Consider the following 70,086-nt stretch of genomic DNA (forward strand, 5'->3'; position numbering starts at 1 on the left):
TTACTGTTGACCATGCAGCTGCAGCATTTCAAAATTCGTATCCTGCGTGCGGACATATCGCCCCGGTTTTTCCCCTTTTTTCACCGCTTTTCCTCCGCTTTTCCCCTCTTTTCCCACACAGATTTTCATGGCTGGCACAGTTTGAGCCTTGAATATTTTGCATTTATGCAAAAGGCAGCACAAAAACGGAGATTCTAATGGAAGACGCAGGCCAAGGCGCCATCTGCCATGCCCACTGGGCAAAAAGTTGCAACTTTGTGTTGCGTGCGGTTTTTGCAGTGACATTTTCGTAGATTTCGCTTCGGACCTTAAAGGGGAAAATTTGAGACTTGAAATAAATTACATATATATAAAAATATATTTTTTTGAATTTATTTTGGCAACCAGTTAGCAGGATACTTGAGTATGCCCGCTCAGCCAAAAGCGAAAGTCTACAAAAAAATCTTTTCCCATAAAATAATAATCTCTTGGGACTCAAAACCGCAGCCACATTATTAATTGCCCATTTTGTTACGCATCCAAATAGGTAATAAGTGGATATTGCCTAGATTCGATACTGGGTTTTGCATCCATATCGGGGTTTCTCCCTAAAATCTTCCGGGGAAATGCGGTGACTTGGGAAAACCAGAGTAAGAGACTCCCGCCGAGTTATCAGTAAGTCATGAATGGCTTAAGCAAATAATATACAAAATAGTAGTAGGAAAAAGTGGAAATACTAGTTGATAAAAAAGAAGGTAACAATAAATCAACAAAACATATGCATAACTGTTTTTCTCTTTCACAATAAATCAATACAATATATGCATAAAGGCTTTTTTAATAATAGGTTTATATTATGTTTAAACTAAATATCATTTGAAACTTAATAACGTTTTTTATTTATTTTGGGTCTATAAGAAAACTAGTAATAAACAAAATAGAAATACGTTTAAAGAAAATTTAATTTCAATAAATTGTACTTTTATACAATTAAGATATTTATGTTTAATATTAGTATTAGTATTAGTATTATTATTGCACGGATTTTTTTTTAATTTGTATTTTTAATTTTATTAATTATTCATAATAGGTATTTTACATTTGTAGAAGCAAGCCGATTTTTCTTTTGTTCTATTACTTTTAAACTTTTTGTTGAATTTTTGTTTGACTTTGTTCTTTATATATTTTTATTTATATGAAATTAAGTTACATATAATTAAGTGTAAGTAAATCGAATTTTATTTTGTTTTAGTTCGTTTAATATTTATGTTGACTTCTTTTTTGATTTAGTTCTTGAAATATTTTTTTTGAGCTTCTATATTTAGACCTTTTTTTATTTTAAGTCAATAAACACTAGTTTATTAAATTCAACATATGTATGTCTTATATAGTTGAGTTTTTTTTTTTTTGATCTTCTACTTAACCCTTTTTGTATATTACCTAGATCAATAAAACGTAATGTAATTCAGTCAACATATTTATGTCCTATATAATTAGATATAACTTATATACCGTATAAGCTAACCAAATTTTCTGCTGATTCAGTGCGTTTAATACTTTTGTTCAGTTTTCGTTTGGACTTAGTTCTTGAAATATACTTTATTGAGCCCCTCTATGCAACCTTCTTATCAATCGATGGAATTGCATTTATTTTTAAAATATTCCCCCAGAGAATCGAATCACTCTCTGTTTCCCAGCTTTGCGGCCTGATAACTGCTTGCGATTCCAATCGCAAACAAGTGGAGAGATGTGTTGTGTTGTGTGTGTGTTTTTTTGGATTTAACGGCAGGCGAATAATTGCGAGTGTTTTATTTTTATTGAGCGGCGACTGGAAGAGCGACTGGAAGGCAACGGGTTTTCCCGCTTCACGGCAATCATTGAGAATCGATCGATCGAGCGATCGAGCGATCGAATGATCGTGTAATCAATGCAGCTGGAAAAGCCAAGCTCCCCGAGTCTCCGAGATTCTTTTCATAAATCCGAGGGTCGCGATGCGAGGCCGTCGTTTGCCGTTTGCCAGAGATCAGTTGATTGCCAGCCACCGGGGACTCGAGACACTTCGCCAGCGACTCGAGAATCAATCAGAGCGTTGAATAGCATTTGATCTGGGAAAATGGCAAAATTGCAGCTCTTGTTTACAACCCTTTTGCTGGCCTTTTTGTGCTCTGAGGCCCAGCAATTTGGCAGTGAGTTGGCTTAAGATCAAATCAAAACTGTAGAGTTCTCCCTTAAATAGAAACCCCTAATTTTCCAGAAGCCATCATGCATTTCGGCAACTGCAACTCGGCGGAATTCGGCAGAGGCACCTGTATCGAGAAAAAGGACTGCGACTTCTACGCCGTGGATAAACTCACGGATTTTGCCAGCAAACAACAGTGTTTCTCCCGCCAGCGACCAGATCTGGTAAGTATATAACATATACTATAAAGTACCAGATATATAGTATTTCCCAGCAAACACGTTCCCCACCATCAACCAGTTTTCACGCTCCGTGGGGATCTTCTTCATCTGCCATATGCTAATTACTACATTGCCAACTTACTGATTAATTATAATTTATTAGCCTCACGTTTATGGAACACACATACTTCTCTTCTAGTAATTATTATTTTGCCACCCTTTGTCTACACGTTCAAGTAACTTACACGTTATTTTCAAGCACTTATCAATAAGTAGACAATGTTAGAAATGGGAGAAAGATTTCTTTTCATAAAATTCTAGCTAGCTTACGAATTTTCTTCTGTTTCAGTTCGTTTAATATTTTTATTGACTTCTTTTTTGATTTGGTTCTTTAAATATTTTCTTTTAACTTCTATATTTAACCTTTAGTTGTTTATATCAATAAGTTGTACTTTATTAAATTCAACACATTTATGTCTTAAATGAATTTTCTTCTGTTTCAAATATTTAAATACTTTTGTTCAGTTTTCTTTTTGATTTAGCTTACATATTTTAATTTTATTTAGCTTCAGCAACTTATCAACCCACTTCCCCTAATTTCGCCACCAGGTTTGCTGTCCCCGCGAGACGAACATCATACCGCCACTGGGTCCTCGGATCGCGAATGACACCACCGCCGGTGGGGTGAACACCAGCTCCAGCACCCATATTGTGCCCAGCACCAGTACGCCGTTGAGACTGGTGGCCCGGACCACGCCACGCCCACCCACGGGCGTGGATCAACTGCCCCAGCATCCGTACTGCGGATCGGCCTTCTCGTTCCGCGTGGTGGGTGGCGTGAACACGGGCCTCTTTGAGTTTCCCTGGACCACGCTGCTAGAGTATGAACTGCTGGGCGGTGGCAAGGACTTTGCCTGCGGGGCCTCCTTCATAGCGCAGCGATGGCTCCTCACGGCGGCCCATTGTATACAAACGCCGGGCAGGAATCTCACGGCGGCAGTGTTGGGCGAATGGAACCAGGACACGGATCCGGACTGCGAGAATAACCTGAGTGGCGTGAGGGAATGTGCTCCACCGCACATTCGCGTGACCATAGATCGCATTCTGCCACACGCGCAGTACTCAGATAAGACCTATGTGAATGACATAGCTTTGCTGCGATTGTCGCGTCCTGTGAACTGGCTGCAAATGCAATACTTAGAACCCGTTTGCCTGCCGCCACAAAGAGGCAAGTTGGCCAATCGACTAGTAGGCTCAGCTGCCGATGTTTCGGGCTGGGGCAGAACGGAGTCGAGTGGCAGCAGCAAGATCAAGAGGAAGGCCATGCTGCATGTTCAGCCGCAGGATCAGTGCCAGGAGGCCTTCCTCAAGGAGTCCAAGATCGAGCTGACGGACAACCAGATGTGTGCTGGCGGTGAAATCGGCGTGGATTCGTGCAGCGGCGATTCCGGTGGACCACTCACCGTGGAGGCCAACACCCCGAGGGGCAATCGATATGTCTACCTGGCCGGAGTGGTCTCCTTTGGTCGGGATCACTGTGGCACGGCCCTCTTTTCGGGGGTCTACACTCGGGTCAGCAGCTACATGGACTGGATCGAGGACACCATCAGGGCCAACCGCGTTTGAGCAAGCGATTACACACCCATATTGTGACATTCGAGGACATTAAAACGAATTTTTTTCATATTTATTATAATTTTTTGTATTTAAATCGCATTGTGGAGAAAGAACCCTAAATGATATTACCATTTGATAAACACCAATATGAGATGAAATCTAAACAATAAATTTTCAATATTGAAATACATTAATTCACCCAGAGAATATATATATATATGCAAATATATTAAAATTTGCTTTATTTTTGCGCAGCAAAGTTAGTGTAGCAAAACATGCTCCTCTAAATCAAAACAAAATTAATTCAGAATTTAAATGAAATCTAAAATTATTTATTTTATAATGTTTTAATGGCATGGGATAAATTCTCTCTTATAAATCTTGAAATATTTTACAATTATATCGAGTATAAATAACTGTTTCTCTTTTATAAAAAGAAAAACAAATATATACTGCAAAATAATGGTATAGCAAAAATGCACTCAAATGCTAAATCAACTTTAATAAATTTATTAATTCATTTATGTTACTTAAACATTATGGGGTTTTTGTAATATTGTAAAATAGCTAATTTGATTCTTTTTATCATGCAGAAGTACAGAAAAATTCTATTACATTTGATTGATGCCCTTGCGACTCCCTTACAAATTTGCAGACAATGACGTTCTATATAGTACAAACTACGCCTATTGGCAACAGTGCGTATGAAATGGTTAGGCAGCTACCTAAGGTATTTCCCCGTTGCGGTTTTCCCTCTCTTTTTATTTGTCTGGCTTGTGGGTCGTCACATCACTGACGTCACTGATTTCCGGCGTGCAATTTGCTAAGCATGTCCACACAATCTCGATTTCTGTTTCAGATTAAACTGTTTACTCATGACACCAAAAGGCTTAAAATGATGGTGAGCTATGCAGGTTCATTTCTCTGAGAAAAACCGCATTCTGTTTCTCTAGATTTTGTAGATTTGTTAGATTCTTAGTACAATGCAGCTTATCTAACTAGTACAAATCAAACAGAAGCAAATGCAACGTTTGGTTGGGTCTAAAAATATAAAAATATTCCTTTAAAAAAATGGTATTTCTTTCTTTTGCTACTGATCTTTAAATATTTCATACCATTACTAAGTAAATAGCTAAATGAATGTGTGGTCTACAATTCATAGTGAATCATTGGAATAACGCCCTGTTTTAGAAATGATAAACCAGTCATCTATGGAACTTCTTTTTTATATGACTTGTCATCTTTGGTATGTTCTCTTAAATACTTTTAACTTTGAGAGTTTAGTTAGACACTAATTAGGTTAATAATAATTTGATTTTGTTATCCTACAGTTGAATAACTTCTTAATTTTTTAGCTTAATGCTAATATTGATTTACTTGTTGTTTCAATTAATTTGATTGCATAATTTTTACTTAGTTATAATAATTCTTTGGTAATTTAGAGAAGCACTTTGACACACTTAGTTAGACGAAACGAATTTGTTCTTGTTAGCATACAGTTTATTAACATTGATTAAGCAAAACAAAAACAGTATTTTTTAGCATTCCAATTGATTTAATTGCATATTTTTTTATTTGTTAATTTATGCAACTTGACGCTCATATTGATTTTTTATGTTCTTGCATGGATTTGATTGCATATTTGAGCCATGTTTGACAATTATTTAGTTTTGTTAATTCATAATCAACAATTTATCTGATTGTCTTACATTTTTGGGCAGGTCTAGAATACTTACGTTTCTCTGGCTCACAAAATATTCCAATTTATTGCAAATACCATGTCATTCTACTTTTTGTATAAATATCTATTTCAGGCCAAAGCAAACATTGGTGGTAATAATAGGTTTAAGCAAACATTGGGGTAATTCTTTTTTTATCTTTAGCGACAACAGTATATTACTTATCATTATTACCAGCTACAAAATAAATAATGTAATAAATACTTCGACGGTCACATTGTGACGCAACTACGACTAAAATAAGTTAGCTTACGGACTAGTTTGGAAAAAACAAATAAAAAAAAAGAGTAAATATAGGCGGGGAGATTGTTCCGGCAAATTGCGGACTTTTAGTTGCTGCGTCCGAAGATCACGGCCCGGCGACACCGATCCCGATGGTCCCTCATTTTTCCCGCCGGACAAGGCCGTGTCAGTTTCCGGGACACGAGGAGCTGTCCGGTGAGTGTCCGGCTGTGTGGACTGTAGAAGACCAGGCGCCGCGCTTCCGTCGTCGACGAACTGCGGGCCAAGATCATTGTGAGCACGACAAAGGTCAGGATCAGCAGGCGATGGAGTTGCATTTTTACTTGGTATTTATCGCTGATTTTTGTAACTGGATCTATTCCGTTCTGGTTGTATTTTGCGTAAGTTCGATCCGCTGCGAGTCGCTTTTATGACTGCGCCCGCTCTCCGGTGTTGTGCCCGCCGATATTCAACGTCGATAGCCAAAGACGGCGACCGCCGGCCCGCAAATCGATAAGATAAGCCCCCAAAGGCATTCCGCTGGCACGCGATAAGATATTACCCATGTACTGCACAAAAATGTATGCACTGACATAAAAATTGAATAGTCAAAACTAACTATTAAAATGCTAATTTTATACACAATATTTAAATTAAATATTTAATTATAAAACAATATATATAAATATAAGATTTGTAATAGTTCCTATTTTAATTAAATGCATTTTATTCAAGTTAAGTTATTTTTAATAATTTTTTAATAATATATAAAATGAAAAACTTAATTGAATAGTCAAAATATATATCGAACTATTAAAACCAAAATTGTATATGTAATATTTAAATTAAATATTAAATTATAAAAAAATATATATAAATATAAGATTTGAAATGGTTCCTATATGAATTAAATGCATTTTAATCAAGTTAAGTTATTTTTATAATACAAAACATGAAAAATTCAATTTAAACTTTTTTTTTTTAAAGATACATGTTCATTAACGATTTTGTGAAATTAAAAAATAAAAAAAATTTAAGAGCTCGGCTTTAATGGCGTAATTTCTGGAAGTTCCTATGAAAAAATGTATCTGCGGGTTAACTGCATTAGAAATAAACAATAAAAAATATGTGTTTTAGTTAAGACTATAAACAAAATTTAACTATAAAAGTAAATTATAATTATAATTTTCACAAAAAATGCTAAATTTGTTAAATATTTCTCGACGGTTTTGTACCAGTGTACAATGTGCCCATTGTCTGTGGGTCGTCCCTGGATCGCCCCCACATTAAAGTACTCCGATTCCATTGGCTGCTATTTTCGATCCTCGTAATGACGAAAGCGCGCTGGAATTTACGAGTGTAGTAGAATTCCACTGTCGTGCGTCGATGCGACAGCCCCGTTTAGCCAGAAGTCAGCAGAAGAGGGCACCTCGTCACCGGGTGGATCACTGACCAGCCCACTTATCTCATGACGCCCCATCCGGTCGCCAGCTGTCATATATCTTCTATATAGTCCCTGCCCAAGTCAGCCCGAAAATATGCACTGTTACCCACTCGAGAATGGTGTAGAATTAAGAAACTCGACTTGTCGAAAGCAGGGAATTCAGAGTCAAATAATTCGCAAAATATATAAAATCGAATAGCACTCACAGTCAAAAAATGCGAAAATTGGCCATAAACTCAGTTTTTGAAAAAATGCGTTTTAAAATTCGATTTTTGAATTAAAACAAAATATTTGTCTCTCAATCTTCGAAGATGGACAGTATAGGTTGCCAGCTTTACAAAACACTACGTTTATGGCTATGCCTTTTATTTTGGCCAAGTTACAACAAAAAAAAAAATTTGGAAATTTTTATGATTTACATATCTCCAAAAACCCAGAAAAATATATCTTTAAATCGGTTTTTATATCAAAACTCAGGGAAGTAATGGTCAAAGGATGGAATGTCATACACCGTTGAATTCGTAATAAAATTCGTAATAAAATCGAATGACATTCACAGTTAATGATGATGTACCCCCTTACAAAAAAGTCAGAAATTTGGATATAAACAAATTCTTCAAAAAACGTTTTTCAAAATTCGGTTTTTTTGTCAAAACTAAATTTATTGTTTTCAATCGAACAGCATATGGATGGCATAGGTTGCCAGTTGTTCAAAATAGCAACTCTTTTGACTTAGGGTCTTATTTTGGAAAAGTTACAACAAAAAGACTCTTCAGAAATAATTTTGTTTGAAAAATCGCCAAAAATCCCAAAAAACACATTAAAAACTTGGTTTTTGTGTCAAAACCCTGGGATACAATGGTCAAATGTTGGAATGTCATACACCGTTGAATTCGAAATAAAATTTCCAATCGAATGGCATTCACAGTTAAAATGTTTTCAGATTGTCAAATTTCTGCAAAAAATGATGATGTACCCCCTTACAAAAAAGTCTGAAATTTGGACATAAATGCATTTTTTAGGTTTACACCACTAATCCAGCACATCTTGAGCGCTTGTGAAATCGGAACTTCATTCAGTAATTGAGTCCAACGTCGCTGACATGTCGATAAGCGATTTGATGAATCTGAATCGAATCCGAATCATCTGATTAGATGCCAATTTCATTCCAGCCCCTCCGCCAATTGCTACGTCAGGGCAGGTACAAAGTTTGCCAATATGTATTGGCCGACATGTAATACATAAATATTTCCCAATCTTTGCGAGCAGTTTGGCACATTCGAGTGATCGATATATGGATACACCCATTATTGCTCTGACGCATAAAAAAATTCGCTTACTCGCAGTGAATGAAAGAGGGATTAGGAGAATTGATGGGGCTGAATTTGGTTATCAAAGTTTAGCAAAAAACATGTATTCCATGACTTGCATTTTAAGAAAAAATGTTAATTGATTTGAAAGTGAATAGGTTAACTAAAATATGGTAACATCCTCAAACTTATGATGTAAACATTTTAATATTGTTTTTATAAAATGAAGGCTACTTAAAATTGCTAACTTATTTTTGCTGTTGATCAACAGCGAAAACAAAATGAGGGCAATTATAATAATAAGATTGCTAAATATTTAAAAGGGTTTTACTTTTATTATTTATTGGCTCAATATTGTGTAACTTTATTGCTAAGTTAGTTAAAAAATTAGTATTTTGTAACTCCATTTGATGTAAATTTATTAATAGTTTAGTATATAATATATAATAATATTTAGTTTGAAATAAACTTGTTTATTTTAGCTTTATTTTATTAAAAAGAAAAAATTATTTAGTTTTTATTTATTTTTTTATTTTTTATCTATATTAATAAGTTATTTAAATATATGTATAAATTAAAACAGTCTGACTTCTTTCTGGGATCATTGGCTTAAAACCAATTAGCTAGAAATATAACCAAATGAACGACATCTACCTATCTAAAACAACAATTAAAATTCACTACCTGATATAATCAAGCTTAGAATACGGTAACAGCGATATTAATTAAAGCGAAAAGAGTCATAGGCCACCACCTGTTGCAGGTGATACCGATTAATGCCCGATAATTGCGTTTGCGTCCAGTCGGCATTATAATTGTTAAATGAAATATTTCCGATTCCACTCGAGGAGCTGATATCATAAACGCTATTATAGAAATCCCCAGCGGAGAACATATTTAAATGATAAGAAACACCGAAAAAAATAGTAAATGGAATAGTAAAAATAAGTAAATTAATATTGACTTCAAAATTTTATATTTACAATTAAATATTAAATTATAATATTAAATAGAAGGTTAAATATCATATTTTAATAAAAAAATATTTGAATTTATGTGGAAATTATTTGATTGCATTTTATTTAAGTTAAAAACGCTTTCTATTTAAATTTAAGGTATTTAAATCAACTGCTAAAATGTCAAATACAATAAATTTATATATTTATATAAAATCACTTAAAACCGCAATGCATGAAATATAAATTAATTGAGTACAAAATATTTGGATTTCATATGTTTTTTTTATTATTGCACTACCAAAATTCCGCATTGCAGCGCGACCTTCAATGGAATGCAGCTTAAAACTAATTAAAATGTACACTCGAATTCAACAGTGGGTGGCTTGGTGTTTATTATTATTATTATTAGTATTAGAATGTATAGCGTGCGAGGCAGATAAATAGCATAAATAAATAGGGTTTTTTGTTGAGAGAGTGCCGAGATTCGTTCGATGATGATGGTTGATTCTTCACTTCGGATCAGCATGGATCACTTTCGATTCAGCAGCGCACGCCATCTGCAAGAGACAGATATGAATTGTTATGTTATAGCACTGCCGTGGAGGTGACCCACTCGGTGTATACGTAATGCGTATACGTGATGGTAACGTGGTATAGTACCTGCATTGTAGGCAATGATGCGCCGGCAATTGCCGCGATGATCGATCATGTGGCACTGGGGGCATGCCTTCTCCATGCCATGTGTGGCCAGAATCTGGCCGCGATGGATGCCATTCGGTTTCAGGAAGATCACGCGACGGGATTCACTGGGCGTGGGTGCACAGAACACGATCACGGCCCAAAAACACAACGAATAAAGCAGCAGCTGGTGCATCGACATCTTCACACTCTCTTTTCTATATATTATATATTATAAGGGCGCGATTTGACAAAAAAAAGTAAGTTGAGCTAAGCAAGTGGCTTGCTCCAGTGCCGGCAGTTAACTGATTTTATACGAGTTTGGGGTAGCACTTCTTAACTACTCTCCATCGCGTTGATAAATAGCCCGGCCACAGGGTGCTCTCGCCTTTCTTGGGCCCCAAAAAGAGCCATGGATTCCCCCCCAAAGGCGACTCATCACCCTGTTTCTGAATCTTATCTTGCCCTGCCGTTTGCAATCTGTGTGTAGTAATTGAGTGGCCCAGCCAGCACACTGATTTCGATTCCCGCCCGATGCCAATGGAAAGTCGCTCGGTTGCCGACCGAATGGGTTTTGTATCGTTGTCAGTATTTGTATCGGTGTCTACTACAGAGCCACTCATCACCCAGAACCCAAAATACAAAACCCGGACCCGATAATATCATCATCGTTGAGCCCCATTGCATTTGCATAGGACGTGGCCACCCAATTCATAGGGAAATTGGAGGAAGGGTTCTTTGCTGCAGATAGAACAGGGGATTTTTCGACGATTTTCTCAGAAGTTCATATGATTTTACCTCAAACTACCCTATCTAGAAATTTAAAAACATTAAACTCACAAGAAGCGTAGGAAAATAAGTTCATAATAAAACTAATAACGCAAACAACAGGATACAAATAATTTATTTGTTGCATTTAATGTAATATATGTAATATATATATAAATATATATTTGCGTAGACCAAAAATAAAACAAACTTATAGTAGTGATGCAATATCAAGAGGTCAAAAACAAACCTCTAAGGCAAAGGAAAACTTTTATTTTAATTTATCTTTATATTTAGTTAACAATGAACATGGTTAGGTTTAAATAACTTTGATATTGTTTTAGTTTGTCAAGAAAAATTGAAACTGTTTATAATTCTATAAAATTCACTTTTCAAAATACTGCAGTAAATCATTTTTAAGAAATTTAAGAGAAATAATCATGTATTATTATTATTAATATTTTTAATATTGAAAAACTTTATAAATTAAAAAATTAACAGATTTATTTTTGAATATTTTTGAAAAATAATATACCTATGATAAATGTATGAGCTTCATGAAAACAAAAAACAACTAATTTCAAAAGTTGCTTAGAAGCAAGCTTAAAAAACTTATACTTTCATGTGTAAATGAATTATTAATAAGTTTTCAGAATAATTTAAGGATATAAAACTTTAAAACTATAAAACTAAATATTTATCAATAAACTCCAAGAATTTTTATAATGGTTATAATAAAATGTTTTAAAACAGAATACTGTACGAATTATAATATTGATGAGTGATTAAAACAATTAAAGTATCTAATCTAACTAAATAAAAAGCCCCTGCTTCAACTAGTTAGATTAACACAGAGCAAAACCTATCACAAACTCTCCGAAAAACGTAAGAAACCGAACTGAAATAGATAACCCTACTATATATTTTTAGAGCTGAGTAAGACGTGGGTTAATTGGCCTGTGCTCCCCATAGTTTTTGTATTTTTGGGTGAGTTGTGAGTTAGTGATAATCAGATAGCAGATAGAGCGTTATGAACTTTGACAAATGGATCCAGGGCAGGCACCATATTTTTCAATGAGCCATTCGAAATTCCGTGTAAAATTTGCTGGCCAATTTTGGCCAATCATCGGCGCTTTTTGGAATATGTGGGGAGTGGGCTTTGGCTTTGATCACGCGACTGCCCATTGAGTGTTTAATGTTTAATGGCAATTACGGAGCGTACAACGTCACAGATCTTGAACACTTACCCTGCTTATCGCACACAAGCGCTGAAAATTCCCGAAAATGTGACAGAATAAGGGTCTTGGAAGACATTATAAATATATCGCGCTGAGTCAGAAGCTTTCCTCGACACATTGTTATCTCTTTTGGCGGCTCTTGTATTCCGTATCTAGTATCTTGTATCTTGTCGCTCATGAAATGTATATTGTATCTGCGGTATCTGCAGAAACTGAAACCAAAAGCCCAGTATTTCATCATACTCTTCGTGAACGGCGACACGTGATGTGACGTAGTTTCGATTTCATGACGAGGCGCAAGGGTTAATGTGCACCAAATGTATCTGGGGTTTTCTGGATCTTATTCTTATCAATTTTCTGAGAAAATAGAATGGAACTAATAACAGTACAGTACAGTACAGTAATTGCTTTACGTAAATCAAAAATTTCTGTTCGAAACCGTTCAACAAATTAATTAAAATTTACTTAAAGATGTGAATATATTCATGAAATGGGCCGATGGCAAGTGGCTAACTATTTTGCATTTAATTTTACAGCATGTTTGGAAATAGGAAATTATGAATGCGTAGAAATTGTTATCTTGGATGAAAAGGTTATTAAAAATATAAATATTTGATTTTTACTATACTTAGCTGATACTGCATTTTAAGAAAAAATAACATTTTGATTTACACATAAAAATATTTTAAAATGTTTATTCATTTAGTAAAACTTTATAGAAAGCTTATAAAACTAAACTAGTGTAAGATTTGGCGATTAAAAAGTGTTAAATAAAGTGTTATAATAAAAGTGTTTAAGAAAAAAATTCTATACAAAAATTAACGTACAGGCCAAAGTCTGAAATCTAGTAACCAAGCAGAGCCACATAATTTTTGCTTAACATTTGGCTATGTATATTATATTATTTACAAGATCTGTAGACAGTTTGTTTAGGTTGTCACTTTAATCTCCTTGGACGCACATAAATAAAAATAAAATAAACACACATTTAAAATTAACTTGGCCAAGTGGTGTATGCCATTTTTAGACAATCTAAGGGGGTAAACAAATTAAAATTAGTAAAGTATATATTACGTCTTTTAGTGTCTTAGAGAGCACTCACTCTTCTGCAGCGGCCGTGATGATCGCGAATGAAGCCATGTCGGCAGCGATTTCCCCGCGTGTCGAAGAGCATGCCCTTGCCCACACTGCCGGTGGTGTTTTTGGCCACCTCCGCGGACTGTGAGCTGTTCAGCTGGTTGAAGTAGATCACCTTTCCGGAGCCACCGTACGAGGGGCCTAGCAGCAGCGCAAAAACGAGGAGCAGCAGCAGTGGCGATCGCATCTCGCCGCCAAAAGTCCCAATCGCACTGAGCTGTGGGGCTATGTTTTCTGATTTTTCGCTGGCCCGACGATCCAGCTTATCGCAAGCTGATTAGCTTGTTTGTTTACCCAGTGACACGAGTTTCGGAATGTCTCGCTGGACACTCTAGAATCTCAGCCAAATTATCTGGTTTAGTTTGGGATAAATACTGCCTACTTTTAGGCTGTTCTGGCTATTTATTCCCAAGCAAATGTTAGTTGCCTTAGACAACAGAAGCTTTGGATACTATTTCCTTAAATTAAGCACTTTAAAATATCATTATTATTATTACAACTTTACATTAATAACATTTTTATACTATAACAAAATTGTTAAGCTGCCACATTTATTGTTTTAACTAATTTAATTTAATTAATTACTTCATAATAATGACACTAATGCATTGAAGCATTTTCACTTTTTAAGCTGCCTAGAAATTTCAACAACTATCCTGCATTTTAAAAAAACTAGGACTATCTAGATTTACCTTAAATATGAAAATTATTTAATCATATTTGCTTTTAAACACAAAACTACACCATTAATTTGTTCTCGAGTTTAAGGTAGTTCGACCTCAAAGATTAGTTAAAAATAAATAATTTAAGAGCGAAAGGTTGACAGACCTTTTTGGCAAACCTTTTTGAATGGTTTTAAGTGAGCGTAGTCCAAAAATGGGACAAATGTCGGACTGTGACAATGTAAAAGCTTGTTCGTAATGGGCTCGATCAAAAATATTTGCTGGCACAATAAACACATTTTATAATGTGTAAGAAATTAGAATTTTTACTCAATCATTTTTTATAGTTTTTATTGTAGACTCAAACTCTGTTATTTAATAAGATGTACAATGGGGCTTCAGTTTTATATATTTGTTTTATTTGCATTTGTTTTATCGTCTTACATCACAAGGAGGAACTCTAGTTTGTCTGTTCTCGTACTGCCCTTATTTCCTGACTGTTTCTGCGTTTCTCTAGAGCAATTCTCTTCTATTTGGTTGGCTTTTTTGGGTGGATTCCTTATGTGGCTTTCTTCGGTGGCTTTCTTGGGGATTTTGGTGACTTTCTTCTATCGTGCGGTGGCGCCCGGCGCTGCTCGATACACACAATTGTCGGGATCCACGGTGATGAGCTCTGAATTGCAATTGGGAACATAACAAATGTTTTTTTAGTTTATAATTCCAGTTTCTATTCAGTTATATACATATAGCATGGCACTACATTTAGTAGTCTTAAAATGGATTTTATGACCTGCTACTCCCTCTTTATACCCTTGCAGAGGGTATTATAATTTCAGTCAGAAGTTTGCAACGCAGTGAATAAGACGTTTCCGACCTTAAAAAGTAAACATATCCTTGATCTACTAATCTATTAGTTTTAAATCTATCTGTATGAAACTTTCTCAAAAGATGTCTTTCTATTTCAGGTAGTATATAAGTCAGAACGAGCCGGATCGGACGACTATAGCATATAGGAGCAATCGGAAAAATAAACGAATATAAAATTATAACATTGATGTTTTTTAATTTTTTATTTAGTTCTTCGACATATAGTAATTGTTAAATATTCCAGAATTACGGTTTTAATTTTTTTAAAATCGGACAACTGTATCATATAGCTCCCATATGAACAATAAAAAATATTAAAAAAGGAAAAATTGTGAAACAATGTAATTCTCTATTTTGTAATTTGTTTTTTAAATTCTTTTTAACTTATTAATAACTTGACAGTTCAGAATTAGGCTTTTAATTTTTTTGAAATCGGAAAACGATATCATATAGCTGCCATGAGAACTTCGTCTAGGCGAAGTTTGCTTCCTTTCCTTTTTATTTTTTTTCAGTGTACTCACCCTTGGCTGCATCCTTACCGCAGCTGCGTTGGCTCGTGTTCCTGGGCCTGCCCCTGGACCTGCGTGCCCCAGATGCCTGCTGCTCCTGCTGCTTCTGCTGCTCCTGCTGCAGATCCCTTTCGTCCTCGGAGGTAGACTGGAGGAGTGTCCTCTGCTCCGCCTGTGGCCGCCTGCGCATCGTGGCCTGCACGACACTGGTAGCGGCTGCCTGGTGGTGATCCTCCTGCAGGATATTCTCGCTGGAGGAGTGCTTGGGCGGACGACGACGTCGGTGGCGCATCTTCTGCGAACTGAAGCTATCCTCGCGGATGACCAGGGTGCCCGCCTTGCTGGTTCGCAGGTAGTATCGCGGCGCCTTCGCCACCTCCTCCTCCGTGGCGAATTCCGGCGACGAGTGGCGCCCCTTGGACAGGCTGAATCGCTCCAGGATGGAGCTCTGCGACCGCCGGTAGCGTCTCTTCTCCCGCGGACCCGAACTCGAGGAGTTCAGGGTGGAAGTCGAGGGCGGAGTGGGGTACACCGGCAGATCCTCTTGGCCAGATTCCTGGAACTCCTGGAAGCGCACTCCGCGCAGCGAACTGGAGCGCCTGGAGCTCACCGATGGCTCCCAATTGGGCAGTTCGTGGGTGCTGAAGTCTATGCAGCTGCCATGGTGATGGCTCCTCTCCCTGCTCGAAATGGGCGTGGCCGAGGGCGTGGCCTCTGCTATTCGCAGGCCATGGAAGTTGCGCTCCAAGCTCAAATTGGAGGTGGCCGAACGCTTGCGTCTTCGCTGGGAGTCTCTGGACGTGAAGGTCTCCTCCTTTTGGCCATCGGCATTCACCAGAAGATTGCCGGAGTGATCGTAGAGCAGAATCCGCGGCAGAGCAATGTTGCTACAGCTGCGAGAGGTGCTCAGCTCCCAGTTCCAATGCGATGGCTTCTTTAGCTTGAGACTTAGCAAGTTGGCCAGGGGATCCAAGGCCTCCTCCACTGAGAAAAACAAAAATGGCATTGAAAACAATGAATTGAAAATTTAATATTAAACTTATAAGCCAAATACTAAATCATTTAATACAGTGAATATTTTATTGTTTGATTTATTATAAAAATATCTAATTAATATAATCAATCAGTGATTGAAAACAGTTACTATTTGACTTAAATTTATTGTATTTAAATAAAAAGTAGTTTTAATTTAATTTAGATTTGCAGTTACTAAAAACATTTACCAAAATAGTCAAACTAACAATTTTAATATGTTCATTAACCATTTAAAATAACTAAAAAAAATCAAAGCAAAAAATACTTAAATTGAGTAGAAAATATTGAAAGTTACTACGTTTTTTTTACCAGTGTCCTCTTCCTGCAAGGCATCGTCCCCATCTTCAGCTTCCTGGGACATTGCAGCTCATCAGCTGGTTGCCCTTTGTTTTATTTGTGTTTTCCTTACGGTTTCCTTGGGTTTCTCTCTTGATTTTTGATCTTTTGGGGTCTCCGTTTCCTTCCACCTGTTGGTTGTCCGTTCTCTTGTTTGAACTGACTTTATCTAATGCTGCTGCTGCTTCTTCTTCATTCACGGCTGATCTTTGGCTTGCTCTTTTTTGTTGGCCTTTGGCCAATTTATTGTTTATCTCAACTATGTGTGTACAGGCAGCATTCGTTAAATGATTTTTTGTTTTTAATTTATTGAAAATGATGTTCTTAACTATTTTTTTATATGTTTTCTTTTCTATACAAGTTTAGCTATTTTATTTTATTATTAATTTATTATTATTATTTATTTCTGTTTGTTGGACTTGGTTTGTCTATATGACCTTTCCTCGCTTAAATTATTTAGTTTTGTTATGTTGCTTTTAAAAATGGTTGTTGTTAAGTAATTTATGATGACACAAGTTTAGGGAAATATCTTTTAAATTTTTAGTTATGTATTTATTGTTTCATTTTTTTGGTTTTGGTTTGCTTATAATGCTTTCTTGATTTTAATTTATTGTTTTATGATTGTTTAATTATGGCACAAGTTTAAGGAAATAAATCTTTGGAATCTTTAGCTATTTTATTTATTTGCATTATCATTTTATTGCTTATTGAATTTCATTCAATTTAATTGATTTGTATCATTGAAACTTGAGCTATTTGATTTAATATTTGACTTTTTTATTCCTTTGTCTGTTGGATTTAGTTTATTTTCAATGGTCTCCCTGTATTTCTTTTAACGATAATAATTTATTATTTGATTTACTTATTATTTGCGTAGCTGGTAGCCTGGCTTCACTGTCCTTCGCTTTGGATGCTGATGCTGCCCACGCTTCAATTATTTTTGGCTTCTTTTTTTCAGCATTCCCTCTCTCTTTTATGTTCTGCTATTTTTAGTTGATCCGCTCCCAAAAGCGTTCCCGTTCGCTTTCTCAATTTCCCGACTCTTAGGACTTTTCCGCTGGTGACACTTGAATGTGGCACACACTCTGCCACTTTATAGGGCACAAAAAAAACAGGGACACAAAAAGAAAACACCACACACAAAAAACAGAGTTTTATGGGTTGGCAAACCAAAACAGAGAAGGGAAAACACAGCGATCTTTTCCGCAGACAGATAGTAGATATGTATGTGCCGCTCTCCCGCTCGCACTCAGAGGCTTCCCAGCTCGCCGTCTCGCTCTAACTGGCGTCTAGCGTCTCTTTCTTTTCGGTGCCGCCGATCAGCTGCGAACGCTTTGAGTTCCGCCCGCCAACGTGCCTCGTAGCCAACTGTTCGATTTGGCCGCATCTCGCGGGCCCAAAAAAAAAGCACCCACCCCGCCCATTGCGCCCCTCCCTTCTGAAAAGCCAACCCCCCACCCCCTGGGATGACCCACTGGCAATTTGCATATTTCACGCTCTCACAACGAGCATTTTTTCGGAGAAGATCACTAAAAGATATCGCCATTTAAATACCCTTGAAATTTCACATATTGTATAAAATATGTTTTTAGATTCAAGAAATCCTCATCAACCATATTAAACAATTTATTGAACTTTTTATTTACAGATTAAAAACTAAGCTTATAAGCACAATGGCCAACAGACCGATTTAAAATTATTTAACATTTTACTTTTTACATTTAGTAAATAATATATTAATTGGAAGACTTTAGAAAATTATCTTGTAAAAAATATATATGATTTCTCATGAAAACATTAGTATCAGCTATGTGTAAACAAAATATTTATAGCTAATCACAATTCAAATGTTAATATGATAAGGCATTATAAACAAACAAATGAACATTTAAAACAAATTTATTTTCCCAAAAAAAAAATGACTTTGTAATGTGACTTTGTATGTGTAAACAAAATATTTATAGCTAATCACAATTCAAATGTTAATATGATAAGGCATTATAAACAAACAAATGAACATTTAAAACAAATTTATTTTCCCAAAAAAAAAATTACTTTGTAAAAACGTACAAAAAAAGCTTTCAATCTATGTAATATATATATATATATATATATATATATATATATATATATTGTAAATACAAGAAATGGTATTTTGTTTTCCTACAGAAAAGAATTACCTCAAAGTGACATCAGCAATCCACTTAATCTTCCAAAGCATGTCATTAATTAATATTTTGGCAAATATTTTTGAAAATCCCATACGCAAGGCCTGACTGACCACAGATCAAAGTGATGATGCCCCGTCTCCAAAGTGTATGAATGTTTTCAGTGTGTGTGTTCCTCACAACATTTTTGTTTATCTATCCCGTGCCACGCCCCTTGCCGCCCACTTTTCGAACCGAGGGAAAAACACAGAAACACACATATTTCGGTTATGTTATTGGGAAATGACTGAAACATATGTGGCCGCCGTCGCTCGGCTAATTTGCACCACCAAAACATTTTGCCATTGAAAAATGACAAACAAACAGGGGCAAAAAAAAGAGGGAAAAGTGTGTGGCAGAAAGAAAGGCAGAAAAGGTAAAGCGAACTGGGGAAAATACGAATATGTATGGGGAAAATGACTTTTCACGCATTTTTCATCATCGCAGCGAGACCATATTGATAGCCGAGGTCCTGGCACTTGCGATGAGTCAGCTGCTCGTCAATTTGCAACCCCAAAAGGTCCGATCGAGGGCATATCGATTACGCAAAGATCCCACTATTAACTAATAATATTTATCTAGTTGTTTGTTACTTAAATTTACATTCGATCACGCAAAAAAGGCATTTCTTCAATGCAATTAAAGAGTTTATAATGTAACACTTATGTCTATTTTATAAAAAAAACTGTATAAATAAAAGTGGTCCTAAATATATATATTATCTTTTTTGATTAATAATTAAAACAAAAATATTTCTTTATATGTATTAAAAATTGTGTTGTATTTTTTAATCTTATTTATGCTGTAGCTTAAACTATGTTTTAAAATAGATCTGTTAAATATATGGTTTTTTCTATATTATTAATATCATTAAAATATTTTGAATATAACTTTCTCGGTTAATTAAAATGATTATTTATTTTTAAGTTTACTAAAATTTTGCGTAAAAAACTTAAAATGATTAGCATCTAAACTGAAAATGTTCCACATAAATATTTAATTTTAAATGTTTATATAAACTAAATATTTGTTTGGAACTTTTTCAGTACAAACATTTTGGTACCAATATATGTATGTTTATTTATTTATTCATTCTACGCCTCGATGATTTCGATGTGCCCCATATGACTGGCAGCAGAATGCCCTGCCAAATTTCGGCATCTGGCCTCCCCTTTTCAAGGGGGCGGAGGGCTGTGGGCAGCAAAGGGGGGGGGCATTTAGCCAAGCTCGTGGCAATTATGTTTGCGGCTAATTTGTAACGTGTCCGTGGATGGAATCTAATTTGTGCGGACATTGATGCATCGTCACGAGGCAAGAGCCGCAATTAAACGGCGCAGTGCGAAAGTATGCAACACTTTGCTTGGCATGGGTTCAAATCTTCCCCCTCCCCTCGAACCGCTCCCCCGCGCCACGAGTCCAAGGTCAGAAGGTTATCGCATTTGATAAGCTTTCGCTTGGCTCGCTATTGTTCCATGCGCAAAGCTTGCTGCAAAATAGTTTAGCCGCAGACAACGCGATGAACACATCCCGATCCCTGCTTGCAATTCTTCTGCTCGGATTCTCCTGCCTGGAGAATCTGCAGGCGCGCTCTCTTCCGGACGGAGAACGGCATCGGTTCGTGCGCAGACGCATCTCGCCGGACGATCCCGACCTGGAGATCATCGAGGTCAAGGAGGTGTACTATGTGCGCAGGCCCAAGAAGGTGGTCATTCCACTCGACGAGGACGAGATCGACTGGCGCATTCGCTGCGACTTTGAGCCAAATCTTCCGGAGTGTAAGAAAGATTATAATTTATACAAAAATAGTTTAAAAAAGTATTATTGATGCCATTTCTTAGGTAGGGATTTAGTAAGTGTAAGAAAGTGAATTCATGCAACGTATAAGATTATCTTTATACAAAAATAGTTAAAAAATAAAACTTCTACCTATTCTCTTAGGTAGGGATTTAGTAAAGAATGTGGTGCCCAGCAGGCCAACTGCAACCACTACTACCACCACCACCACCACTACTAGGGCGCCCACAACCACCAGAAGCACCACTCATAGAACCACCACTACTCCGGAACCACTGCTGGATGAGTCCATGGAGCGTAAGATTCGCTGTGACTACGATCCCACACGGGAAGAATGTGAGTTTAGTTTCAAAGATATATATATATATATGCTCTGAACTCTAAATGAGTATTTTTCTAATTTAAAGGTGCACCTTCAACCACGACTAGTACCAGAATTTCAGATTTAAATGAAACTGAACCGGAGCCGGAACCAGAAACTGAATCGGAACCGCAACCAGAAACTGAACCGGAACCGGAACCGCAACCAGAAACTGAACCAGAAACTGTACCTGAACCGGAACCAGAAGATCAGGAAGAAGAGACCGGAACTGATTCAGAAAACGATATTGAAAACGAATCCAATCCCGAAAGCGAAAAAGAGTCCATAACTCCACCAGAAGAAGAAGAAGAAGTCACTGAGGAAGTCATGGAACTGCCAGAAGACGATGGTGAAAGCGTAGAAGATGCCGAGGATCAAATGGATCAGGAGGACGAGGCCGATGCGGAGGACGGGTACGATACCAACTTTAATGACAGGGAACCCCATTCAATTGGAGATCATGATGACGGCGACTGGAACTAGATCTTAAATGGAAAATAGCGCTTGATAGGAGAAGTTTGATTGTTCCATCTGTTACCTTAATTGGGTGTCAATAAAATTACAAATTACGGCAGTTCAAGTGCTTTTCCTCTGTATAATTGTGTTTCGAGGGTGGATCGATTTTGAATTCAAGACAATACTTTAAGTTAAATTAAAGTTCAATAACACTAAAACGCTTAACTTAAATTTCAATAACACTATAACGCTTTCTTTTTCTGGGTATACAACATTTTTAGACAATATTTCTAACTTTTGATGTGCATTCTAATTACACTTAAATGCTATAAATAATATTTAATTTATTAAAAGTAAAAATTTTTAATTATTTAATTATGGAAGATTTATTTATTTAATTGATGTTTAATCTAAACCAATATGCTAAAAAAATATAAATTAATATAAATTTATTGAAAACAAAATCAAACCACAAGGTAACAAGTAAAAAAAATTTTAAAAAACTTTTATATATTAATAATTATTGAACAATTATTGAAAAAGATTTTATTCAAAAGCTTAGAAAAATAATGTTTAATTACAATTTTTTGTTTTGTTGTGTCCTAAAAAATACAATAAATAAATTTACCAAATCCACATGTTTTGCCTTATGCCTTTTAATTCTTTAGTTTTCATTTTTTTAATTTACCGAGTAAGAAACTTTACATATGACCGGAAACTGCTTGAATTTCCAGCTCCTTCGAAAATCCCCTTTTAAACATTTACTAGATTTCTCTGCGAGAATCTTATGGCCTCGCCAATTGTTTCATAATCACTAGTAGCTCGTGCCATTGTGGGTCAATTCCAGATCAGTTCGTCTGAATAGCAATTGACTAGCACATATACTACTGATATATATATGTGTACGAGTATGCCCAAGTCTATAATCTATTTATATACCATATTTGTCACAGCTTCCGGCTTGGCATGAAAAAAGTGCGTATTTATTTGGGTGGTTTAAAGGTGCGTAATCAAAGTGGCTTGAGATGGGGATATATATATAAATATATATAATATATATATATATATATCTCAGCGAAGGGATTCATTGCCCTGTTTTTGTAACTATAATATAATTTGTATCTTTGTCGAGTTATGCTTAAATCAGCGCACAATTGCAATGATTGTCGCTGTTCGCCAATTGAATTAAGGAAAATGCGAAGCAAGTGACACACAAAGGCGATGTGACTTCGATGCGAATAAAATGGGTGGAAGTGGAGGCGCCCCAGGTCAGTCTCGCCGGAGTCATCGTTCAGTCTGGTACTTGTGTGTGCGCATAAGGCCAAAGGAACCCCAAACACTAAATACATATATATTAAGATGAATCATCTGCAAGGATTTCTATTTTTCGTCCTGCTGGCTGGAATTTTCCTGCCAAGTCAGGCTGGTCTCTTCGACTGTGAGGATAAGATTCCCGGACTAAGCGATGTGAGCGACAAAATATCGGAGATTTCGGGCAGTAGCACTAGTTCGGAGCACGAGGTGCGCGACTTCTTCAAAAACGTGGGCTGTCACATCAAGGAGGGGGCCAAGAAGCTGGGCGAGCGGGCCAAGGACCTCGGCACCGAGATCAAGGAGGGTGCACAGAAGCTGGGCGAGAAGGCCAAGGTCCTGGGCAGCGATCTAAAGGAGCGCTTTGACGACCTGCGCGACAAGCTGGCCAAGGACTCGGCCGAGGAGATGAGCAAGGATCGCGGCTTCCTGGCCAACGTCGAGATCATCAATCCTGACATCCTCAAGGGCGAGCAGCAGTGTGGCCACGGACACATCCTCGACGCCTTGGGCAACTGCAGCAAGTTGAGGAAGTAACCGAATGGTGGGAGCACTCGACTCCTGCTCCCCTAAATGCTTAAGTTTTTTATGAGTTTTTTTTTTTGGTTCGTGTAAATAAAAAATGAAAGTGAAATACAATCCATGAGTTTTTTTTTCGGGGAAATGCCAATCAAGAATTTTAGACTTTATAATTAGATATAATGCATATTAAATTGCTTGATTAAATATTAAAAATATTTTAAGTAATGTGAAAAATATAATAATGAAAATTTGAGCAAAACAATATTTAAATTGAGTATGACACAAGTACGTACTACGCTTTTTTAAAAGTGTTTTTTTACCTTTATTTTAATTTGTTTTCACTTTTTTTTTAAATTGGCCTGATTCAGCTGTACCTGTGTTAATGTTCCCTTTTTGATGATTCATATGTATGCAAATGTGAAGCCTATTAAAGATAAACTAGCTTGGCAAAGCCTTTAAGATGTGATTTTAAAGATTTAGACGAGGTAGACAAATATATGTAAATATTTTTATGTTAAAAAAATACATAAATATTACACATGGCTTTTACTTACTTTATAAAATATTAAATGAGTTTTAAATGGTATAAAGGTATTGGAAAATAATTTTAAATAAATGCCATTCTTTTAAATAAATAGTATGTTTTGATTAGATCGAACATATATAAATTTTAATAAAGCAAATCAACAAGAAAACCCCATTTTAAGCTGGTTAGTGACTAAACCAATAAAATATATGTTCTAGATGCTCCGGATGTTTTGTTAGACTTAACGAGCCACTTGACAGATTAGTCACCTTTGCAATTATGCAAAGTAGTACCCATGAACCTTTCTCTATCCGCCTTTTTGTTCTTTCTCTGGCACATTCTGGAGAATTCTCCAGCCTTTTCCATTTCTCTGGAAATTCTCTCTTTCTCTGGGCCTCTCTTTTCGCTCGCCTCAAATGCATTTCAGTTGCCCGACGACTTTCTCGCCTCTGAAAAAAAGCGCAAAGCCAAAGACCCAGCCCAAAAGCCACCAGATACTACACTACTATAAGCTTATACCGAAGAACTTGGTCAGGTGGCTGCGACTGCGGCTGCAAACGGGTTTCAGTTGAGTTTGGGGTCTCAAAGGCGACGATACACGACATTCGATTCGAGACAGACCGCGATGATGACTAATTCCCTGATTATGGCCGTCTTTTTGGCCACTTTGTGCCTGGGCATAGGCCAAATCCAAGGAGCCTCCATTGTATGCGGCTCCGCGGAGACGAAGTCTCTGGAGGATTCGGAGGCGGCGACCACGCCCAGTCCCAGCGAGGTCAACAAGTTCGTCCACAGTCTGCAATGCACTCTGGAGAAGGCCAAGCCCTGGATAGCCAACATCGAGAAGGAGGCCAAGATTCTGGAGGAGAAGGCGCGCGATGTCACCAGATCGCTTTTCCAGCGCATCAACATGCTGGTCAATGTGCTGGCCTTGCCTTCAAACTCCGAAAAGGATAAGGATAAGAATAAGGATAAGGAACCAGAGGACGTCCAATCCTCCACAGAGGGATCTTCCACTTCGGGGGCTTCTAGCTCTAGTGTCAGTTCAAAAAACGATCTTAAGGAGGAGCTGCTGACCACTACTTCGCAACCAATTCACATGGACTGGCTGGAGGATCAGGCCAACGAGGTGGACTACATACCCGAGAAGAGCCAGTAGTGTACATAGATAAGCCATATGCCTAAAAATATTTATATTAATTAATAAAGATGTTTGCTCTTACTGGAAAGTAAGCCAATCCTATACAGACAAAAAACTAGTGCAAATCCATAAAAAAGTGGGTAATTTGCAATGTGATATTTGCAAGTTTCAAGACCACATCAATACGAAATTTCATCAAAACAATCATTTTTTCTTATCATTTTATTGTTCCTGTTAATTTTAAAAAAGCAACCATTTAATTTCAATTTGATAATTTCCAATAGTGTGAAATTAATATTGAATAAATTCGTAATTTTTTTCTTTCTCAATTTCAACATCTTTTTTTTCTGTGTACTTAGAACAAGGACAACATACAACTGATTTTCTTGAACGGCTTTTCTAATTGTTACTTTTTCTTAGACAGCAAATATTTAGAATTCAAATTTTGGACACCAAAAAAGCCAATTTGGTGTCTGTTTTACAAAAATAGAAATTTTAAAATAAAAGTTTTTATCGCTAAGTACTCTTATGTACTTTTATCACTAAACCATTTGGGTTTCTAAGAAGTGAAAAGAAAACCTTTTCATTACGCATGACTACTTGTTTACCTATAAAGTATTAAATTTAGCATAACTGGAAGCCCGAAACTTGTTCTCAACACTGAACACCGAACACCAATTGGGTTAAAGTTCTGCTTTTGTGACTCACCGCACTTGGGATTCTTTCCCGACTTTCTCTTCTGGACTTTTCTCGCCACCGTGGTCACATTGGCCAAAAATAAACAAAAATAAACAAACATAAGCAAACTGAAGCCCTGCAACTTCGGCTAACCTGTGAGCCGGTTTTTCAACTGTTTTTCAACGGATCAGTGAGTGAATCAGTGAATAAGGCTCAAACTGAATGGTTTGGCTTCAATTGTCACCTGCCAGTCGTCGGTGAAGATGCAGCTTCTGAGCACCTGCGCACTCCTGATAATCATCATTATGGTCTCCATATCGTTGCCCATTAGCAAGGGCATGGTCTGGTCGGGATTTAGCTGCTCGGCGCGGGATCATCGCGGCTGCTGCTACAACTGGAGGAATCCCAAGCGGCCGAAGCCACCATGTGCCCCCTAAATGAGAGACTAGAGTTTAAGGCTTCCTCAAACCAAATAAAGTCAGGAATAAGCCCAAGCCACAAAAGAAATGGCAGCGAAGAACAAACGGTTTTTATGTTTTTATAGTGAAAGTTACAAAATCGCATTTAAATAAAAAATAATTGGTATAAAACTAACACTTTGTGTTTATTTATTAAACTGTAAAAGCCGCAAATAAACTTAATATAAAAATAAAATTAGACTTCTTTGTTTTTAATTAAACTGCCCAGAAAGCGCAAAAAAAGGGTGTAAATAATATTTAATTGATTGGTAAAATTGGGTGTTTAATGGGCCTATCTAAAACTATGCCAAAAATAATAGTGGCCTCGTGACTTTAATTTAAGTTGATTATCCATCAATTTGGCTTACAATTTGTCCAAACAATGAGTAAATATTTACAGTTTTTGTTTGCTTTAATAACAGCAGATTATACCAATGTCAAACGCTTTTTTGTAATTTTGTGTGTTTATATTTTTGTGGAGCAAAACAAAAGAAACAATCTAATATTTTATAGCACCACACTATAACTATTTATTTCTCTGATTTTTGCCGTGTTTTTGTTACGGCACTTTTTAGCATTTTACAAATATGTTCACATGCTGCTTAGTGCTTTCAATAAAAGAAACAAGTTTTGAGAATTTACAATACATAATTTTTTAGGTGACGCTATAAAAGTAGCAATTAAAATCGATATTTGAGCGAAGACAATTGTTTATTTTATTATTATTAGAGATACATTAATTAATATTTAAAAGTGTTGGAAAAATTTATTTTTAGATAGCTCTAAATAAGATAAGGCAAACAGAGTTTATATTCAAATTTAATATGTTAAAGAAATGTAATTATATATAGATAGCTTTTGATAAGATAAGATAATATAAATTTAATAAATATATACAAAATTCACATCCTAGAAAAAAATATTTTTTAAGGTAAAGTTTTTAAAATGACTGTCTTATTTTTCCCTGTGCACAAGAGCTTCCATTACGGCGAAGCTAGAGCAGTTCGCATTGAGTGAGCGCACGAACGCAACTTGATTGGGGTCTATTTCAGCCAAAGGGGGGATCTAAGGTCTAAGGGGCGAGGGGGGGTGGTGCCGAACCGGTTGGCTGTACCGAGCCGAGATTCCAGATCGTAGGCCGCCGTCTCAGAGCGGACCGAGCGAGCGATCGATCAGTCGCGTTGTGAACCTGAAAACGTCGAGATGAAATCGCTGGTGGTGTGCTCTTTGCTAGGATTGCTGCTCCTGATGGCCGCAAATGAGGTGCGGGCCGAGTGCGACGAGGCCAAGGCGCCCGAGGACAGCGACTTCAAGCACTTCTTCAAGAACCTGGGCTGCAAGGTCAACCAGGGGGCCAAGGATGTGGCGGAGGCGGCCAAGCCCTACGCCGACAAGATCGGCGAGGGCGCCAAGGAGTTTGGCAGCTCGGTGGCCCAGAAGTACGACGAGCTGAAGCACAAACTCACCGATGAGGCCTCCACCACCCCCAAGGTGCCCGTGATCTACGACGGGCCCACCGAGAAGGTCCTTTTGGCCCCCATCGGAGGACCCAGCTCCCCGGCTCCATAAGGTCAGTCTAAGACCCGTCTCAAAAACCCTTTAACTAGTTAATATACAATTTTTAAATTTTCAGAAAACTCCCACAACTGGAGGACTTTGTTGCATAAGCTTTCTTTGTTTTTTACTTTTTTTTCTTGTGATCTTTACAAATAAAAAGCTAAATCAAGTGATGTGGAATTCGTGACCTGTATGTGTTTTGCGACTTAATTTGATGCTGATAAGCGGGCATCGCTGGTTATCAATGTGGAGCTAATTAAATCGGACAGACAGCGAAAAAACAAAACAAAACTTAGGGGATCTTTGAACCTTGGAATTAGGCAGGCATTAAAGTCAAGGAAACTATGCCACATAATCTATGCAAACCAAAAAATATATATTCACAAATAAAAGCATAAACAGACAAACAGGGAATCTTTGAACCTTGGCCAGCCAAAAATATATGCTTACATACAAAAACATAAACACACATTAATAAAATTGAACACAGAATCTAGGAAAATCAAACTGAAGAAGATTCAATTAAAATCTAAGCAGAAAATATGAAGGCATTTAATACAGTACAAATATTTTATATTTTATATATTTTATTTATTTTATATACCTTTTATAAAATGAATATTTTTGGCAGATTTTTAATTCCAACAAAAGTACATAATCTAAGAAAACCAAGGTGATAAAGACTAAATTAAAATCTTAACAGGAAAAAAAGTAATTTAATAAAGTAATAATATTTTATAGCAGAACCTTTTATAAATTTTATATACACAGCCCTTCAATTCCAACAAATGAACATAATCCATGAAAATCATGATAAAAATAAAATCTTACCATAAATTGTCTAATACAATAATATTTAAAATTTTATATATTTTATATTATTACCAACCAATGCTATATTTTTTACAGCAATACAACTCCAAACAAAAGTACATAATCTATAAAAATAAAGGTACAAAATATTTTAAAAAAAGTTGATCATGAAATAATAGCTTAAATATTGTGTACTTTATTTTAGAACCCAATCAATTTTGTTGGGTTCAATGTGCTTTGTGTCTCAAGAACACAAAGTGATTTAGTGGAATTATTGGGAAAAACGGGGGAACAAAAGCCGAGACATTAAGGCAATTAACAACTAAAAAAGAAAGCAAACCGCAAGGTATTTACATTTGCGAAGTAATTATTCAAATTCAATCCATTATTTCTGAGAACTGAAGTCGAGTGCAGTGGCACCCAGTTGACAACATAAAGGCAAACATCGTTGCTCCCTTCAAATCGTCAACCTTCACTCACTGTCGAAATAAATTATATAGTTGAGATGCTGCTGATCAGTCACCATGACGAGCAGTTCGTTTATTTGGCTGGTCTGTAATTTATTGGTGATTTTCTATCGTTTGCATAGGGAAACTACAAAATACACAGAATATCATGGCAATAATATATGTATTTTGCAGTGATCTAAATTTGAGTGTTAAAGGTATTTTGTAAAAGAAAACTATTTATAATTTGACAAAAGAACATCTGACATGCAATGATAAGATAATAAATGTGTTTAAGTTAGATGAAACTTTTATTTCTAAATAAAAAGCATAAACATTTGGGGATTAACAATTTGTATCTATTTGCCGCTCAACTAAAATAAAAATAAAATAAATATATTGAGCCCTGCGTCATAAAATGTTTGTAAATATGTAAAGTCTGTGCCCTTTAATCCCGAGTAATCTGAGTTATTGTCAGGGTATTTCCCGCTTAGCGGCTGAGTGCATACACAGGTAAATTGAATAGGAACTATAAATATCAGAATATTGACTTTAAGATTTATTGTAAAATAAAGTATTTTGATTTTAAATAGTTTATATTTGATTTAAATGGATTTTTTTAATTTAAATATGGTTTTAGTTCAAAATAAATTTATAGATATTAAAATCAATTCCGAAATTATTTAAAAACAACATTTAAAAAATGTTTTATATTTTCATATTTAGAATAAATAATGGATGAAAATCAAAGCGAAAAATATTTAAATAGAGAACAAAATATTTGGACTTACCACGTTTTTTTACCAGTGTAATATTTTTTATTACCCATTGACATTTGTCTTGTCATTTGGAGCTTGTTTACATTTCGGTCAGTTTCTATTTGATCGACTTGCCTTCGCTCGGCTAATTTACTCATTTACTCACTTACTCATTTACTCATTCACTTATGAGCGCGGATGTGCCAATGTCAAGTAGCAATAACAGTGCTTTTTGTACTTCTACAATGAATGCCAAGACATTTTCAGAATGCCAAGTAGGATTTCCCGATCGATTGATCGAATTACGGCTTGTTTTTCGCCACTAATTGAATGAGATCGCTGGCAAATTACACGATGATTGTTACGCAAGTGAGGGGATTACTCATAATGTCACGTAGTTTCGGATGAGGCTGCTTAAATTTGAAACTTCCGCACTTGGTTGCTATTCAGTGCTAGAGTTGAACTGGCTGTTAGACTAATTGTTCTATTGTGCAAATTACTCATAACTGCACATGCGTCGCAGTGCCAAAACCCGAAACAATTAAGGCAATCAGCATACACATCCAGCTGACTCACATGTCGGAATCGTCAAATAAAAACTGCCAACCAAAATAAACACTTCACATAAATCAGATTATCACTTTGGGTTTTGAAAGCAGAGCTGAAATGGGAGTGGGAAATGGGAAGTGGAGTTGGAGGGGATTTGTTTTCAATGGGCTGCAGTGCCAGTTGTTCAAGAGAAAATGACCAGAACAATATTTTCAAAGCAATTCACAGTTGTGAATTATTCTCATGGAATTGGTTTCATTAGAGGACTTAACACTTCAAATAAAATAGGCCATACATTTCGGAAACTCGAAAACAAGTGTATTTTCTATCTCAATAATTATACTTTTTAAGTATTTTTTAAAGAAATTCTGGTTGTAATTTGCCCAACAAGTGACCCACAACTAAAATACCAATTGTTTGTTGTATCTGACGACCTAATCCTTCGATCCATTTCACTTTTCGGTTGACTACGATAAAATTATTTTTTGCCAAATTTTCACATTTTTTGAAAGGGTTACATCATCATTTTTTGCAAAAACTTGTACAAATTTAACATTTTAAGCTGTGAATGTCATTCGATTGGAAATTTTATTACGAATTCAACGGTGTATGACATTCCACATTTTGACCATTATTTCCCAGGGTTTTGAAACAAAAACCAAGTTTTTAATGTGTTTTTTGTGAGTCTTTTTTTTTGTAACTTGGCCAAAATTAGACATCTAGGCATAAGGGTGACTGTTTTGTACAGATGGCAACCTATTCTACCCATCACACTTTGTTGGCTGGTAATACAATTATATATAGCAACTATTCAAATAACAACATATATACACTTAAGCAGCATTTGGCTGTTGCCATGCCATTTAACAACTTGAACTGAATGTGTAGTTTCCCAATGAACACGCTATAGTATTCATCCGCCAGGATAATCAAACTGTGGAATAAATATTAAAGTGTAGGCGAATCTGTTTATCTGAGAGATATTCCCCCCTGGCGGCTGCAGCTGCAACTCCTCGCCACTTTCGATAAGTTTCCGGCTGGCGAACATTCGCCTGGTATTTTTTGGCTTTGCCGTTGTTTTCCCCCGGCAGAAGTTTGCAGACAAGGCAGGTTGCTCATACGCACAGTTGCACCACACCACCACCATCACCACCAGGCTGTTTTTGTGGCGGGGAGGGGGGGAACTATGGGAACGACAGTCATTACCGCCAAAGTTTTGTCGGCCAGCGTACTTTCGAGACAGCCATCTCATGGGCATCGAATTATGACACTTTTAGTGGTTTCTGCTAACTATGCGGCGGCCAAGGGAGAAAGCAGAAAGGGAGAAAGCAGAAAGGAGAAAGCAGATCCTGCAGAGGGCAGACAGAGACCCAAAACTGTCTTTGTATTTTAGTAAGTTTTGCCTTTTGGATTTGTTTGCAACTTTACTTCGATTTCAGCCAGTACAAAGTTGCAGTCATGTGGGCGAGGAAAAGATGGGGGTCCCTTTTTGAGTTTATTTTCACTGGATTGTGTATTGTGGACTACAAAATATATATTTTCCATTTACTTAAAAAAAATTATAATTTAAAAATGTTTAATATATCTATATAAATAAATCTAGTAAAACTTATATTTTTCTTTAGTTGACATACATTTATTTTCAAATTGGTTTAACTATGAGTTAAGCTATTAGCAAAATTGATAAAAATACCTATAGAAAACTCTTGATTTTATTTTCGCAGAAATGTGTATTGAGTAGTACAAAATTTAAATTTTTCCATATCATTGTATGCTTGTTTATTTTCAAAACCATTTAAAATTTAAACAAATCAAGTAATACCTTTTTTTTTCTTGACTCACACATTTTTTTAATTATAGTTTAAGCTATAAACAAAACCACAAAAAACCATCATTTTATGTATGTACTAGTTTTTCCCAGCAGCTTTTCCGTCTTAAAATGTTTTCGTTTTCGTTCTTTTCCTTCCTTTCGTTTTGCTGTTCGTTTTTCTCTTTTCTTTTTTGCGGTACTGCTTTTTTAACTTAAAAGTTTATCAATAAAATAATGACAGAAAACTTTTTAATTTGACACACAATCCGTATGCGTTTGGGGACACTTTCCCAGCCGCATTTTGTTCGATACATTTGTGGGGAGAAGAGCAAATAAATAGGCAACGGTCGTCATTTTATCACAGTGATAACTATAACTGGAGATGTGGGCGTGGCTCAGCCCTTGAGACTCTTCAGCTTGTTCTTCTTTTCGACGGCCAAACTGTTGGCGAACTGCTTGTCCGCCTCCGACTTGTACTCAGCCAGATTGTACTTGGTGGCCTACAAAATGGAAAAATATATGTTAAAGACTTAAATAATTGTTTGGCAATTGGGCATACTTGAAAAGACTGGTTTTGTGATAGAATATTATTATGATATTATTATAGGATAATATTATAGAAATATATATATTTTTTGATGTTTGTTTGTTTTATTATATTAGATAAAATGGGAACTCCGGTTAAGGCCACTGTTACCCTTTGACTTAAATATAAATATTTTCAAATCTGATTTATAAATTGTCTTTTTTGCTTTTCTAAACCATTTGTTTAGAAAATTATTTTTGTTTGTAAATTGTTAATAATTCATTTGTGTTTCTATTATATAAATATCTATAATTACCAAAGAAAACTTACGTTGAGGGCAGTGTTGAACTCGCTCATAGCCAATTTTTGAAGACCCCGGTAGTTTCTGCCCAGGATGCGACCCAGTTCGTAACGAGAAATCTGGAAGGCCTCCGTTGTGGTGGGTTCCTCGCTGTTGCTACCACTCTCCTCTCCACTGATGGACTGTGTTTAAGAGATACATACTCCATATAGAATTTAATCTTAAATAATCCAATCCAAAACTCACAGTTTTCTCAGTGGTAACCCTGGGACGACTGGTGGGTTTATCGGGACCTGGGTCACTGAACTGTTCGTTAACAGTATTGTATATATCGTTCAGGGTATTTCGCGTATCCGTATATTGCTAGAAATTGAATTTAAAAAGTATTAAAAAATAAGTAAGGTAAGATAAGTACAACTCACATCCACAATGAGGTTCTTGGTGATGACCATCTTCTGAAAGAAGTCCCAGAAGATTCCGCGTTTGTGTCTGATATGTGGAGCATTCTCGAGGCTGTGATCCTTGGCCAGAACCAAAACCAGTCCCATTAGCAGAATGCCACCAATTATCAGGGTTTTATTTGCCATGAATTGCATGCTGTAAAAACACAAACGCTTTATTATTGCAGTGCTCTTTGCGTGATTAATCCATTGCAAATTGCATCGATCATTGGCAGATTCTGTCAACGGCCAGTGAAATAGCGACAGCAATAGAAGAGACACGCCCCCGCAGAGGCGGTGCATAAATCATGTTCGCCGACAGCTCTCAAAAAGGAGAACAGCGGCCACCGAAAGCGAAATTGAAATGGAAATTGCTAGGGGAAATGGGAAATGGGGAATATAGCGAAAACAGAGGTCAATAATAAAAGGCGTCGCATTTCAACGAATTGCATCGAAGAATTCACCAAAAAATGCTTCGACTGGGAGTTATACAAAAAGGTTCTATTGGTTTTAAAATATATTTAAGTTTATAAAACAATCTTGATTATATTTTATTATCATTCATAAAGCAGCAGGTATCTTACGCGGTAAACTTTCAGTTTTAATACAACATATTTTACTATTAAAAAAAATTTAAACATTTATATTATTATTACATGGACCGCAATCAGTGATAATAATTATTTTTAATTAATTAATTAATTTGTTTACGACCAGAAAATAAAATATTCATCAAATTTTAAGCAAAATTTTTGGGGATAACTTGTTTTGTGCAGCATTGTTGATATATATTGTTTTGTTAGCTTATTAAATGAACCTTATTTAAAAATACTTTTTTTTTGTTATTATTAAAATAAATAAACATGGTAATAAAAAAAATATAGTTGACTTTAAGCGGAATTTTTGCTTGGTGCAAAGGTTGTTCCCCCAAAGCAATATAAACTATTTTTTGAGCGATTAATAATAAAAGGGTAATCATCTGATTGTGATTATCTTTTTTTCAAACAAATTAATAATTAATATTTACGGTCCTTGATTTCCTTCTTTCCTAAGGTCTTAAAATAATAAAAAAAATTGAAAGTGTAATAATTACCTCTATTGCAATATGGAATTTAAAAAAGAGTTTGGCTAATGAAGAAACATCTAAAAGACTTTCAAAATAAACTAAACAGTCTTCATTTTTCTTTTTTTTCTCAAGTACTTTACTCTTTCTTACATCCTAAACAAATCTGCAGCTTTATTTAAATAATTGTCCATTTCGTCGCGTGGAAAATGGGAAAACAGTTTTCCCCTCGGCATAATTGCTGCAGGACGGAAAATATTCAGCTCCCCTGAAAGTATGCAGTGGAAATTGTGTGACAATCAAATTTGCAATATTTAGTCAACTTTTGCGCTGCTCTGCGAAACTCCATCGCAAATTGTGTAAAATACAGACTTTTTTCAACTTCAATGTTTATTTTTAATGCGCGTAATTAGGAAAATTGCCAAAGTAGCTTAATAAATTTTTACATTTTAATTGCATTTCAGCCGTTTGAACGCAATACGCAAAAATATTCAAATACCATTTAATGTCACAATGCGGCCGTGGCTGTGTGTTTTTGCCGTATTTAAGCCCCTTTGGCCCAAAAGAGTTAATAGAAAACAGCAATTGGCCACCGCCAAAGGCCAAAAACTGTCCGCTTAATTGTTTGCCCATAATTTCCAATGCAATGCGAAAATAATTTAAATTATTTCAATGCCACCCCGGCTAAACAAAACAAAAAACCGAGGAAAAAAAAAGGGAAAATATACAATGATTATATTATATTTGCTACATTTTGCAGCATTTTGTGCCCGATTATGCCGCAATTGAAAATGCAATGACCTCTTCAGCCGGAAAGAGGGGTAAAAGTGCAGTACGCAGTATTGATGAAATTATGGCCAGAATAAATTGCGCAAAATGTGTAAAAATATTATTAAAATCATTTGTATCACTTGCAGGGCTTTGTTGGCTTTCTTCTCATTCCACTTTTGCACTATCGTTTGTTAAATTAAATGTAATTAAAGCAAACTACATTTTTGCATACACAAATTAGGTAATGTAGTTGCTACTTCAATATAGGTTGTCTTTTCTTGGTGCTCAACTTTTGGAATATTTCTTTCCGTGTGGCTAATTGAGCAGCTTACGGCGGAATTGGCGCATTTGATTGGATTGTTGGCCATTTGCCGGAAACGTTGGCACTTCATTTTCACCATCACGCAGAACAATCTGATTGATGGGGTATCAATTTTCCGCCCACGGGGTTGAGGGTCAAGCCAGCTGAAGAGTATTCCCAATCATAAACTGTACCACTGAAATTACAGCGTACGGAGTTTATTTTTTTATTATTGTTAATATTAAGAAGAACAACTTCGTATTTTGTTAGCCTCATAATGTGTTTCTCAATTTTCAATTATTTAAACAACAATTTCTCAAGAAGAAGTCTGTCACAAAAACTCCTCTTTATGTATTTATATACTTTAAATTAAATTAAATAAATTATTAATATTTTTAATTTAACCACTTTAGGTGGTATTTTTTAAGCCTCATTAAAGTTCTTCTTATTTTTTATATATTTTATTAACATAAAGGCAAAGCATGTAATAACTATAACTAGTGTTTTTGGGTAACAGATAATTTCTTTAAGATTGGTTGGTTATATATTTTAAATAGCAGAGGGTTTGTCATTTTCCTCACATTTTCCCGCTCCGATGGCAACCAATTTCGGACCACCCATGACCCCCTTTACCATCCTAAACCCCCCATGAAACCAATCCCATCCTATTGCACATGTAGTATTCTCCGGTATCGTATCGTTGAGCGGAGGAGAAGTCAATTGCCTTTGGCTCTCCGTAGACAATCGTTTGATGCTTTAATGCTACTCAAGAGCTCAAACTCTTTTGCCAGGCGAATGATGATGCAGCAACAACAATAATAACAACAACAACGCCAGCAAATTGCCGAATAAAAAAAGAAAAACACCGAATAGCAGAGCGAAAAAAGTACTTGAAGTGAAAACTTTTGCTTTTTCGAGAGCGTAAACCCCCCCGTCACCCCCAAGCCCTTAGCCCCAAAAAAGCAATGCCATAAAAATGCATGGCTCACACACACACACACTCACGCACACACGGTAAACATACACATATGCATATCTTTATTCCCATAGATTGCCTGTTGTAGCGTAAGGCAATCAGCAGAAAAAGCAGAAGGATCTCCACCCGCTTTTAACCCAACCGAGCAAAAAAAAAAAAAAAGGAAACGAAACGAAACGAATCGGTACATATAACAGACAAACATTTCATTGAGTGGAGTCGAGTTGAGATGAGTTTTGCGAAGTGGGAAGTGCACTTGAGTTTTGCCAGCGTCTTTGGAGCCCAAGCCCAAGCCCAAGTTTCACTGCATCGCATGCCCAATCCCAAAAATTGCTTTGCATATGTGCGAAGTGATTGCCTAATTGCTAAAATTCATTGCACAGATTGATAGTGGGATGTGCAAAAAGCAAAAGTGGAACAAAATGAAAAAACCAAAAGGGGCAGAGAGTGTCCAAAACCAAAAGGGAAGCTGTGAAGCCCTTTTTGAAGTTATTACGGCCAATTCCAAGGGAAGTGGACAGAACGTTGCATACAGTTCCATTCAAAATATTAGTACTCGGACAAAATCAAAATGATAGGAAGGACACATTTATTAAATTTAAAAAAAAAGTAATTAATATTTGCATAAATATACAAGCAAATAAATATATGAAATAGTTTTATACTTTACAGAAATTTATTTGTAATAACAACAACAAATCTAAGTATACAAAAATAATTGGTTCAATAGAAAGTGATGTGAAACTGATATACTAAAAATGGATTAAATAGAAGCTCTACACGTCAAAAGACATCCAAATTGCTTGATTCCAAAGCTTCGTTCAAAAGTTATTTAAAAATACTTTTTTTTTAAGATTTTTAAAATCTAAAATTTTTGGGCCTAGGCTTATCAGCTATAAAAAACTGAACTTTGTACAAAAACTAGCTGGTTTGGCGGGAAATCAGCTAGAAAAAGCTGAAACCTGCATAATAACTATATGCTTTGGCGGGAAATCAGCTAGAAAAAAACTAAATTTGTGTGAATGGAAACCTTTAAAAAGTGTATTTATTTAGTCGAATGTTTTATAATTTTTTGTTGATCGTCACGAGTTTTATACCTCGATAAGATGTGTTTTTGTTTGATATTATTTATCTCTTATATTTTTCAAAACAGTTTCAAATAGAACGACGTTATCACTAACTGGTAAGGGATTATAGAACGGACCTTGCATTTTCAATAAGCCCTTAAATAGGATATTTGTAAATTTTGTTCTTAGCTTTGGCCTTATCTCACCCCCTATGTTTTTTTCGGCCATATCCTTTGTCTGTTTTTGGGCCATATTCTCCGTCTCTTACGACTGGCCCATTTCTGTTTGCTTTGGAGAATTTGTCTCCGCCCTACTGCTTTCTTTTGCCTTTCTACGCTTTCTTCCGTCCACCTGGACCCTTTTCTCATTGCCACTGGGCACTTTTCCTTCAGCGTGTTGTCATTATCAGCATCTTGGCTGCATTTGTTGTCGCTGCCGCTGCTTGGAGCATTTTAATTATGCCCTAATGGCGCATAATAGCTTTCCCTTTCCCACCGCCCACCACCCATCTCCTGTCTCTCTCTGGCTGCCCCCCTCATTACGCCTGGACCAACGGCATTGGCATTTTTGGCCGTCCCGCTTCCGTTTTTCGCAACTTTGCCCGTTTTCGACTAGATTTTCAGTTTAGTTTGTCCACCCTACCCACTGTTTCGCCCAACCCCTCATTTCCCATTTCCCCTTTCCCACCGCTTTCACTCCTTGTTTTCAGGTAAATTTGCACCGGCCCGCAGCTGGGAAAACCCTTTTATCAATGCCCAAATATCCTGTAAGACGGAAAACCCAAAATGTGAATAATGAACTAGTCAAAAACTGTAAACAACTTTTTTTTAATGAATAATATTGCAAAAAACAATTATTCAAATTACAAAACAATAATTAAATATTATAAAAAAATGTCACCTTGTTTATATCATATATTAAATACTACCTCATATTTAATTAATTTAAATGACAAACAAAAACTATTCAAATTACTATAATAAATGTGTTTAAGCTGAAGTTAAAATAGGCCTTAGCTTTCCTTATTTTTAAATATATATATTTTATTATGGTATAAGGAAAACATGCATTCAATTTTAAAAAATACTGTCACCTAATTAACAGCAAATCTTTGATACCATACTCTACCCCTTTTTTTGGCCAATGCCTTTTGGCTTTTTCCACTATTTGGATGATGGCATCGGCACCCCATTTTCGTTCTGCCTTTCTTCTTCACTTTACTTACTTTTGTTACCAGTTTTTCGGCAATTCTCGTTGCACTTTAGTGCACGCTTTGATTATTTTATTGCCCATCCCCCTAGAACCCCCCCTTCTCCTGTTCAAACTTCATTTGAAATTAAAACTTTTTCGGCTGTGGAAGCGAGATGGCGAACGGCAAAATCGCATTCTTGATTATGTTTTCCAACTGGCTCATCAACTGGCCAACAAAACTTTGTAATTATATCAATGAGTGGTGGTGGGCGGTGTTGGGGAAATGGGGCCATGGCATTTAAATCGGACTTTTCGATGGCTAGCCAAAAATCAATCAATTTTCGTCTCTGCTCTCAAAATATTTTTGCATGGCATTTCAATTAAATTTGATTTGATGCAATGCAATGCAATGCGATTCGATTCGTTTCATTTCGATTCTCAGCGCTCTCTCAAGCATTGCCTTGGATGCACTGAGAGAAAAAATGGAGAATTATTTATTTTTAGATACTATTATTTACTTTAATACAGGAATTTAACAACTTACTTAAGATATGTTAAGCTTTAAACTTAAACAAAAGGTGTTTAAAAATTAAAAAAAAATATATAAATATATATAATATATTAATAATTTTTGCAACACAAAAATTTTGTAAATATTTAAAAATGCAACATAAAATTAAATGTGCATGTGATTTTGTTGCGAGCCACAAAAAGAATCTAGTTAAGTTTTTTTTAGGCTTATTTAAATTATAAATCAAATATAAGATTTAAGAGAAAAACATCTAAAATTATATATAAAACTTGAATATTTTTGTTGGTTAGCTCTTGCTAAAAAAAAAAGAGTCTTAGATGCACACAACCAAATTAAAAGTAGATTAACAAAGATCTTAGGCAACTTTGCGCTTGTTTGATTTTCTCTGTGCTGCCAAATTCTCATTATGTGCTTGTGTTGGTAAACACACACTTGAGCAAAGGCGAACACACTTGGGAGAAAGGGGAGAAAGGGGAGAAAGTATGAAGAAGTGCGGAGAAAGGGTTTTTCCGCCTGAGACAACGAAAGCAACTCAAACTGACGATGTGCCTGGCATATTGTCCATGTAACTAATGATACACATACCCAACTACACTCATACACTCACACACACACACACACACCGACAAGGAGTAAGCTCACAAGAAGCGGGAAAAAGAGAGGGCAATACAGACTGAGCGAGACAGAGAGTGCGACAATTGCTGTCTTGGATCTCGCCTCATTTTGCATTTGCATGCTAAGTACCAATTAAACGAGACTTAAGAGCGATTTAAATGTCCTCGATATGTTGCCATTGTGTGTGTGTGTGTGTGTCAGTGTGTGGAGGGCATGCGTGTGTGGCCAAGTGTATGCATGTGTGCTCGAGTGGGTGTCCCATGAAATATTCCCCAAGGGGCTACAGTGATCCTTAAAATTTAGACTACATACAACTTCAGTAAGCTATAAAATTAAATAAACTTAACTTTAAAATTAATAAAATAATGTATCAATATATTAAATATATATATATTCTATATTTTTTAGTTGGTACAAAAAAATAATTATATCGAAATATTTGAAAATGAGTTCATCATTTAAAAATGGCAATATGTTTACCCACAATTAAAATACAACAGTTCTTATGTTTTAATTGATAAGTTTTATTGTGATTTTTATGATAAAACGTTTGTAAAAGATTTGAAATCACTGCACGGCATATAAACTTTAGAATATTTGCCAAATCAGTTTAAAACACACTTAAAAATTGAATTTTTTTAGTTCAAGTTCAGGGATTCAGCTTTATTTGACAAATATATTTTAGAATATTTTTCAATCATTTTAAGACATTTAAAAACAATTAAAAACTTTCAAAAATAAAAATGTTTAGTTAACTTTTCTTGATTTATTTAATTATAGATTCTGATTATGCATTATTATTTCTGTTTTAAAAAAAATGTAGTAGTACAGATTAAGAAGACATTAATGCCCACTTAAATACCTAATTTCTGCACTAGAAGTTCTGGGTTTCCAAGAAGGGAATGGTGTAAAAGTGCAGTCATTTCCCCCAACCTGTAGGCATACTTTTGCAGCGCACTGTGGCGCCATGGTGGCAGCATAAATTATGCGAATCGATGGCATCTTATCAACATTTGTCACTGCCGCACACTGGCGCTCGACTACGCACACTGTCACATTTGTCCACCTGAAAATGCATTTACCCCGCCTTTCCCCTTCTTCGCCTTCTACCCTTTACCCCCGATTTCCCGATTTCCCCCCAATTCACATCCAGAATACAGCATTTTCCGTGCTGCAATTCGATTTCCATTTTGGCAATTTCAGAGTTTCGATTTCTGTTTTTGGTTTAGTGTGTGCATTGCTGTGTGTGTAAGCGAAATTATCGAGTTACATTTTGGCAATTTTTGTTGATTGCACACATGAACCCCTTAACCCTTTACACCCCCGCCCCCGCAATGGCTTCAAACCGTTGAGTTTCGCAGATTGGGCCCCTCGTACTTGGCATAATGTAATGAAAAATAAATAAATCCAACGTGGCCATAAACCTGAGCAGTCATAAAATGTGCGTTTATTGAAATTAAAACCTGGCCAACAGGGGTTAATAGTGGAGCGGCTAGGGGGCTTAGGGGGCTAAGGGGGATTAGGGGGTTAAGGGGTAGGTTAGGTGTCGAGTCGGAAGCGATCATAAAACTAAAACAGAGACACAAACTTGACCGGGGCAAAGTCTTGCATAATAAATGCTAATAAAGCTTTACGATGATGTTGGCTAGATAGGAGGATGGTAGGTGGTTCGAAGCGACCCCAGCTGACCCAAGGACACACACACACCCACAAATACACATATGTATGCTAACCCCCTGTTCCTGTTCGGGCGCCACGTAAAAGTTAAACAACACGAAATTCCATTAAGCGAATGGATTGCCATTCATAACTGTCCTCGGGAATGTGTGTTTGTCTGCCTGTGGGTGTATTTTTTGGGTGTGGGTGTGTCGGTGTGTTGGTGTGTGTTTTCTCGTGTAAACAACACCAACTAACAGGGCTACAAAAGTTGCTCGAAAATGAATGGCAACCATTTATTGATATCCAGAAGGAGAAGGGCAAATATTTCCCAAAAAAATATAAACAAAAGGGGGCGAAGGCATACGGTAGGCATGGGTAGGAAAATGTGCGGATCCATAACCTTTTTTGTGTTCATTTTATATTTTAAAATAGGGGAAATTTACTTATACTTTTGCAACGTAATGCTTATATAAGCTATATAATAAATTCAAGGAAAATAACTAAGTAACATATGTTTACTAAACCAAATAGTACAAGAATTAAATTATAATCTAGTTGAATGCCAACGAAAATCGGAATCTTGATTCCATTTAATATAATCAAAGCTAAATATAGGGCTTCAGCTGAATTCCGAGCGAGTAAACCACAGGCGAGCACCAAAACAGAACCGCAAACACCCAAATACACACAACACACACACCCACACACACACATGCATAACTGAGGAGTCCACACACACGGAGGCAAAGAAACGAACAAACAAGGATACAGTGAGGCCCCCCTTTCGCACACCCCTGTCGCATTGCTTTCATGTGTTTACTTTGGACATCGCATAAAGGTGACCAGACTCTGTGATATGTCATTTATTTTCAGCGCTGGCCGCGCCCGCCATTTGTAAACTCAACCGGAAAATTGCTTTTCTCAGCGCGTACCCTTTTTTTCCGCCAATTTTCTCTTTAGTTTTTCCCCTGCTAATGGCTGGCTACAAAAAACTAAGGAAAACAACTAGGGAAAATACAAAATATGGCATTCAAAATGGTTTGGTTTTGTTTGGCTTGGCTTGGTTTTGTTTGGTTTGGTTTGGGGGGTGGTGCAAATAAAGGAATTTAGAGAAAAACTGTTTACAGTTGTAATTAAATTCGCAATCGAGGGGGCCTTCTATTTAATTGTCTGGCATCAACATTATTTTAAGTGGCAGCGGGAGCAGGGCAGCGGGGTGCCTAGCCAGCCATAGGGGGCGTATACGTGATCGTCGAGGCGAGCTCATAACTCATAATACGTATACGCCCCATCGTCTTGGGCCCCGGCTACGTGCCAACTGTCAAAAAGCGGCATCCTGCAGCGAGGATGCCCAGCAAGTCAATAAATAAAACATACATATTGATATGGCCATGTTTTCGTAGGGAAGAACTTTAAGTTATCCTTCCTATTCGTATATATTTTTTAATCCACCCCCTCTGGGTAGGAACCCTGCATTCTACGATTGCTCTTAATTTTTCGTTGCAGCTGCATAAACACATTTGTTGCTCTACCGATTTTATAATGCTCTGCCATATCTCCACTGCATCTGTCGGTTTCCCACACCGCCAAAATAGGCGATAAACGAGGGCAGAAATATGCCAAAGGCGGGCAAATGAAAACCGAAACTAGTTGAGATTCCAACTCAAGTTATGCACATAATAAACCCTGCCCACGTCTTGCTTTGGATGCCTCGCAAAGTGTTTTCTCTCATAAAAATCTGTGGGTATTTACTAAGCCAAGCTTACTTGTATCTTAGCTGAATCATAAGGCTTATCAGAAGAATACAAATGTATGTAAAATATATAATTTATTTATATATAATGTATTCTAAGGAAAGTATACAAATACATATCTGTTCACATATAAATACAATTTAAGAATTTTTAAAGTCAATTAATATACGTATGCTTAAATATAAATATACAAATTAAAAAAATTTTTGAGTCGAAATGGTACAAAATATATTATATATTAATACATATTTTAAAAAAGTAAACAAAAAAATTAACAAAATTTGTACAGATTTTGGTGTATCAATTTGACAAAATAAATACATTTTTAAAATTTTTTCAATAGGATCATTTTAGCTTTTTTCTAGCTGATTTTAGCCCAAACTAGCTAATTTGTGTACAAATTGTAGCCTTTTCTAGCTTGCTTCCCGCCAAACTAGCTATTTTAATATATTTGTCGAATTATAGCTGCGACCAGGCAGGCAAATGTTCAATATATGTTAAACGTTTTTGTTTGCCAATATAAATATTTCCATTGGCTAATCAATTTGTATCTGCCGCCATGCCGATGACGCTCATAAAATGCGCTTGACAAAAAAGAAACACAAAAAACCAAAAAAAAACAATAAGCAATAAAAATAAGCCCTCAAAGTGGAATTGAGAAAAAACAACAATAGCAAATGCTAATCATGAACCAACTATCAAGCAAAGCGCGACCTTGACTTTCATACCAAAAACCTAAGCGACAAACCCCCCTCCCCGCCATTCCATCAGCCCAAGGTCATTCGCAGCTCTTGCCAAACTCCAGTGGATTTCTCTGATCATTTTCGGCTGGATTCTTTCGGCCAATTGACGATTGTCGCTTTTGGCCGCAAATGTACAAAACCGGTAAGAAAAGAAGACAGTCGACATTGACAGGTGGTAATTGATGGGCGAGGGCCGAGTTGTTTCTTCGCTTTTTGGCCCAGCGAAGTTGGCTTTTGATTAACATTCAATTGGTCAACGAGCCAATTGAATTTTTTGTGGGCCTTTTTTTCGGGGGGAGTTGCTGTCGGTTTCACAGAAACTATGATTAATTCGCACCCGAAGGTAATGGTGTTTTGCGTTTGGAAATATGTAAACAACTGTATTGACTTAACAAGCAAATAAAGGTACTTTGGCAATTTTTATATCTGTGTAATTGTAACAAATTACTTCATAGACTTAAACTATGCACTTTTTGATTCTGAAACATTTTTATAAGATAAGGTATATAAGCTTTTAAACCTGGCTTGAATAATAAAATGTCTGCAGATTGCAATCTCTGATAAAAATAAATACATACCAAGTATTTTTTTAGATGATATATCTACGTACATCAGTTCAATTATTAATCTTTTAATTGGGATTTTCCGTAAGATATTGTTTTAACTTATTTCAATAACTAAAATAATTTAACATACAAATAAAGGTTCTTTTAAAATTTTTATATAAGTATGTGCAATTGTAACAATTTATTTATTTATTAATTTTAAGCTCTTATGGATGTTGAAACATTTTAAGATGATGAGATGTATAAGTCGGAAAGCCTTGTTTCATTTTATAATAAAATTATTGAATGTCTGCAGCTTGCACACTTTTTAATGGAAAACAAAGATTAAGATATATTAATAACAAATATAAATGTTCTTTTAATTAGAACAAAGCATCGTTAATTTGGTGAAAGTGTATTTCAATTACAGGTGTTATCTTAGCATATTTGTTAGTTAGTTTACTTATTCAAAAACAATTTCCTTCGTAGTATAATTAATTTTGATTGATTTTTGCTGTAGTTTCGGGAAGTTTCTCGTCTCAAGTGGCAGGCAACATTTCCTCAAGCTGCGTAACTGGAAAAGCCCCCTGTCTTTTTTTACCCGAGATGTGGGGCCTATTAATTTGCACAAATTGCACATATTCGCCACTGCATACTGCCTGTTAATCTCCCTCGCATGTTGCATAACCAACTGCAGTGTGCCGATGCAGGCAGCAGTTTGAAGAAGGGGCGCCCCAAGATGAGGCAATTGGGTCACTATTGTTTACACGCCGCTGCGCATGCGTCGCTGCCTTCTCACTGCCTTTAACTGCCTTCAAAAGAAGAAACCGCAGCAAAACCGATTTTAAATTCACCAAAAATTCAGCCCCAACCATTTGTTGTTTATTCGCTTTTTTATGGAATTTTGTTTCTGTTGATCTCTCGGCTTTTAAGCATTTCAAGGTCGTTGAAGATTTCGTGGGACTTGTTGACTCTATCTTGTTATCTGGGCGATGTGCGATGTTCACCTGTCGAACTCCATGAGACCCCAAAAACTGGAGCAAGGGAAACCGGCTTTAAGTGGTTAATTGAGGCACAATTAATGCGATGCATTTATTGAAAACTGCTGATATATGTATGTTTTTACAGCCTTTTGAAGGTGTTGTTGTGACTTATTAAGATTTCACTCGATGAAATCATAAAAAATTAATTTCGACATGGTTAAAATCAATTAGTTAGATTTTTATTGAAGTCAATGTTTATACATTGTTGAATATTTATTACAGTTAAATGCAGAACACATAATAAATAAATAGTCACAGAGTATTTTTAAAAATAATCACAGAACAGATTTTATTTTTAAAAGAAATTCTATTAATGAAAAATTAAGTGCTCACAGTTTATGATTATTTTTTTGAAAACTTTTGTTATTTCTTTAATTAAATAGTCACAGAGTATTTCTGAAAATTGTCACAGAACGCACAGTTAAAAAAATTGTTTTAAAAATACTTCAGCACTCGAAACATCTTATTATTTAAAGTGTTTAGAGTCAATATGGCAAGTACTTTGTTTTTCTATTTACCAATTTTCATTACACACTTTTTCGCATACTTTTTTCAACACACACTCGTTAAAATCCTTGCCCAACACACGTTAAAAGGCAGAGGTCAGCCATGGGTTAATGTTTGCGCCGCTTGCCAAACTCACGCAGCCCAAAAAAAAAATAAATTCCAAAATATATTTGTAACTTGGAATGCAGCACCGCGGCAACAAAAAAAAAAACCAAAAAAAGAAAAAAATACAATAAAAAATACAACAAAAATTATAGGAAAAACAAACAATGAAACTCACTTTCACGTGGCCCGCTAATCAATCGGCCAATCAATCGAGCACTTCAAAATAGATGTATAACACTCGCTTTGAGAGCAATTGAATTGGTAACCGAAACTTAAATGGGTTTGAAAACAAAAAATCGAAATCGAAACTGAAACTGAATTTTATTTTGGCCGGCAACTTGTTAACTCGGTTACTTGGTTTTGGCGCACGCGAAAGAGAACTAAACGCGAGCGGCGGCCAAATTGTTTAAACTTTATGCAGCCTCAAAAACACTACAGAAAAAAGCATAAAACTGACGTCGCAGTCGACGGCGGCAGAGGCCGTTTCAAAGAGCCAAACGAGGCGGTACGGAGCCCAAAACCTGAACCGCACCGAGACGCCGGCACAGTGAACAAACCACAGAAAAAATATAATTATTCATGCAAATATAAGATTTGTGTAAATAAAAAAAATGTCAATATTTTAATATAAGATACAATTTAATACACAATATTCAAACAAATATAAAAACAAATATTGAAAATATATAAACAAATATTTAAAATCTTGTTCTTGTTGAAAATACGCTTTGATAGACGCCCAACTTGCTTAGATCCGATGCTTTGTTAAAAAGTGTTAAACAAATAGGTTTTTCTAGTATTTCTCAATTTAAAAATTGTGGGCTCGGGATCCTCAAATATTTTATGAAACCAGTTAGTAAAAGCTAAACTTTCTACAAAAAGTAGCTAGTTTGGCGGGAAACCAGATAGAAAAAGCAACAACTAGCTAGTTTGACTTGAAATCAGCTGGAAAAATGTTTAGCCATTTCTCATCAAAAAATTTGATACCAGGGAGTGTCAGAGCTATTTTTGACAGATTACAAATAAATTAAAAGGCATATTTTTTATATTTTTTATATTTATATATTATTTATATGATTTGTAACAAATTTTAAGGTCTTGCACTTCTCCGCTTGCAGCATGTGCATTGCTGGAAAGAATGCGTTTTACGGTATGCGCATTGGGTTTAAATAATATTAGCCATACGCCACCTAGTTGTAATTTTACTATAAATACTTATGATATGTAATTATTTTTAAAGTATTAAGATCATTTTTGGCCAACGGCAACCACTGTGCCAAGTCCGACTTGAGAAGTGCAGTCACCAAGACGTCGACTGAGGCAGCGGCAGCGCTGTCCGCTCGAAGCTGTAAAGTAAACGCTGTAAACGGCACAAGCTGCAAATGCTGCGGAGCACAACAAAAACAACAGAGAGCCACGTTAAGAGCTCAGCTGTCGCGGCTAAATGCTGCTGGCATTGCATAACACCTGGGTAATGGACAACCGCACCATGGGCCTTGGCCAGAGATCAGAAAATCAGAAGTATGAAACAGAAATCAGGGGGCCCCTGAAGTTCAAAGTCTGATAAATGCAGAACTTTTCTCAACTCGAGAATCAAGAACCCATTTAAGAGGGCCATTAAAGGCAGGCCAAGCCATTGTGCTATAAAAAACAAAGGCTTTAAACCCTATCAAAAATATGTTTCAGCTGGACGACAAATAAATCGAAATAAAATAAAATAAAATAAAATAAACGCCCAGCGAATACTCAACAAAACACTTACAAAACGTTTGGGCAATTTATAAAGAAAGAAACCAGCCAACCAGCAATTTGTTTTTTAAAAATGGTAAGCGACAGCAATGATTTTTTAGCCTCCTTTGTTGCTTCTGTTGTTTATGCAATAATCGCACTAATTGAAACGTTTTGTCAGGAGCCACAGCAATAACAACAATAGCGATAACACCATCAAACACAGAGACAATACCCCTTTCCACTTTTAATTGCCTTCGTTTTTATGATAGTGCAAAAAATGAAAAAAGGAAATGCTTAAAAGCGACACATTTTTTGCACTTGCTTTTCGGATAAAACTAATCATTTTTTTGATATGTTTATCACAATGGCAGCCGCCAAAAAAGAGACCAAAAAGCCAACAGCTAAAAATTAAGCAAAATAAAACATTTTCACTACGGATGTAAGTTTGGGCACCGACATTTAAAAACCGGAACCGAAATGGCAACAAGTTCATTGAAATTTATTTAAACACATATGGCCGAAAAGGTAAATAAAAATGGGTCTTGAACTGGGAATACATATTGGGAGTAATAAAAAAAGTATATAAAAGAAATACAATTTTAAATATAATATATTAATATTTAAGGTTTGAATCATTTCAAAATATAATACTTAATTTTATGGCAAGCTAATTCATTTTAAGCCAATAGCCTAATATACCCACCAAACCAATATAAAAAACAAGTCATTGGAATACCCGAAAAAACCTTTAAAAAAATGTACTGAATGTCAATTTGTTATCCATTTTCAGCTTTTCCATAAATTGCGGATAAAGTCCTGTACCAATTTGTTTAATTTTTTTATGTCATCAATTAAGTAATTGTGTAGACTTAAGTTGAGTTGGATAATTGTTAGCCAAAATGCACAAAATGGCCTTAATTAAGACCTCCTGCTATTGTGTAAGCAAATACATTTTTTATTTAATTAGAATACTGTAAATAAAAGAACACCCAGTGACACTTTTGTAGATAAACTTTTATGGCATTAAATGCACAAATGCCGACACCGCCCACATGCCACGCCCATTTGGGTGCGTGGGTAACAGGACTTGGCATACATTTACAGGAACCATAGACTGTTTTTGGAATTTTTAAACAGGCAAATAGACACAACAATGTAGTTCAATTAAACTAACAAAAATTTTTACAACGAAAACATAATTTAGGGAATCAAAAACTTAATTATACTTCATTGTTTTAGGTAAAACTATTAAAAAGTAATAACAAAGGACCATAACTAAAGATTATTATACCACTTTATATACATTTTTTGTTGTTAAGAAATTCAATCATAAATTACTCATAATTGAAACTATTTAAGCCGAATTTAATTGATAATTTAAGTCATCAAAAACTTAACTATGTATTTGCCTATATTATGTTATTATTAAAAAAAAATTATAATTAAAATAACATCATCAAGGATAGCTTTTTTTTATCTACTTTCGTTGAAAAATAATAATGAGAGATCAGGAATATAAAAAATTCAATCTAAAATTACGTATAACTGGAAACTATTTTAGCCAAACTGAAGTTAAAAATGTATGCGATTAAAGTTTACCCATATGAGAGCATATTTTATCCTTTTCAAAAAATCATTTTGGATTTATTAGGATCCCTATGGGCCCTGTATTGTGCCGTCGTATTTGTGCATTTGTTTTGGGCATAAATGAAATATGCATATCGTAATATGCAGTTGGTAAAATGTCGGTTTTTGGTATTTGTTAAAGTATTTTGTCGGCCTTTCCGTATTATTGTTTTTGCATTTGCTCTCGATCCACCTGACATCTCCCCCCTCCTCCTGTCGCCACGAAAGTTTATTCCTCAATATCCCTGCATATTTAAAATATATTAATTTTCCAACAGCAGCACAAAAAAATTTATGCCAAACTCGGAAAACAAAAACAGTTTAAGTTGAATTGCAACTTTTTGTTGCACTCTTTTCGTTAGATTTCAATTTGATTGTCGAACTAAAAGTTCTCCTTCCTTTTATTTCCGTTTCCGTTTATTTTTTTTATTTTTCTGTCGCTTTGCTTTTCATCCATTTGCCACATTTTTGCGAAATACAATTTTGGTCAAAGCTGGGAAAATTCCTCGAGTTGGCAATACAATTTCATATTTGGCAAATAGCTTTTAATTGGGTAAATTATAAGGCATTTCGGTTACAGGTTGCAAAAATTGGTTTGTTCTAAATATAATTATTGACATTTCACACTGGCCATCAACCAAAAAAAAACTTTATTTTCTATGTGCAAATGTCTTTCTTTTGGATGTATGGGTTATTTATTTTATTTATTTTCATATGAACACTTTATGATTTAATTAACATTAAAAATAATTAAATTGAATATGATAAAATATACAATTTTAAAGCACGCTTTCATTTTTACTTTGGGAATTATTTAATAATTTTATTTGTCAATATTTCCTTTAAAAAATAAGCTTGTTAGAGATTTAATAATTACATTGATTTAATTTTATTAACTTAAATTCATATGTTTAATTTATTTCTACGAAACTTTCCATTCATCAGCATTTGAATCCTCTTTTCCTTCCAGGACTTCCAGTTTTCACCTGTTGATTTTTCCTTTCTCGCTCTCTCAGTGACAAAACTCCCCACACTGAAGCCCAACTCCACCACATTCCACAGGACAGCCGAAGTGAGCTCCGTTGGCCATCGTCTTTAGTTGCCTTCGGCCCTTTGAACCGGCAACATTCTCCTGGTCATTTCGACGAAAACGATTTTCCTCTTGCTGGAAAATGGGAAAAACTACTTGGAAATGGGCTGGCTTTTGCCCCACTTCATAACAATGAAAATATAATTTTAGTGCCTAGTAAAAATCCATGACCATGGATAAAATCGTTCGTTGCGCTTCCATTGCTCGCTTTTCCTTTTCCTCGCTTTCCTCTTTTTTCATTTCCCAGTTTTCATTTGCGTGCAGCCAAAATAGGGAGCATCAAAAAAAAAAAAAAAAACAGACACAAAAATGTAGCCAAAAAAAAAATTTTATTATAGAAAAACCACGCGGGAAACTATGAAAATTTAGCTGAGAATGATATTGGGGCCAGTCAAATTTAATTTCACGCTTTGCTGGTTGGCTCTAACCCCCTCACAAATATTAATAAAAATGAAATTCTAATAAACCATGTTAGGGATATGTTTGGTGGCAAAAATAAAGACAGGCAAAAAGAGGTTTTCGAGGACTAGATGATTTTTTCAATAATAGTTTTAAGGCATGCACCCAAAAAAAAAAATTGTCATAGAAACTAAACTATTGTTATATGAATTTGAAACTTTGGGATTGAAAAATTTCTCATTAAGATATTTACTCATCTTATTGAGAAATTTTTCAACAACAAATTAAATAAAATACAAGGCCTTAGACTACAGTTTTAGACTCTTTTCAGTGTATTTAGTATTTTATAATACATTTACTTTTTATACTGACTATTTATTTATTTTATTTTATTTTATTTATTTTCCAGACACACTTTTTAAAACTAAACTTTCAGTCATCGTTCGGTGTGCTCAAAATAATCAGCTTTATGTTTAGGACTTAGAAGCAGCTTAAAAGCATTCAAATCGGATTATTTTTATTATGCTTTGGTATTGATTTCCGAATAATTGTGTTGTTGTTTTACAATTTAAAAGTATACGAAGTAGTTTTTTGCCCTTGAACTAACCGAAATTCGCTGACGGAATTTGGTGAAAGTTTGAGATGAAAGTGAAACTAATTTTTATTTATGAAGCGGAGTAAGAAAAAAGGAAAGGAGGCCTGGCACAAAATTGCACAGCATTATGCCGAAGCAAATTGCCAGCACAAAGAGGCAAACTAAAGAACACACACAAGCACATGTAGCCATAAACAATGAAATTTGTTGCTCACTTTTATGAGTTCCTTCCCTCAACCACCAGAGAAAGTGGGGGGGAAAGTGGGAAAAGGGGAAAAGGGGTGGCAGCATCAACATACTAAACTCGCCTGTTGGCTGTTGAGTCCTTTTAGCCAATTTTAGTGTCTTACAATTTTCCGCATTGTCTCCGTTCTTGTCCTTATCCATTTCCTCCTGCTCTTGATGGCCATCCCCCTGCCCCTGCATTTCCCACCCCTTTTCCGCCCACATTTCCTTGGCCACTTTCACGCCACTGTCATTGCTAAGCTTAAGTTGTAGCACCATTTCTGCCCGACTCCGTTTGTTCCTTGTTGGCCTTGCTGCTGTTTGGTTAAAAGCATCCTCTGTGCCAGCCAGAAAAACCATATTCACTGGCAGGAGACAATGCAAAGGGGGATTTCCCACGTATTCGAGATGGCTACGTGACGGATGGGGCGATTTTGAAAAATGTTAGTTACGATAGTTACTTGTTAGTTAAAAAGAAAATGCAACCTATTCTGAATGTTTTACAATGTAAATTTATATAAAAAGTGAACAGGTAAATATTTCAATCGTTCTGAAATATATATTTATTAAGAGTTTACTTAGAAAAATTTTTTTTTTGTATACAGTTTTGATTGATTTAATATATATATATAAACTTAAGGTTCGCCTGGATTTTCTATCAAATTGGACAAGTTAACCTATTTGGAGTACCTAGTTTTAATTTATCTTTATGTAAAAATTAAAAAAGGAAAAGAATGTTGTTGAATTTTGTAATATAAAATCTTTTAGATTATAATTCAATAAATATTGCCTAAACAAAACTAACTAAAACAGCTTGTTAATAAAAACAAGCTAACTAGCTTGTTATTTAATGTTATAAGAATTTTGAAGACTTAAATTAATACTGGATCAAATTTGAAAAGACAAAGACAAATTGTAAATACTTTCTTATTTATATTTACGTAAAATTAAGTAGAAGTAAATTAGGAACAATTGCTTGTTATTAAAGATTATTAGCTTGTTATTAAACAATCCATGCCATGCAACTTGCTTATAAATATATAATCTTTGTAATCTTTGTAAAACCAAACCGAAAATGATTTTTTAATAGTTTCTTTTTGCAGATTAAGAATTCTTTTGTTTGCAATTTATTTCGACAAAATGTTAGCTAAGGAATTATCGTGGTATTAAATAAATGTATACAATAATTGCCAACTCTCCATCGATCACGGTTTCATCAGCAACGGTTTCCCACCACGCCCACTTCCGGCATGCAGGGGCGGACAACACGCCTCCTTTTAGAGGCGTTCAGCCTGATCGGACCTCTCACTCTTTCAGAATCATTCCCAGTCGTAATCCGTTGCGTTTAGTTTATTGCCGGCCATTTGTTAAAAAAATAAAGAAGAGTGCAGGGAAAGGAGAGGGGAAAATAGGGTTTATGATGCGCACCGTTAAAAAGTTATTAACTAAATTGTGTGCGCTTGAAATTGAATGCCGGCCAGAGGGTCGGGGGTCAGGGGAATTTTCCTTTGTCCAGCCGCTTGCTGAAATTTAATCACCTCAAGTGCTGGGAAAAGTCCTGGGAAGCATGCAAACAAGCAAACAAGCGGAATTTTTGCGGGATCAGGGGTCAGGGGTCAGGTGTGCAAATGGTCAGCGGAAAAGTGCAACTGCAAAGGCAAATGATAATCCAGCAAAGGTTGCAACTTGCAACACAATATTTTAGTGTCACAACAAAGGAGTCCCTAATGAGAAAGGCAAAGATTTAGGAAGAGAAACAGGATACCAGATTACACTTAAGATCTATTAAGGATTTTAAAGAACTTAGAGAACAAATAAAAAGTCCGAACATTGCTTATTTATTTGATTACTTGTTTTCAAATTTTTTTATTTTTATTTTTTAATTTAACTGTTAAGTTTCTTCACTAACTCTGAAACAATTGGTATAAAAACAAATCTAATTAAATAAAATATTAACATGGGAAGTCTACAGGAATGATAATAAATTTAAAATTAGAATTTAAAATTTTAGTAAACAGTTTTTCTTCATATATTGCTATTAAGCAATGTACAACTACGGTGAAAATATTTTTAAACCTAATTTAAAGATTAATTGAAATAAATGTTTTACGGTAGGTTTTTGGGCACTACTATTATTATAACCGCACCTGTATTTTATATGATTTAATTATCTGTTGTTCATCACTTCCTAAAAATGCATTTTTGTTGTAATTCCATTAGAGCTAAAATTTATTACCACTTGGTCCTTCTTACCGCCTAATCGATCCTTTGATGGGCAGTGTCAAGTGACACCCTTTCGCCACTTGAAGCATGCTGGCATCCTTTTTGCAACGCCTAGTTTCTTGGGGCAGCGACAAACAAGACATACGATGGCCTCCTGCTGCAATTTCCCCTAGCAGTCCCCGAGGGGTGGCACATAACTTTTGTCAGGCGGCCATGTTGCAGCATGCCGCACAACGAGGGTTGCACTCAGAAATGTTGCTGATGGTCAGCTGGGGAATGCACAAAGCGGACAAGAAGCGATACTAGTCAGCGGGGGGAGGGGTAGGGGGCTGGGAAACTTATGGGAAAACTACACTGTCAACTTCTGGGAAAAATTCGCAAGCCCATTTGAGCACGCGAAAATGCAGCATACTTTTAGGTTGCGTAAAATAAATGAATTCACAATCATTAAAGATCAATTTATAAAAGTGTTTCTCTAGAAAAAAAATACTTAAAATAGATAAAATTATATGGTAAACTTGAAACGATTTGTTTCTTCAAATTGTGACTATTTTTTTGTTAAGTCAGTATTTACATTACAAAACCAATAAATGGATATTAATTAAAACAGATTTAAAATTTTTTAAATTATTTCGAAAAATTTACAAAAGTATTTCTTTGTGAAAACAGTAGTACTCTACGAAAATATATTAACAAAATAATACGGTAAAATAAATTCAAATTTGTTATTAAAAGTTTTAGGCTTATTGTTTTTAGTCAAAAAAATTAGTTGTACACAAAATTTTGTTAAATGCTAAAATAGATTAAAAATTCTTTGAAATGTATGAAACGTTTGCGAATAGAATATAAAAGCCTTTAAATAGTGTCTTCAAAATTTGCATATGTTTTTACTTGCTTATTTAGAAATGCGAATTTAAATTGAAATGATTAAATCAATAAGGGGATAAGTATTAAAATAAATTTAAGTCCCAGCCTCTCTGCTTGAAGACCTTTGTTTCGACTTAACTTTAAAAATTTAGCTAAGAGACATTAACCCAAGTCCCTTTTCCTTGGAGTGCACTTTCAGCTGACCAACTTGCTGACTTGACCAAGTTTTTTCTGGCTTCTGCTGGCTGGCTTTTTTTGTAGTCTCTGTCTGTTTTGGCGGATATGCGCTCTTAGCGAAAATTGCATTTGGCCAAATGAGTGGAGCTCGCAAAGCAGAAGAAAAAGAGGCAGGAAACCCCAAGGAGTCGGGAGACCGGACTAAAAAAACCAAAGTCCAAGACGACTCTTAATATTTCATCTTTCATGCTCATTTGCACTTATACGGAGAACCTCAGTGGAAAATGGGTTGGTGGAAAATAGGAGTAGGGGGTGGTCTGGTGTCGGGGTTCGTGGGAGAACAATCCCAGGACCACACGGCGTGTAATCAAAAGAAAACGTTGCCGCCAGCCGATGTTTTTTTGGCACACTAGAAAAAATGTTAAATACATTTTTAAAATAATTATAAAATGTGTTTTGGACAACAGTACGTATGACTGATATACTCTGACCACTTCAAAGTATATCACTCATACGTACTGTTGTCTTTCAACAAAAATTGAATTCTAACATTTACTACGTATCATTCGAGAATAGTTAATATATTGCGCAACGCCTAAGCTAAAACTTAAAATAAAATGATAACATTTGTTTCAAATTAATATGGTGAAAATAAAGTTTGTTATTTCGCTTTGGTCAAATGCTCCCCTTTTTTTGTAAGTCTTGTTTTATTCTTGTGAAAAATACGCCTCGAAAGATACTTAACTTGCTTGTATCCAATGCTTCGTTCGAAAGTTTTTCAAAAAATATTTTTTCTAGTATTTTAAAAATTAAAATTTTTGAGCCTCTGTTTGTCGGTTTTTTCGGGCTTATTTAAGGATCCTCGAAATAGTTTTGTTGTGTTATACATTTTTTTTTACCACGTCTATTAAAAAAAAAATAGCTAGTTTGGCGTGAATTTAGCTAGAAAAAACTTAAGTTTGTAAAAAAAGCTAGTTTTGGGGGGAAAAAGCTAGAAAAAAACTAAAACGGTCCTAATAGAAACATTTGACTTTTGCAGTTTTATGACATACACACACACATGTGTGACGTGTGACTAGAAATTTGAGATATTAAATTATTTGAATTAAGTAAAAGCTTCGAGAAGTCAATTATAAATTCTGTTTTTAAAAATTTGTTATAACTGTAATACTTTTATTAATATAACAATTGAAATTTATATGGTATACATTATAACCATAAATATAAAAGAATCTTATGGATAATCTCGCTTTTTATTCCCTTGTAAATTGATATCAGATGTTATTTTTTCGAGCTGTGCAATTCGGCTGCTCCTTCTTGTCTTCCCGCCGCCTTTTCCGTGCTTGGCTCCGGTGTTCTGCAGGTTTTTCTCATTGACGACGTCTTCAGGAATTGGGGAGTTGGACGTTCAGGTCGGATGAGGACGGCACCTGCTGCGAGTTATTTACAGCCACTGGAGGGCATTCCTTTTTTCCTCAGTATTTTTCATTTTTTTGTTGTTGTTGTACTTTTGTACTGGAGCAGGAGCAGCTATTACACATTGCCGGAAGCATTTGAATGTGTTTATGTGTAAGCGTCTATCGCTCAAGTTGCCGACTGGCCCCACTTGCCGTCTCTTTCTGGGCCCCTCTGGCCATCTCTCTTGCCTGCCCTCTGCCCCTCTCTACCCCTCTCTATCTTTTCTCCAGCTCCTTTCCATAACAGCAACTAAAATGTTTCCGTTATTAAGCTAAAGAAACACTTAACTTTGCGCCAGGATCAGCAAGGACGTCAGGTGCAATGAATACAAGAATAAGAGAGAGGGCTAGAGAAGAGGGAAAGAGACGCACAAACGCAGTGCGAAAGGGAGGGCCATAGAGTAGAGGACCACGCGGATACACGAAACTTTTGAGGTGTTTAAAACGTTAATTTGCTTTAGATTTAACAGGCATTTCAGCCCTCTCCCTCGCACATCCGTGGGTGTATATGTGGTGTGTGAGTGTGGAAGTGATTTTCGCATTAACGCTTGCCACTTTGGCGGTTCGAGTCAACGGAGCACAAAAAACCACTCCGTTCCTCGTATTTTTTCCCCGTCATTTTACACCTTTGTTTGCTTGCTTGGCGATAAAGTGCAATAAAAACAAATAAAACAATATGGAGCGATATAGTGAAGTGACCCAACTATTAGATACCCGTTACTCAGATAACCCAATTTTTAAAAAAAAATTTGCAACCAGAAAACAATCGCGTTTTAGGAGCCGCCATCTGCCGTGCTGCGTGATCAACACTACAAGGTATTAAAACGTTAAAACTATATTTTTCAATAATTTTTAAAATAATAATTAGCTGACACAGTTTGACGATTTATGGGCGTTGTATTGGGTGTGGCAAATATCTAGAGCCTTAGTGTTAAATCTTAAATCTCAGGCTTCTAATAATTTAAATTATATATAACTCATATCTACCTTTTTGCGAACTTCAATTTGTAATTAAAAAAGAAGTCAGGGCTTAAGTTCTATATAGATATCAGGAATTCAGCTTCTTCTATTGCTCTAAAATTCCCGTTACCTTGCTCCATGCTTTAGTACTTGACCACACACATTCTTTGGTCCTTTCTTTCACACCTTTCTTTCACACAAAATTAATGCTGAAAAACAAGTTATATCCCAAAGGAAGAAAAAAAGTTTAGGTTTTTAAATGATTTTCAATTTTTTTATCTTTTTAAGCAAAGACATAATTTATCCTTCATTCAAAACATATATAATTTTGGCTGTTTAAAACCTTTTTTGTGAACATTTAGGTTTTTAGATACGAATATTAAAAATTTCAATTTAACAACACAAGTAAACATGAATGTATGTAATAAATAAATAATAAGTATGCAAGTGCTTCTTATTTATGTCAAATAAAAGAGCTATACATGGTAGAATTCTTCAAAACGTTCTAGATTCATTTAAATATGTTATATCTAGCCTGAAATAGGCTAAACTGGCAGCACTGCCCTTGGTTTTCCTCGAAATCAACTTTCATAATTAAATGGCAAGTCCGAACTTTCTATTCCCGGTCTCTCTCTCTCACACTCTCTCTCTCTCACTCCCTCCTTATCTCCCTCTCTCGCTCTGCCACACTCACACACGTTCATGCATAAAACAATTTAACACTTAACGTGGCCAGGAGCTGGAAATAAAAAGCGCATAACTCATGCGAAGAAGTCGTCGGCGGCAGAGACGCCGGCAGCGGCGACAACGGCGCCATAAATTTCAAAAACAGCTACAAAACAGGAAGCAGCAGGCGGAGCAACAACAGCAACAACAACATCAACAACAACAAACAACAGGATCATGGAGGAACAAGGAGCACCAGGAAAAAGAAAGAAAGAACAACTCGAGTGGAATGTACAACGGGATAGCTGCACTCGGAAAAATAAAGCAAAAATATGTTCGTATATTTAGCCAAACATTTGTAAACTTAAGTAATCACACTCAAAACTAAAATTTTTGAATTTTTTTGTTCATAAATTAAACATAAAATTAACTTTTATATTTTCCAAGGCTTAAAAAAATTCGACCTACAAATTAAGGTTTGCAATTTTCGATTTTGTTGTCTTTTTAAATTAAATGCTAGATTTTTATTTATAAACTTTTTTCAAATTCAAAAGGGTTTTTATTTTAAGTGTAGAGAGAGGGAAGGAGCGAAATAGAGGGAGAGGGCACGGCCGCAATGGACTGCAAAAATATTAACTACCTTTTAGCAAAAAGCGGGCCAAGCTGACGTCAAGTTTTGTAGAAAATTATGTTTTACAATGCGAAAATTGAATTTCAGTTTATTGTTTTCTGCTGCTTGTTTTTGTTCGTCCATTTTGTTTTTGTTTTTTTTTCGCATTTTTGCTTTACGATTAACTGTTAAATGCAGCCGACTTTTCACCGTTTTGTGGCTGCAAGTCAACGACTTTTCCACATGTGTGTTTGCTTTTCTTGTTTTTCATTTGTTTGTATGCACTTTACAAGAACATGGAGAAAAGCGGCTGCCTGCCAAATTGCACGGAAATGTTTACCACTAGGGATGGTGGTAAAAATAAGACGATGTTAAAAAAAGATACCTATTGAGCTTTATATTGTACTGAGTAACAGACGGCATTAATAATACAACTGCGGTTAAAAGAAAACAAAGCTTTTTTTGCTGATGCAAATAGCAGCCAAAAATAGTTTGGAAATACCTTTTCATATATGTTTTATATTTTTGTAAAGATTATACTATAAACTAAATAGTTCAAGCATATCTCAGAATATTTTTTAAAGATTAAATGTTTTTAAATTTGTATTTAAAATATGCAAATATGCACTATAATACAAAGTGCAAATGAACGAATATATATGTATGGTTATTTTATCAATGCTTTGAAATCATTTACTACTGTTTTGTGTGTTACAAAGTGCATTTAAATCATTAATTAACTGATTTCATTTTCCTTGAGAAACTAAAACAATATCAATGGTTTTTTAAACCTCATTTAAACTAAAGGAAAAGTTGTCCTATGCACTTTGAGACCTACTACTACATAATTCCACCGCAGCTGTATGTATGCCTTGAATATATTTTAATCAATTTACTTTTAACCAGATACTTTATTGGGATTCCCGTTCCAGTGAAAAAAAAACAGCACACTTAAAGGCTGGGTTTATTTGTTGGGGGGGCCACATAACACTAACAAAACACACTAGGAACTAATTCACGCACAGCGATCTTTTCTCTCTCTCTCTCTCTCTCTCTCTCTCTCTTTCGCCGCCGCCAGCTGTTCGTCCAGAGGCGCAGCACAAGGGGGTTTCCATTTAAGTTTCCGTTGACCTTTGGCCACCTACCGATGACCTTCGTCCCCCTGCCGCTGGCCATGCGCCCCTCTCCGCTCAGGAAATTCGTTTGACGCCTCTGCACGTAGGGCTGCTGGGGGGCGGTGCGGAAGTAGAAGCTCCCCTGCGCACGCCTCTGCGAATGGATGCCGAAGCGCGCCTTCCGGTTGCCATCGCAATATCCGGCGGAGAACTCCCGGTAGCTGCCGCACTCGAGGCCCACGAACGGATACTCGGGATCCATCGACTGGCGGAAGAAAATCGCCGCCGCCGAGTGACTGCAGGCAATGGGATCTACGGAGGAACATAAACAGCATTAGGAGGTCCTTACTCCTTACTCCTTATTGTATTGTATTATTTTAGTATTCCTACCTAGTTTCTTTTGCATTCTAGAAATTAGTCCCTATTTATAAAAATCATTTAGACAGTGGACAATTTATAAAAATCCTGGAGTTTTATAGTAAGAACAAGAAGAGACTACTAAAGATTTGATTTTTGCGGTCTTTTCTTCCTGAAGCATTCCTGAAGCTATTTTTCCCCATAAAAAAGACCAAAAATTAATAAAGTACTTCTACTTTCAAGTCACTCACTGGTGTTCTGCATATCCCTCAGATTGGCGAACATCTTGCAGTTGGTCTGTGGGGCCCTGCCGCCGTTGGGATAGAAGTCGGCATGTCCGCACTTCAGACTCGTGCCCAAGGAGCCGCCCGAAGTGTGCAGCACCTGGACGAACTGGGCATCGCCGGGATCGAGGCGGTACTTGGGCGACACCTCGGCGGGCAGCGAGAACAGGGGTCCGGCTGGATCCAGCCCAATGATCTGCTCCACCCGGCCCTCGAGTACCGCTCCCGCGTAGCCGGCGGCATGGGCGCCCAAACTGTAGCCCGCCAAGGTGACGTTACTTCGATGAAAGTGATTCGGTCGCAGCTCCTCCAGTGCCATTATAATTCCCGCCACCGTGAGGCCCACATCGAAGATCGACATGGAGGCGGACTTGTAGTCATTCTGCGACAGATTTCCCCAGTCCACAACGCACACATTGTAGTTCGAGTCGAAAAGGGTCCAAGCTGGGTAAGAAATTATATATAATTATAAGATATCAACAAAGTCATATATTATTGAGTATAAATATTTCAAGTGCACTGTAAACATTTATTATATTATTAAATATTATCTTGCCAATAGTTATTTCTTAATTTTTCCCTGTTAACCATTTTTTACTATTTAAAATAAAGTATATTAATACTTACTCAGCAAGAGTTCTTGCACCCAGTCCTTACTTCCTTGGTCGTTCCATCCATGCAGAAACAAAGCCAACTTTTTGTTAGGATCCAGCCGCCGAAATCCTCGTAGATCGCCCAGTTGCAGATTGAAGTGCACTTCATTGCCGAAATCCTTAGCTGATCTGGAAAATATTCAAAACATTGTTATCACTTAAAATAAAACTCTTTTAAATTGAAATAAGCCTACCAGGTTTTTATCAAAAGGATCGATTGTTAGATGATAATTAATATACTTATATATTAATTAATAGGAAGATGAAAATGTATCGTTACAATAATAATAATAATAATAATAATAATAATAATAATAATAATAATAATAATAATAATAATACTTAAGCATTTAACCTTATGATATGTAAATAAGCTTAATTTAAATTCTTTAGCTTTATGAATTTTAAAAAATCACTTAAGTTTTTAGATCTTTCATCAAAAATCAAAGAATATTATTTGTATCTTTTAAGATTTCATTAATAACATGAATCTTGTACCATGAAAAGATCTTCTGAGATTAAAAAAGATGCAAATGTATCGTTTTGCTAATATTTTAATCTTTAACTTTATGATACTGTAAGTTCTTAGATCTTTTATCAAGGAATATGATTTGTATGTTTTAGGATGAAATTATGTATCGTTTTAAATAGATAGTAAGTATATTTAAAGATGTAATTTAATAATGCTGCTAAGATAATCTTTTAGTTTAGAGGTTTTTTCTAACTTTGGTAGCATTGTGTGGCAATCAAGCACCCACTTACATGGTGCGGCACTCGAAGACGATGCCGTGGTTGAGATGGGCCCGCTCCAGACTGTTGCGGAGCATTGTCTCCTGCAGATAGCGAAAGGCCTTCATCATGGGGCTCCAGCGGTGGAGGGCCTCGATCCGCGGCACATTGCCTATCGGGCCGAGCAGGCAGCCAAGGAGCAGCAGCCGGGTCACGTGACCTATCATGCGGTCAACGGGAGAGTCATGCACCGCCACAGAATCACACGGAGCACTGTCCTCACCAGCACCAGAAAAAAAGTTAAAACAAAAACAAAACAAGGGGAAATGATCTTCGGAACACGGTAGACAACACGCTTTCTGGACCGCTTGGTTTGCCCCGTGGCTGGCTACTGAAGAACTCGACTCGCTTGTAACTCCAACAGACCCGTGAACACGATGATCATCATTCCGTTGATGATCGTGATGCAGACGTACACTGGTCAAAATCACAGACCAACCATTACCATTAATAAAACTAAACTTAAATCCATTATCATCGTTTAATTAATCTGAAAGAACTATGAAATAAATAAAGGACTTAGATTCGAGTTATTAAAGTTATCTTATCAATACTACCTTTTTTATTTAAAATATATTTTCCTATTTTGAATCAAGATTGCTAGAATTACTTTTTATAAAAATAAATATAATATTGTATTTATACTGGCGAAAATTATAGGCAAACTATGATTTATATTACAAAAATATCCCAACAGACGTTTTTAAAATGTTAGTTTCTTAAAATGACTACAATTCCTGGCATATAGGTATACCATATATAATTCCACAATCATCGTTTTAGTGAACCTAAAATAATTTAATAAAAAAAATAGAAAGTAAATAAAGTAAACTTTTAATTTTAAGAGATAATAAGTTAAAATATCATTTTACATCATTTAAATATGGGATAATAAAAATATTTGTACTGGTAAACATTTTAAAATACCGAAAAAAGTGGAATACCTTCCACTAACATAATATTTGTCTTTGCAATCCAAGTTAGCTTACATTGAACACTAAATTAAGACCTAAAATATAGATCTGACTATAAGTTTCGAGCAGTGTAGCTGATGCTGATGACCCTGCTCTCCAACAGCTCTCAACATCTGCGGCGTTCTTGGCAGCGTGTTTGCACAAGTGAAAGTACAAAAAAGCTTGTAACGACTTTTCGACTCTTTCGATTTCGATTTCTTTCGGCCGGGAATTCGGCTTTGGGTTTTGGTATTCGGTTTTCGGTTTTGAATATTTGGCTTTGGTATTCGGTACTCGGCACTCCACTGATCTTGACATAGAAGCCCATAGCCCATCAAACGGTAGCCACGAATTTCTGACTTGTCATGGCTGTTTATAGTTTGTAGTTGGTAGTTGAAAGTTGGTAGTTTGTAGTTTATAGTTTACTTTGGCAGCTGAGCAAACCGTACCGAACCGAAATCGATAGTAAAATTGAAAAAGACAAGGCGGCGCATTCAGGCCTCATCTCGGATCGAATGGGTTAATTTTAGTGCTGTCATAAACTTCAGAGGGAGTCCAAGTTTCTGGGGACACGCTTTCTCGATGCAGTGAGAGAAAGGGTTAACCTTCTATTAGCCAACATATGTTTTACAGTTTACAAGTCGAAAGCTGAACCTTTATCTTTAAATAAACTTACAGATTTATATGATATTTTAGTCTCTATCTTTAAAGTTATTATTTAAATCATCATATTGTTAAGTATGTATTTATATGAGGAAATTATGTTATAATTGGATGGATTGATATTTAATGAGATAAATATTATGACCGCGCTAGGCTAATACCGTCTAATAAAATAAATAAATCATATGTTAACAACATTTATTTTTATAAAATATATTATATAAGCTAAACTATTTACATGTAAATAATATTTGCAATAAGTAAACATTTTTGAAGCTCACATTTTTGCCAGTGTTTTTTAGAGCATTCCAAATGGCGCAGAACTTACAGACTTTGACCCAAAACGCTGTTTTTTTATGTCGCGCACATAAAATATGTTTGGCTTACAAGAGATAAACCATAAAATAATACCGCCTATTGGCCGCTTTTTGGCCGAGCTTTCTAACCAATACTAAATGTGTTAAACGAAAGCAAAGAGAGAAGAACGCTAATGATGCGCAAGTAAAGTGCCAAATGAAATTCGTTGTCTTCGCTCTATTGTTTTTCATAAATTGTTTTTTTTTTTATGGGAGAGCCACAAAGCTTTGGAGCGTCTTTTATCTCTATTACTATTCCGTCTTTCTTCTGACTTTGTTTTGGCAATCTGTACTTTTGCCAGTCGATCAATTTGCATATCTATCTGTATCTGTATCTTTGCTTTGCCATCCACCTGTATTTCTGCCGTCTATTTCTGTTTATCTGGCCTCAATGTCAACTTTATGTTCGACACTATCAATCCGGCCGAAAAAAGAAGTTTCGAGCGGGAGAAGAAAGACGTAAAAGTGTGCAGATTGGAATGTATCTCAGAGTCTGGGGAATGGCTGATAAATGCTTGGAACTGAATGAATCGACAATGATCGATGCTAAAATGTATGAGAGAAAAATAGATAGCAACACTACCTTTGTTTGTTAATTTATGTGGAAAAGATTTATTTGATACAAAAATATTTGAGTTAAAATAAAAAGGAAATACATTTAATAATAATTGTGTTACATTGCGAATATGTGAAATTATTACAGTGATTTTAAGCCAATGAATTTTTATTTGAGTTCTAGCACAGAAAAATAGAAAAAAATATTTGATAATAATGATTTTTGTAAGTTTCAAAATAATATATTGATAAGAAAATTAAATTATTTTACGTTCACAAATATTAAATATTAAAATTTCTTATTTTACTCAATGATTTCAATTGGCATTTAATAATGGTTGTGTAACAAATGCATGCTTGCTGATAATATTCATATTATATTTCTTGACAATATCAGAATTAATTAAAGTGAGTTTAAGCCAATGAATTTCATTTGATTCTTAGCAAACTGGTAAAATCGCTTATTCCGTTTTAGTATTCATGAAGGATCAAAAGTTTTTTTCCCTCCCCCAAAGGCTCGCCTCCGCTTTATTTTCTTCGAACTTCTTTCATGCACTTTGGAGTTTGGCCCGCCTTTGTTTGGCCATTTTCTTCATGTGTCCCTATCATTAAGGCAGAGTGCGGCTTAATTGTTGCCACAGACAATGACTGGATTGTTGAAGGGGCTAGGATGCCCCCAAACGAACCCCCATTTTCCCACAAGTGCGTTGCCTATTAAGCAGCAGCATCATAATAATAATGTGTAACAACAGGAGCAACAACAACAGCTGCTGGCAATAACTTTTGCATGCATATATTCGTACACACGTATATATAGATGTTTGGCTTATGTGTGAGTGTTTGGGGACGCATTCAAAGCAATTTCCACAATTTTCGTATTGTTTACTTAATTAATTCTGCACAAAGATTTTCATTTGTGTGTCTGTGTGCGTATGTGTGAGTGTGTGTGAGTATGTGGAATTCGCAGATGTTTTGTGGTTATTACAGCAAACCAACAACACTCGTTCGACATCACATCACCCCCTTTCCCCCAGCCACCATCCAATATCCATTCGGGCAGACAAAACGCGTAATGAGTTTATAACATTTAATGAATCCACAGCCACATCCACAGCCGCAGCACAATGCGGCGTATGCGTAATGCGACAGCTTAAAGGCTCCTTAAAGTATGCAACAAGTCGCAGACGAGTGTGGATAATTACGAGGAATTTACCGGGATTTTAATTAGATTAAATGCATAACAGACTTTGTTGACAATTACCAATGGCTGCAAATGTATATTTTCATTTATAGATCTAGGGTTTTATTCGTTAAAAAACATTGAAAGTAACTTATATATATTAATCAAAACTCAATACTGATGGATTGAGCTCACCAAAAAATATATTTTTAATATGTAATAACTATTCTAGACTTGGTTTAATCAGCTGAAAAGTTGGTTATTAATTTATCTATATAATCTTTAAGGAAATTTACAAATTTTGGCTGCAAATTTACCAAAAATGTTCTCATGGACAATTATTATATTACAGTTTATTCATAATTCAAATAAAAATATATTTCTAAAATATTTAAAAATTAAGTATTTTCAAAACATAAAATAATGAAATTAAAGGTAGAAAAGTTTATGAAAATTATACCCAAAAAAAAGCTTTTTATTCACCTTTAAACATTTAAATCACTGAATGATGTGCATAAATTGGAACACAATTGCTTATGATTATAAGGCAAACAATTTAAGGTAACTAAGAGTTTTTAAGCCTTTTGGTAAGCAAGTAGTTTTGATGACTTTCCACTTTCGCAATGGCACGCCCCCAAAAATGGCCCTTTCCCGCGATTTCCAGGCTTAAAACAGAGCGAGTTCGGAGTTCACGGTGTTCACATGTCAGTGGAAGTGGAGTTTTCTAATTTTCCTATTTTCCTATTTTCCCGCTTCAATTTTAGGTCTTTTAAAGGGGCGTTGGGTGTGGCAGCAGCAGCAGCAGCATTGACTTTCGATTTGTTGTTGTTTATCCTCCACGAAGGGAAACTATTTTACCGCTCAATTGATTTTGCAATTTATTTGCGCGCATTATGCGAAGGAGTAGGAAAAAAATGGGGGTGTCTACTATATATATAAAGCATATCCGACAGGATAGATGTTGATACTCACACGTGTCCTGGGCCTTGAAAACTTAGAGAACGGAGCCAGGAGCAAAGGATACTGCTCTGGCATTTTCAATTCTATTTACTCCCAATAATCATCATCAATGTCAGTTTCGCTAGCACTAAAATGAAAATAAAAACAAGCCAGGCAAACAATTTTTGTTATCCTTTCAAGTACTCGATACTTGACTAGCTCGCAGGAGAAACAGCAACAACAACAAAACGTCAACAGGATCATTGCCAGAAGCCGACAGCAACAACAATGAATCGCAGAAAGAGACAGCAGGCGTGGTGAAGGAAAGAGAGGGGGCATAACGACGAAACGCATTGAGAGTTGATGTTTATATCGATTGCTGGCAATTTCGTGAATTACAACAGACAAGCAAACTATGGGTGGCAAAAAACGGTAGAAAAAGAGTGGTACACTGCTAAGAAAACGTTGTAGATCCAGGCACTTCAAACATAATTTGAATATATTTCCATTTGATTTTCATCCATTGCTGTTTTTAGATAATATAAATATGGAAATATTAAATTTTATTTAAATATTTCATTTAACAAATTTCGAAATAAATTTAAGTTATTGAAAATATATTTCTAATTGAAACCAAATTAGACTTAAATACAATATTTTAAATTTAATATTTTCACTTTTTTAATATATGAACTTTATTCAATTTATTATGCATTACATTTAAAATTAAATTGTAATATTTAAATATATTATATATTGGATTTAATAACCAGATATTTTTGTTGTTCAATTCCATTTTTTTTTCACTGTATCTATAGTGGAAAAGGAAGGGGGCTAGAGAGCGTGGAAGAGAGGCACTCACGGGGGGGACACACTTGAGACACGTCGTCAGCGACGTGAGCATGTTGCTGTAGTTTTTTACCCTCCCTTCTTGCTCCTGTCACCTTTTTTAACAGTTGCCGTTATAAACATAGCAAAAAAATGTTTAAAGTATGAAAAATAGATACAATTTTCTGCTCAAAATTTTAAGTATTTAATTGTATATCAAAATGTGTAAGTAATTAAATGAAGCCATTTAAATGAAAAAAACTCCTTCCTCTTAATTGTTTTTTGATGCTAATTTAGGATATGAAAAAAACCTATTTAAAAAGGGATTGGTTTAAAATATAAATTTTACTTTATAAAAAATAACATTTAAATAAATTACAGGCAAAATGATTATAGAAAATACTAAAACAGTGTTGTAATTTACATTTACATTTTTCTGTCAGTGTAATTGTTGTTGCCGCTGTGTTGCCATGTCGCTGCCGTTTGTTGAATTGCTGGAGTGGCGGCGGCTTGGAGGACAAGTAGTGTCGGGGTCACCAATTCAGCAGTCACCAGTCGCACCAACGACACTATCACACACACGCACTCATGCACTAACACTCACGCACATACACAAACGCAATGAGAAGTCACGAAAGACAACGAAGCGGGACGGTAATCACAATATTCCACGGTTCAGGCGACAAAACTGAAGAGTTTAATAATATTAAATTGGAAAATGGCTTACATACAAGTATTTATTTTAAATAAATAATTGATAATATAACCAAATTTTGTTTATATGACACATGTATGTTTTATATTGTTCTTTTTCGTGTATATGTTAGCAGTTTAAATTTTTTAAATCTTGCACTTAAATTTTTTAATTCTTCAATTGGTTAGTTCATAAAAACCATTTTTTGAGTAATGAAAAATGAGCTCAAATGTACGTTTTTCTGACCATTTAATAATTGCACCAATTGTGTGTTTAAAGAAAAATTATTATTTTTTGAAAGATTAGTAAATTTAAATGGGTTGTATTTAACATTTTTGCCAACGTATTTACTAGTTCCTTTTCTTATAAAAATCGAATGGTTTTCCATAATTTTATTCGCGTGTTGCTAAATTCCGCTGCTGTGTTGCGATTTTCCACGCCTGATGCCTTGATACTTGATACTTGACTCTGCTCTAGTTCCTCATTTCATTTTGTTTCGTTCCGCCATGTTCACCCAACCACCTCACTCACACACACACACAAAAAAAAACTGCACTCGGAGACAAAACTAAAACAACGAATTACGTTAAATCAGTTTTTATACTCTAAAATGGGGCTTATGGTTTTTGACACACCCGAAAAATTATATTAAATTTTTAATAAAATAACATTGTATTTAAATTTCTAATTAACCAATTATTTTAACTGGTTTTTAGTGCTTTAATTGAATGAAAGGACCAGCTTTGGGAAATTTTAAAACCAATATTTTTTTATTGTCAACATTTTATTCAACAGCATACTCGTATTTATGCTGTAATTAAAACTAAAAAATTTGTGTACATCAAATAGCTGAAGAAGTTTAATTTTTAATTATTTTAAGCTGTAATAAAATTCCCAAGAGTAAAAATTCTTAGACATTTACGTAAATGTTCATAATCATCAAATAGCATACGTTTTAAATATATAAGTTTGTAAGCCGACAAATATTAATTTCATATTTATTTATTTAAGGCTGATATAAATATCCCAAAATCAAACGAAATCCTTTACGTGAGTATTCATTGCTTTGACATAACAAACATACACAAAATCCCCTCATGTTTAATTGAAATGCCTTCAAAATAAATGTGTTTATTCAAAAGGGTATACAATGGCTGGCCATTTGGGGAGTCTGCTGTTATTGCCACTGCCACTGCCACTGCCAGTGCTCCCTTCGCTGGATTGTCTGAATTGTCTGAATTGCCAGAGGTCCTTTATCCTTTATCCTATATCCTCGTTTTTTACGCTGACGCAGGAAAGTGTTGCATACTTTTCGGCTGGCATTTGTTTTTATGCGCACGTTTCACGTTGCCCCACGTTATGTGCCTGATTGAAGTTTGTCTCAGCTTTCCCTCCCTCAATTTTATATATATTTTTTTTCTGTTTTTTTGTTATGTCTTTTAAGGCTGGCGAAAATATTGAAATATTTCTTGGTGCAGCTCCAAAAATTACGATCGCTTACATCATAAAGAGTGTTTTACAGGGGGTGATTTCGGGGATTGGTGGCAGCTTAGCGACAAATCCGCTTGTCGGGCTCCCAAATACAAACACGACTGTAAATACAAATCCAAATACATGCGAATACAACTACATGTGCAAATAAAAATTAACAACAACGAGTAAGCAGCT

At 35.6% G+C, this 70,086-nt stretch overlaps 10 protein-coding genes across 12 annotated transcripts; 5 read left to right on the top strand and 5 right to left on the bottom strand.

The window, feature by feature from the left end:
• Positions 1–1,987: 1,987 nt before the first annotated feature.
• On the top strand, positions 1,988–4,190 carry LOC108137338 (serine protease easter). Its single transcript, XM_017258974.2, has 3 exons — positions 1,988–2,165; positions 2,234–2,382; positions 2,989–4,190. Exons 1-3 carry the CDS (start codon positions 2,093–2,095, stop codon positions 4,003–4,005), a joined length of 1,239 nt encoding a protein of 412 aa, XP_017114463.1. The 5' UTR covers positions 1,988–2,092; the 3' UTR covers positions 4,006–4,190.
• A 1,362-nt stretch (positions 4,191–5,552) lies between these two features.
• Positions 5,553–10,701, bottom strand: LOC108137239. 2 transcript variants are annotated; one of them, XM_017258819.2, is made up of 2 exons: positions 10,331–10,697; positions 5,553–6,300 (listed from the first exon to the last, which is right to left on the bottom strand). In XM_017258819.2, exons 1-2 carry the CDS (start codon positions 10,548–10,550, stop codon positions 6,065–6,067), a joined length of 456 nt encoding a protein of 151 aa, XP_017114308.1. In that variant the 5' UTR covers positions 10,551–10,697; the 3' UTR covers positions 5,553–6,064. The 2 variants fall into 2 exon arrangements, with proteins under 2 accessions (XP_017114308.1, XP_017114307.1); XM_017258818.2 differs by lacking the exon at positions 5,553–6,300 and adding an exon at positions 10,038–10,227 and having other exon boundaries at positions 10,331–10,701.
• Positions 10,702–13,035: 2,334 nt separating this feature from the next.
• On the bottom strand, positions 13,036–13,767 carry LOC108137252. The gene is made up of 2 exons (XM_017258835.2): positions 13,457–13,767; positions 13,036–13,386 (listed from the first exon to the last, which is right to left on the bottom strand). Exons 1-2 carry the CDS (start codon positions 13,676–13,678, stop codon positions 13,378–13,380), a joined length of 231 nt encoding a protein of 76 aa, XP_017114324.1. The 5' UTR covers positions 13,679–13,767; the 3' UTR covers positions 13,036–13,377.
• Positions 13,768–14,550: 783 nt separating this feature from the next.
• On the bottom strand, positions 14,551–18,254 carry LOC108137334. 2 transcript variants are annotated; one of them, XM_017258966.2, is made up of 3 exons: positions 16,874–18,254; positions 15,542–16,513; positions 14,551–14,826 (listed from the first exon to the last, which is right to left on the bottom strand). In XM_017258966.2, exons 1-3 carry the CDS (start codon positions 16,923–16,925, stop codon positions 14,762–14,764), a joined length of 1,089 nt encoding a protein of 362 aa, XP_017114455.1. In that variant the 5' UTR covers positions 16,926–18,254; the 3' UTR covers positions 14,551–14,761. The 2 variants fall into 2 exon arrangements, with proteins under 2 accessions (XP_017114455.1, XP_041566799.1); XM_041710865.1 differs by having other exon boundaries at positions 16,860–16,876.
• A 2,339-nt stretch (positions 18,255–20,593) lies between these two features.
• Positions 20,594–21,836, top strand: LOC108137241 (protein TsetseEP). The gene is made up of 3 exons (XM_017258821.2): positions 20,594–20,882; positions 21,046–21,237; positions 21,309–21,836. Exons 1-3 carry the CDS (start codon positions 20,624–20,626, stop codon positions 21,743–21,745), a joined length of 888 nt encoding a protein of 295 aa, XP_017114310.1. The 5' UTR covers positions 20,594–20,623; the 3' UTR covers positions 21,746–21,836.
• Positions 21,837–22,978: 1,142 nt separating this feature from the next.
• LOC108137248 lies at positions 22,979–23,668 on the top strand. The gene has a single exon (XM_017258831.2). It carries the CDS (start codon positions 23,078–23,080, stop codon positions 23,564–23,566), a length of 489 nt encoding a protein of 162 aa, XP_017114320.1. The 5' UTR covers positions 22,979–23,077; the 3' UTR covers positions 23,567–23,668.
• A 962-nt stretch (positions 23,669–24,630) lies between these two features.
• LOC108137249 lies at positions 24,631–25,461 on the top strand. Its single transcript, XM_017258832.2, has one exon. It carries the CDS (start codon positions 24,703–24,705, stop codon positions 25,234–25,236), a length of 534 nt encoding a protein of 177 aa, XP_017114321.1. The 5' UTR covers positions 24,631–24,702; the 3' UTR covers positions 25,237–25,461.
• A 2,052-nt stretch (positions 25,462–27,513) lies between these two features.
• LOC108137345 lies at positions 27,514–28,091 on the top strand. The gene is made up of 2 exons (XM_017258982.2): positions 27,514–27,924; positions 27,988–28,091. Exon 1 carries the CDS (start codon positions 27,558–27,560, stop codon positions 27,921–27,923), a length of 366 nt encoding a protein of 121 aa, XP_017114471.1. The 5' UTR covers positions 27,514–27,557; the 3' UTR covers position 27,924; positions 27,988–28,091.
• A 4,201-nt stretch (positions 28,092–32,292) lies between these two features.
• LOC108137326 lies at positions 32,293–46,817 on the bottom strand. The gene is made up of 5 exons (XM_017258957.1): positions 46,602–46,817; positions 33,537–33,711; positions 33,361–33,477; positions 33,144–33,296; positions 32,293–32,787 (listed from the first exon to the last, which is right to left on the bottom strand). Exons 2-5 carry the CDS (start codon positions 33,708–33,710, stop codon positions 32,683–32,685), a joined length of 549 nt encoding a protein of 182 aa, XP_017114446.1. The 5' UTR covers position 33,711; positions 46,602–46,817; the 3' UTR covers positions 32,293–32,682.
• Positions 46,818–58,997: 12,180 nt separating this feature from the next.
• Positions 58,998–62,588, bottom strand: LOC108137238 (endothelial lipase). Its single transcript, XM_017258817.2, has 4 exons — positions 62,224–62,588; positions 61,436–61,590; positions 60,776–61,252; positions 58,998–60,479 (listed from the first exon to the last, which is right to left on the bottom strand). The coding sequence occupies exons 1-4, from the start codon at positions 62,415–62,417 to the stop codon at positions 60,043–60,045; spliced, it is 1,263 nt and encodes a 420-aa protein (XP_017114306.2). The 5' UTR covers positions 62,418–62,588; the 3' UTR covers positions 58,998–60,042.
• Between the last annotated feature and the right edge of the window lie 7,498 nt (positions 62,589–70,086).

Source organism: Drosophila elegans, unplaced genomic scaffold (assembly GCF_018152505.1).
Source record: "Drosophila elegans isolate 14027-0461.03 unplaced genomic scaffold, ASM1815250v1 contig_149, whole genome shotgun sequence".
Taxonomy (NCBI): domain Eukaryota; kingdom Metazoa; phylum Arthropoda; class Insecta; order Diptera; family Drosophilidae; genus Drosophila; species Drosophila elegans.

Coding starts and splice junctions, on each gene's coding strand:
- LOC108137249 (XM_017258832.2), top strand. CDS start 24,703: ATGATGACTAATTCCCTGATTATGGCCGTCTTTTTGGCCACTTTGTGC.
- LOC108137252 (XM_017258835.2), bottom strand. CDS start 13,678: ATGCGATCGCCACTGCTGCTGCTCCTCGTTTTTGCGCTGCTGCTAGGC.
- LOC108137241 (XM_017258821.2), top strand. CDS start 20,624: ATGAACACATCCCGATCCCTGCTTGCAATTCTTCTGCTCGGATTCTCC. Junction 20,883..21,045: donor TGAGCCAAATCTTCCGGAGT/GTAAGAAAGATT, acceptor CTATTCTCTTAG/GTAGGGATTTAGTAAAGAAT. Junction 21,238..21,308: donor CGATCCCACACGGGAAGAAT/GTGAGTTTAGTT, acceptor TCTAATTTAAAG/GTGCACCTTCAACCACGACT.
- LOC108137238 (XM_017258817.2), bottom strand. CDS start 62,417: ATGATAGGTCACGTGACCCGGCTGCTGCTCCTTGGCTGCCTGCTCGGC. Junction 61,591..62,223: donor GTCTTCGAGTGCCGCACCAT/GTAAGTGGGTGC, acceptor AATATTTTCCAG/ATCAGCTAAGGATTTCGGCA. Junction 60,480..60,775: donor GAGGGATATGCAGAACACCA/GTGAGTGACTTG, acceptor GTTCCTCCGTAG/ATCCCATTGCCTGCAGTCAC.
- LOC108137334 (XM_017258966.2), bottom strand. CDS start 16,925: ATGTCCCAGGAAGCTGAAGATGGGGACGATGCCTTGCAGGAAGAGGAC. Junction 16,514..16,873: donor CTTGCAGGAAGAGGACACTG/GTAAAAAAAACG, acceptor TGTTTTTCTCAG/TGGAGGAGGCCTTGGATCCC. Junction 14,827..15,541: donor CGGTAAGGATGCAGCCAAGG/GTGAGTACACTG, acceptor ATTGCAATTCAG/AGCTCATCACCGTGGATCCC.
- LOC108137338 (XM_017258974.2), top strand. CDS start 2,093: ATGGCAAAATTGCAGCTCTTGTTTACAACCCTTTTGCTGGCCTTTTTG. Junction 2,166..2,233: donor TGAGGCCCAGCAATTTGGCA/GTGAGTTGGCTT, acceptor CTAATTTTCCAG/AAGCCATCATGCATTTCGGC. Junction 2,383..2,988: donor CCCGCCAGCGACCAGATCTG/GTAAGTATATAA, acceptor TTTCGCCACCAG/GTTTGCTGTCCCCGCGAGAC.
- LOC108137345 (XM_017258982.2), top strand. CDS start 27,558: ATGAAATCGCTGGTGGTGTGCTCTTTGCTAGGATTGCTGCTCCTGATG.
- LOC108137326 (XM_017258957.1), bottom strand. CDS start 33,710: ATGCAATTCATGGCAAATAAAACCCTGATAATTGGTGGCATTCTGCTA. Junction 33,478..33,536: donor CCAAGAACCTCATTGTGGAT/GTGAGTTGTACT, acceptor TTCAATTTCTAG/CAATATACGGATACGCGAAA. Junction 32,788..33,143: donor AGTTCAACACTGCCCTCAAC/GTAAGTTTTCTT, acceptor TCCATTTTGTAG/GCCACCAAGTACAATCTGGC.
- LOC108137239 (XM_017258819.2), bottom strand. CDS start 10,550: ATGTCGATGCACCAGCTGCTGCTTTATTCGTTGTGTTTTTGGGCCGTG. Junction 6,301..10,330: donor CATCATTGCCTACAATGCAG/GTACTATACCAC, acceptor ATAAATACCAAG/TAAAAATGCAACTCCATCGC.
- LOC108137248 (XM_017258831.2), top strand. CDS start 23,078: ATGAATCATCTGCAAGGATTTCTATTTTTCGTCCTGCTGGCTGGAATT.